The sequence below is a fragment of the Apostichopus japonicus genome, chromosome 16 (genome assembly GCF_037975245.1).
Source record: "Apostichopus japonicus isolate 1M-3 chromosome 16, ASM3797524v1, whole genome shotgun sequence".
In the NCBI taxonomy this organism is placed as follows: Eukaryota; Metazoa; Echinodermata; class Holothuroidea; order Aspidochirotida; family Stichopodidae; genus Apostichopus; species Apostichopus japonicus.
Window position 1 is genome coordinate 29979544 of NC_092576.1, and position 72089 is coordinate 30051632.

A 72089-nucleotide genomic window follows, 5' to 3' on the forward strand; every position below is an offset into this window, starting at 1 on the left:
GGAATGTGGCACTCCACAAACATAAAATAAAACCACTTCATAAAGTCCCAGGAAATGCTACAATCGGTCGAACTAGACTAGCTGGCCAAAGGTGGAGTCTAACTAATCTGACAGCATTGCTCTCAAATGAACAAAACAGCACAGGAACTGTATGTTGCCTACCTATGAGGGTAGAAAATGTGGAAAAGATTTCTCACATACTTTGAATTGGTCCTAAATTTCTGTAATATATTTGAACAGAAAACTACAAATTTGATATGACCTGATATTGTGTCATGGCCACAGCCAAACATAGTGTGATTTGCTTTGTAGGGCTCACTCTTCTTACCATAGTAACATGCATACTTTGAATTTTGTTAATTATTTCAGAAAATTAATACACTGTTAGAATTACCTTTGTAATCAACTAATGACACATTCCTAAAATTTCCACTGCTGCACTGATGGCTTTTCCATACATCCTGCTCAATGAAGGTGCTGTGGAAACAACCATACTGCAATGACACAGACAAGATTACTTAACATTTCATTTCTGAAACTCAATTTTAAAGTTATGCCCGAACTTCACTTGGGTTTGACCATCGAACACATTTTTGTGGAAGTCCCGAGAAACATATGCCGTGCACCAAAATTGCACTATGAAATAACATGTTCCACATTGATTGGTGGGACAGTCATCTCAATATCTTGTACACTAAATATAAATATATGTATCTAGATATGGTCATTGATCAGTGAATTATATGTGCCAGATGTTGCATGCCCGATATACAGAACTCCCTCTGCCCGATGCATTCACAATAGTCTACAAATACATGATGTGGTTTTTACCCAAATTGCTTTAACAATTCTTACCTTCGTGGTCGAAAAATATAGAAAGAAACCACCACATGAAAATAGGAATGTGTTGTGACCACAGCCTAAGTATCTGTAGGTGACATGATTGCTGCATTGGCCAGAGGTACAGGTGACACTCACATTTCCTGAACATTGCAGCTAGTGTGCTTTCCCTGGCCCAGGCACCCTCCGTGGACATCCTCTTAGCCCTGTACCTTCCAGTCTGGCTGTATCTTGGACGAGGCAGGTCGTCTTGGTGGGACGAGGTAGCTGGTTCAGAACTACCATCTTTCAAATTCCCTGTCCCAAAAACTTTATGGAAAGGCCTGCGTCTCCTCCTTCTTTGGATATTTACAATTCGACGCCCAACCAGTTCAACCTTTGTAAAACGTCTCTGTTTTTTTTTCTAGTAAGAAATATGTAAACTGATAAGAAACAAGTAAATTTGAAATGCTATAAAACTTTATAGAATTAACGTAATAAATATATAAGTAAAATTCGTATTATGCACCCTTGATGCTATAGCCTATACAGCAAGAGTCATGAACTGACCAGGCCTTTTTCTTAACCAGAATACAAAAGTCACTGTAGTTTGTGTGATGTACAGTACATGAGAATATACTTCATCATAGTAATATAGCAAGAACTACTAACAATGTAGCAGTGACAAACATCGTTTTTACAATGAAAGAGCTCTGCTGGTTTACACCAAAAAAAAATTAACTGTGCTGTCAATGTCTACAAGGGAAAAGAACCCAAATTAATGTTTATCGAGTGGTTTGTGGTGTAAAAACAAAAGGTGTAAATTGAAAAGAACATGGGTACTTGGTTTATGTGAACAAAATTCCTCCGTCACCAATTTCGAAATGTATATATGGGATCCAGGATGCCTTATACTGTCACTGTCAGCTATAATTGAAAAAGAAAGCAGGGTTGTAACAAACTTTTTTTGTTACAGTATACAGCAGGTCTTCATATCAATTCGCAAGCACATGATCACTTAATTATTTTTAATCTAGCCGACCTATCATGTAACGACGTGGGTGTACCCTTTGGTAAATTTGGCCTGGGGTAGGTCTAGATTGAGTTGGTACGGCTTGCCTAAATTTAACTATGCTTACGCCTGTTAGGCAAAATTGAAAACTATTTATTAACTAGCTTAGAGTAAGGCAATGCTAGAAAAAAATCAAATCTGATCTGTTAACCTTACTAGTTTCGCAAGTTCATCCCGTACATAAATTTTCTGTGATTCGTTCAATCTTTCTTGAAGCATAAATTCGTAGTATTAAACATTACCGGATTGTTACGAATACGACAAAGCAGCCGACGGATTAAACGTACCGCCTGCTTTCCCGCGATTCGATCATATTCTACGTCACACTTTGTACGTCATTCGCTACTGTTCGTACTGTACCTCAAAATATCTGTAACAACTATACATGTCAATGCATGTAATTCCCAAACTCAAATGTAGCCTTATATATGAAATTCTAGTCTCAAAATACAACCGTGGAACTCGTTAATCAGTTCATCGCAGTAACACTAGCATACATCATGAACGAACAATAGCACTGTCTGGCAGAACAACACTGGCCACAAGAGTAAACTTAAATCAAGGATAATTAAAAAAAAAACATTGCATTAACAGGGTAAACCTCATAAAAATAGGTTCAAAACTCACCAGTAAACATCACACTATACTTTGTAGTTTGCTTTCGTGGAGTGCGGACGTATTTTCGGCTGCTCTTCATTTTTCGTTGACCACACACTTGTGTGTTTTTTAACGTTGGCCTTCCAATAGTTTGTAGTTTGTTTAGTGTAGTTTTCGCTTTGTTGCGTGGTTTTTGTTTTTCGTAGGTGCGTGGCTTGCCACACCCCTAGCTGTCATGGCGGCTCGCCGTGACAGCAAAATCGTATTGTTGAGTTTTTCGGGGGAGGCTGAAGTCGTCCCCGGACAAGTTTTGTCACTTTTCGTTCTGCTCTGTTGGTTTAAAGGTCCCTGGAGAGGTTGACGCGCTTCAGCGTAAACCTCTCCGGGGTATAAATTTTTTTGATGTTCGGTTCACCTCGGAGGCTGCCCGCGTCCGAGGTGTCCATGTGTTGGAGGGAGTTGAGGGACTGAAGGTCACACCGTATGACAGTTCGGTGTGGGTGACAGTCCTCCGTCTCCCTCTGGACATGTGTGAACAGGTTGTTGTGCGGACACTGGGGCGTTTTGGCAAAGTGACCGGCTACGAGGAGCCGATATTCCTTAAATGTAATGGTATCAAGACCGGGACTAGACGAGTTAGAATCGAACTCAAGTCCGATATCCCCTCTACCTTGTGGGCTAATGGGCACAGGGCCCACATTGCATACCCGGGCCAGCCTCGCACTTGTTGGAGGTGTGGTCTAGAAGGGCATGAGGCCAGGTTGTGCCCGAACAAGCGGTGTAGCCGCTGTTTACAGGTTGGGCATACCCTTGCCGAGTGTAAAGGGGATATCGTGTGCAACTCGTGTGGGAAAACGGGCCATCTCGCCCGTTTATGCCCAGACCGCTCATACGCCGCGAGAGTGGCTACGGGCGTGGTTGAAGCGGTCCCTGACCCGGCCTCTGACACCGTACCACCTGATGCTCCTGTCATCGCCCCAGTGTCCGACACTAGCGTTCCGGTGGAGGCTTTGTTCCCCCTTCCGTGTCCGACCTCTCCCCTGATCGAACTTGCCGAGACTGCCAGCCTGACCACTGAGGCAGAGCAGGAAAAAACGGCGGAGATGGTACTAGCGGAGTGGCATGCGGCGCAGGATGCCGCTTGTACTGGTTCACCGGTAGCTACGCCCGTTATCGGTGATGCTAGTTGGGCCCCGAGTCAACCGGCCCAAGAGACATTGAGTGGCCCAGATTCTGACTCGCCAATGGAGGACTGCACTACAGCCTTATTAGTTGTGGCTAAGGAGTCCTCCGATTGGTTTGATGAGACGAAACAGGCCACTGATCTCGAGTGGCCCTTCCACCCTACCCGCAGCCGCTATACCGGACACGATGGTCGCTAGTGGACCTCCTGTTCCTGACAGGGAGGTCCACTCGATCAAGGTTGACGAGGAGCTAAGAACTCTGCTCCCTCAAGAAAAGGGGGAACACTGCTTGGGGCCTGAAAAGACCCATATTGGGAAAACTTTGCAGGTAATGCGCATGCCTGTTGTCTACCATCGGGACGGCGTACCCCGGATGAAATTTTGGAGTGGGTTAGTTGTCAGGTGTGGGGGGGGGGGGGGTTGTGTGGTCGTTACATAATATGGGTTAGGGGGTTCTGTTTGTGGTTTGGAGTTTGCTTTTGGGGGCTGGTTTGTAGAGCTTTATTGTTTTGGTTCTGTTGACCTTTGGGTCCGTGTCCTTTTCATGTCACGTTGAACGCTACATTGTATACATTTGTGGGTGAGAGATTTCTGTTTGTGGGTTTTCAGTTGGGTTTATGGTGGTTGTTAAACAGACTGGGATTCTTTTTGGTTTTGTTGACCTTTGGTCCGTGTCCGTTTTCTTTGCACGTAACAAGCGACCAACTGATACACGATGTCTACAACTACTTCAAGATGTCCCCCAACAGGCAAAAAAAGCTATGCTGAGTTCCAGAAATTTGTGGATATTGATGCCCACCGAATTCTTAAGCCATGCCAGACACGTTGGCTGTCTGTAGTCCAGTGTGTTAGTCGGATTTTGGAACAATGGCCGGCCCTCGTTCTGTTCTTTACTGCAGAGGCAGGTGCGAATACGTCCTTGGAGACCTGACAGGTCTGTGTTATGTTCCAATCGAATGGGTTTCACCTACACCGGCTAGGAACAGAAGTTGAGCGAGTTGTAAAGATGTTCTGCCAAAACTTCAGGAAGCCAGTGCAGAATCTTGCCACGGTCAATGTTGATGACGAATCGCAGTGTTTACCACTTGATAAGGTCTACCCGGGGATAATGGCATATGAGTCTTTGGGGAAAATGCTTCCACATGAGAGGGGAAGCTTTTTGCGAAGATGCAGACATTGGTGCAGGGAAGCTGTGCGCCAAATTACACAGAGAATAGACTTATCTGACCCAGTTCTGATCGCTTTTAAAGATGTTGACATCAAATCGGCCGGTGTTCTTGCTCAGAGATTTCCGAGGATTAGTTTGTCTAAAGTGCAGGCAATTGATCGACAATGGCCTTCCCTTCTGATTGAAGACAACGTCAAGAAAGGAGGGTGGGAGAGCAGAGTCTGAGCCGCCTTCCCGAGTATGCAGATGTGGCAATCTTTATGCTGCAAATGACCTTGCCGCAAAGTACTGCAGAGGTAGAGAGGACCTTCTCCAAGCTGAATGCCAACAAAACAAAGCTAAGGAGTTCCCTCGCTGTACGCACCTTGGAAGCCATCATCCAAACGGCAGAAAACTTCCCTACGCATGTTCAGGTCAACTCAAGGCTCACCCACTTGTACACAAATGCAAGGAAAACCTACATGGAAAGATACACCGAAAATGAGCGGAACCGACATGCGGAGACTGAAGAGGGGAGGGGGACTTTGAATGATATGTTTTTTTTTCTTTCTTTTTTTAACATATTTAAAGATCTCTTTAATTCAAAACTACATGATAATACACTTAAAGTTTTTGACAATAACAAAATTGGTCTCTTACTTAATAAAGCAACTGAATTTAATCATCGTGTTGTTACAGATTTTTATATTTTGAACTGAGTCGTCCCAGGCAGCATCACACAGCCCAAGAATGTTATTTATCTCGATTTCAACAAATATTGCTTTATTTCATTTTTCAACCTCTAAATCCCAATATCTCATCGATTTCATGTGCAGATTGTGCGGGTGTTGGGAGACGCGATCAGCGCCGTAGCGACCGGGTGGTGTGTGTGTGGGGGGGGGGGGGGTGACACCCCCAATTCTCCTAATAAGTTGATTAAGTCGGCATTTAAAACCTCAGTCGGCAAATGAAACATAACATTATTCATAAAAGAATCCAGGCTGTTCAATAAAACTTTAAGTCGGCATTTTTTTCAATATCTTTATTGTTTTGATAGTATCATCAAGATAGATTATATTGTAACGCTACCTCGTCCGTGGTGTGAGATCAGGTCTCGACTGGAGTCTGGGATCACTGGAACGGAGTTCTGTTCTGAAAAAAATACTCAGGCACACAAGGTATAAAGCAATCTATTTACAACACGACTTGCTTTCAGTTTCATGCTACAGGCATTAAAGGAACATCAGAATACATTTATTAAGTATATATATATGAGGAAACATCAACGCAACACAATGTAGGACCCTGATGACAACTAGTCAGGTGTAGAGTCCCAGTATATGACCTGCGGAATATTCCTAATTCCGCCAGAAACCAGTATAATAGTATATTCCGCAAAAAAATAGCCGGAACAAGCCTCCTTTCCGTTGTTCAGCGGAATCCACTCAATTCCTCGGGGTGGGCGGAATAACCTTCCTTTCCGTTGACCGGAATTGCCCTCTGTTCCGCTGTTAGGCGGAATACCGTCAATTCCGCGGGTAGGCGGAATAGCCCCTCGTTCCGCTGTTTGGCATAATAACCCTCTGTCCCGCTGTAAGGCGGAATACCGTCAATTCCGCGGGTAGGCGGAATAGCCCTTCGTTCCGCTGTTAGGCGTAATAACCCTCTGTCCCGCTGTAAGGCGGAATACCATCAATTCCGCGGGTAGGCGGAATAGCCCTGTGTTCCGCTGTTAGGCGAATTACCGACAATTCCGCGGGTATGGGGTGGAAAGATGGTCCCTACATCTAGGATATAACAACAGGTAAAATATGTGGTCCCGTAAAAATGACAGAGGCCCTCCCGTTAGGTCCAGAATACCAGCAGAAATATGTAAATGTAATTTCCCCCTTGATACGGAATAATTTAACCCCCAACCAGACAGATGTCGAGTTACACTCTGCCTGATAAATGTCACCGTTAATTTAGGCGTTGAACGTCTGGTCTCTATACGACCGATTTATATATATAGGTTGATTACTGGTACTTACTCTAGGCTCTGTTAGATTCACGGCAAAACTTCTACGGCGACGGTGTGCAACGACTCCAGAATATAAAGTTATTAGGGCTAACTAACAGTTGGTTTACCCAAATCGAACACAGAGAAATTGACTGACTATACAAACGACAAAAGTTCAATCACAACTTGACGATTCTAATTCTAATCTATATATATATATAACGACCCTTTGATAACGATCCTTTCTCTTCGGAGGCAAAAACAGGTGTGTTCTAGCCCTGCGTATCAGTGCAGGCTGGCCGTAACTTTCACACAGCACGTGTCAGGAAGTTAATGAACAAAGTTAAACAATAGTAGCGGAAGCTTCCGGCCCACGAGGCCTTCATGTGCACCCATCGCAGTGACGTTTAACAGCCGTAATCTACGGTAGCTTATTATGCACTACAATATTATTATGATTAAACAAAAATGTCACCTATTTTCGTAACACTATGTTGGAAAAGGATGATGACGTTTTTTCGCGTCGGTCTCAAATCAGTATGAAACCCACTAGGCTTTCATCAACGGAGACTGCCTCTTTCCTCATGTAGTTTCGTTGCGATGTCTCCCCAACTTGGTGGATGAGGGAGAATGCTTTTTTTCTGAGTCAGTTAAAATATTGGTGGCATCACATTCCATTGTAGACATGTTGAACATGGCCAACAGTAGTAAGAACCTGTCTCTCCGAAAGACGTGTCAAAAAATAAGGGGTCGATTGAGATGGATTGGAGCTATCCCAGTATGCACTGAGACATGTTTTTTGGACAAGACCCATATTGACAATCATCCCCCAAGATGCCTTCCTTTTTCTCAAGGTCAGTGCCATTCCATTCAGCATATCTTGACTTTCTCCGCAGAGGCGTATTTCTCATAACTTTTTCCTTGGCATACCTGTTAGTTTTTCTTGCGATCTTTCGCCGTTTATCTGGGGCTGCCTTTTTTGGACGATGGTGTTCTGGGGAGGGGTGTTTCGTTGCCTGCTGGTCGTCCTTTTGTAGATTTTTGAATGTTTCAGTGGGTGGTTGGCCGTTTCTTCTCTGCGTATGTACTGTGGGCGTATGTACTTTTTTGGCTCGCTTGACCTGAGTTTCGTTTGTAAGAATGGAATGGTTCGGTAGGGTCTGTGTACTTTTCACGTAAAGCGCTACATTGTATACATATGTGGGTTAGTGAGAGATTTCTGTTTGTGGGTTTCAGTTGAGGTTTTAGTGGTTTTTATACAGACTGGGATTATTGTTGGTTCTGTTGACCTTTGGTTTGTGTCCGTTTTCTTTGCACGTAAAAAGCAAGAATCACCGAAAGCAGTATCAGCAATGCTGTCTCCAAAGTTATCAGTATCACTTTCGTCGTCCGAATTTATCTTGAAATACACTCCAAAACGTCCGATAATAATTCCGAAACTAGTGAATGTTTTGCTCTTACGACTGCCTATTCACTGTTGGGAGTAGTATCGCGAATTTGACCATGCTCCGTAATGCAATCTGCTTAAGTTAGGACTTGGCATATAATTTGCCGATTTCATATGGATTTATGGTCAGGTTCGGCGTTATAATAGCTTCTTATACCATCTACTATTCGCTGACGCGATATCTAGTGCCTAGTGTCAACCAATCGCAAGCCACATTGCAATATTTCGGGTGTTTACATGAAAGCCACGATCGTGGCTTTCAGCAGGATAACAGTTTAATATTAAAAGGGGAGGCATGTAATGTTTTGATATGGAATCATATTGGGTGATAATTTATATGTGTACACCTTGTATTGACTGGGAACCTTTTTACGTGACCCGCCATGCGGGATTCAAAACGTCACGGCCAAACGCCACTACCGAATCATCCCATTCTCATAAACGAAAGTAAAGTCGAGCGAGTCCAAAAATTAATATGCCCACCGACCTGCAGAGACAAACCCCCAACCACCCATTCAAACATTCCAAAAACCACGAAAGGACGACCAGCACGCAGCGAAACGTAACATCCTCTCCCAAGCACACTACCGTCCAAAAAAGGCAGCCCCAGATAAACGGCGAAAATCGCGTTCAACCTAAGGCGAATGTCACACTTCACCGCCTCCAGGACTGCCTGCCAACTGGCAGATGTTCTCCTAAAAACCACATCACATCTATACCTCTAAAGAAGTGTTTTGCACAATAGAACAAACACAATACGGCGCAACACAAGAAAACTGGAGGATCTACCCAATATACAACAAAACCCTGCCCTATCGACCAGGAACGGTCTCCCGTTAAACGGTCGGTCCCGGTCTGAAACCACTCCCACAAGCTTAAAACAATGGAACAATGCCCAAAAAACATGGGCAGTACTCTCTAAGGTGTCAGTCCATGACCCAATCGTCAATGATACTGTTGTCTTTGGTTCGATTTGACCGATTATAAATTTAAAGCCAGGGTGGTAAGGTTGTCGGTGTGGTGACGCCCATGAGGGACGATGAGGTGACACAAATGACTGAGTGAAACGATTGGTATTGTAGTATGCAGTATATTAATCGCTCGACTCTAGCGAGCTCTAAATGTGAAAGAAGAAAATAAGAACCACTTCTTAAGGAATAATAAGCAGTACAACTTCATCATTAATCAAAGGCAACACTCCTTTAATTTTATAGAATAAAATTGGAAAGCTCCTTTAAGTTGGATAAGTGAGCTTAAAATAACCTGGCCACAGAACAAAGACAATTAATCTTAGACATATCTAAGAGACGTTCTTTGGACAAAAGGATAACTGAAAAATACAGACAATACATGTGCAGTCAACCCTTTGACATGGTATAAAATGGAACACCACTGGGGGTCTCACTTTCATATCACCTTATCTTTGCTTCCAACTGTAATATCAAACATATGGGGATTTTCCCTTCATATAAATGGCAGTTCAATTGGGATACAAGTCGAGATAATCAATCTTAGTAGGAATACAACTGAAATACATATTTACCTCTGAGCTTTTAACGTGCCACGCAAAGGTGAAAATAAACATTTTTCGAAACAATGAGGTGTCGCACACACGAGTAATAATTGCGAGCACTGAATAGTAGGTGAAAAGTTAAACTTTTGTTAGAGACTGTGAGGGGTGTCCAACCCTCAACCAAAGGAGCTGTGGGAAGCCAAAGAGGTAAATAATGCGTATTCCCACATAATAATAAATTTATATAATACATACCATATATTAAAGTGCTGTTATCATGAAATAAAACATGCTCAAGAGCACTGTACAAAAGAACTAAAACCTGGAAAGTAAAACATGATATAAGAACATGAAAATATAAATATACATAAATATGTGCACAGTAAAGTGAATAAAACAATGTATTGTGAATAACATTAATGCCCATACTCAAGCCAAAAAAGACGTTTTCAAATGCTTGTCAAAAAGATATGATATTTCTCAAGTGATGATGAAAAGTATTCCAGACCTGCTGCACTGATTGAGAAGGATAATAACACAATAGCTCTTGCAGGGTCCCTCTCTTGCTGCATCTGTTTCAGTAAAACCCAAGCAGGGTTCGACTCCCGCCAAGGAACGACTGTTAGCAAGCAAATTTTATACTGGTCGAAAAGCAAGCCCTGATTTGAATGGCAAGCTGAATAGTATGCGCAAAGCATGGTACACTAAATGAGTCAAAATTCGACACTGCATTGGCGATGTTTGCTACATTATCATGTACGACTGCGAACACTTCATGGATGTTCCATTCAGCACTGATCCGCCGCAAATCGTTGGCAATATTTTCGGCCGTGTGGCACTCGGAGGGTACCGCTGTCCCTAAGTTCATATTTACTATTGCCTAGTCTTTGTTCTTTCCATGGGCAGTAATCCCCAAGCAGGCATCATGTGGTTGACAATGATAGTAGTGCTAGGTTCTGAATTTCATGTGAGATTTTAATGCGCTGGACATCATATAACGCCGCAATGTGTTTCCGCAAAGTGGCAAAACTTTGCACACGAAAATTTGGCTGTACAAAGTTCCAAAACCTCCGAAATGAACTGGTCCAGAGACAGGGGCCTTATATCCTGATAAATTATTTGTAATAGCTTGTCAAATAGTTTCTGTCTTCGTTCAGCATTACATCGACGATTCTCAGTCTGTTTAAAGTACCCAGCAACATTGGCTTGCCTAAGTCCTGATGGACTGGCTTTGGATTGTGGTACTCCTCCCGGGTGTTTTACGGTTAAATGTTTTCCAAGTGAAGAGGTACTGCTGCCAGAATATGGCAGAACACTTGAAGAAAGCGAACATTTTGCACCTTTTCCACCCCCTTCTTGTTCAATAACTTTAAAAAACTTGCATACAAAACTTTTCTTGTTTGAAGCCATTTGTAATGGGATAAAATTAATGAATACTACTGACCAAATAGCCCAGTTCTCTCACTGGTTGATTTTAATTTCTTAAGCAAATTCTCTCTCATCACTGTTTCATTGGCACCCGTTTTGGCCTAATCTTAAACCGACAACGTTTATTTCTAGCAATAATTATTTAACTTTCTGCATAAAGCTGATAGCAATCTATTAGTCTCTAGAGTTGATACTTTTTTGGGGGAAATAAACATACCAAAGGTATTTACATTCACTGGGACCAACGTCACCATGCCACATCATACACATTCATAAAATATTGTCATCATACAAAACCAGTAAAACTAAAAACGACTGATTATATAAGTTTCGATACCTTCTGTCCCCCTTTGCAACAAATTGGAGGTTATAGACTTTACAGCACGATCATCCACGATGACCTATTTTACTGAACTGATCAAGGGTACTACGTCAATGTAATGCATGACACTGTTCCCATTGTTCAATAAATAAGGCAAATTTATTTCAATTAGCACAACCCCTTTTTGCGAGTTGTACAGTCTGAAACCGTTCATAATCTACAAGCTTTCTCAAGCACGCAACGGTAAATTTATTTCATTCAGGATAGTCCATTTTACTGTAGGTGATGGAAGATTACAGCCGATGGCTGTGGAGCATCAACAAGGGAGCTTAGCTCAGTTTGCACATGCATATGCATTTCGTATTATGCTGTATTGTACACACTATTGAGCAGCTGAATTGAATGTTGCATGTGTTGGGGTGTAATTTATTTCCGTACACTAGGTTCTAGCATGGAGGTAAAAACAGAAGGAGAGAAAGCACTTCCACTGCACCATAAATAAATCAATAAACATGCCTCGTGCCCTTCTCTCCACTTTACCCGAAGCACTGTTGCTATTATATTACAAACCGCCCTTGGCAACTGACCACAACAGGTCTTTGAAGTTCCATCATCGTTTCCGCCTTCTATAGGTGAAAAAGCGACGGCGGTGCAAAGAAGCAAATGAATATGCATGAAGGCAAAGTTCAAAGTGTATGCGCAGTTCACATAGCGTGGGTATACTTCATCGAAACGGATGCGCAGTTCACTATCATCGCAAAATATTTATCCTAAAACAACTCCGAAATCAATTGCTATTTTCGTTTCGATATTATAGGCGTATTGGTATACGACTAAACTTCATGTTTTCTGAAAATATCGACGTAGAATAATCGAAATTCCTCTATAATCGGAACATCTTCTGTTATCAACATCGCTAGGAAGGGCCTATACGATACACCATATCTTAATCATGGCCGGGTATGTACATTTTCGTTATATGCATTTGAACAGCGTTCAATACTCCTTGTTATTGTGGTTTTGGAGTTTCGCGGAACTACTTAGCATTTCCTTTGTCACATGTTTCAATGGAGGATAATTTATTGTTACCTCCAACCTCCATGCTCCAACCAATGTTTGACCTATTTGCGTATTTGAGGAGTTAGTTAATCACCAATTTTTAGTACATTAATGTCACTAAAGGAATGAATATTTCTGGATCTTAAGCCTTAATTAATAAACAAAAAATGATACGATAATGTGAGAAAAATTATTCAGAACTGAAGGCCTATATTTGTAAATGCTAATGATACTAGCAGCAGGGACATTATAAGCCATGTTGGTTAATTCTTCAGGATCAGGTCCATTGGTTTTTTGTGGCCAACATGCCCTTATTATATTGTGGTATTTTGTTTCAGTACCCTTTTCACCAGGCTTATGCTCATTTATGAATGAGGGTAGGGGTTGGTAAGCCCTTGACCTCTTAACATTTTACTGTAGTAGAAACACTGGCTTAGATTTTAAATTAAATTTTGATATGTTTTTCTCTTTCTTTTTTTCCCCAGATCAAAGGTGAATCATTTGGAGGAGTTGAATAAACATTGTCGTCTCTGTGGAGTGAAAATGCTATACTCAGTGACAGAGCACCCAAACATAAGCTGAAGTGCTCAGAATTGGTTTTGAAAGCCACTGGGATTAATGTTCGTCAGGACAATAGTGACATTTTTCTCGACTTTATTTGTCATTGCTGTTTTTTTAAGCTTCACCGATGGAAAAACAACTACAATAAAAGGAAGCCATCACCATTGAATATTAGTTATTATCAGTTTGGAGCTCATTCTGATCCATGTGACATTTGTAAAGAACAGATAAGTCAAAGATCCTTTGTTAACACTGATGAAGTGCATGGCATAATCTTGAACAAATGTAAACAATTTGGATTTGATTCATGGATGTTTGAGAAAAGTTGCATTTTGGTAACTATCAACAAGCCTGGGACTTGTATACTTAAACGTGTTTGTGTCAATGAAGAAGGTGAGTGGCAGCTTGATGTTAGGGGTCACAAAATATATGCTGCATCTCGGTTGAATCCTGATATTCCACAAAAACTTGAAACTTCCAAAAAAAAGATGAGCGTGATGTTGATTTACTTTTGACATTCGTGCAGCAGTTGTCTTTTTGTGAAGGTAATGGAGATATATTTAACAATGATGATTTCAGCAAGCTTCGTGGTGATGACTTTCAAACAGAAAAATTTTTCACTGAAGATGGTAACTCATTCAAAACAATTTACCATAAGAACTGCAATAGAGTTTCCCAATCATCCAATCAAAGGTGTGATATCTGTGCACATTATCGGAGTGATTTATTTGCTGAGCGTAGTAGGTTGAGGAACCCAAGAAGGAACTTAAATCTGGCTTCTCATACTCGAAATGACTTGTTGTCAAGCCCCCTAAAAAAAAAATAAACTTCAACTACTGAAAAAGAAGCAAAAAACTTTGCGAAGTAAAGTCAATGTTCTTGAACAGCGAATTATAGATGTTTTTCGAGTGGAAGGTGTCAGTTTACAGAGTGAGAGAAGTGAGCTTATGAAGCATCTGTTTCTTTCTCAAGAAGATCACATCAAAACACTTATGCAACCAGGAAGTCCGCAGTTTTTGCTATGGGAACAACAAAAAGCAAATCTGATGAAACCTGCAAACCGATGGAGGTGGCGTCCAGAGATTATTAAATGGTGTGTGTCCCTTCATGCGAAATCGCCTTCAGCATACAATTTGATACGGCAAAGTGGCTTTTTATCCCTCCCCAGTCTAGTGACTATAAACAAATATATACACTTCACACAATCTGGGGTTGGTTTAAGCCCAGCAGTTCTGCAGCGAGTTGTGAGCGGAATTTCTGCACCACCAGGTGATAAGAAAGCACCAGTTGCTTACTTTGCAACTAAGGATTTGAGTGGAGACGATTTGTACCCCATCATATGGGAATGTGTGCGCCATTTGGAACTGCTGGACCTACATGTAAGAGCCATTGTAGGTGACGGTGCCTCCCGAAATCGGAAGTTTTTCAAGCTCCATCAAGCATCGTCAAATGATGGACTTACCTATTTTACTAGTAATCCTTTTAGTGATGGAGATAGGATTTCTTTTTTTTTGTGATGTGCCACACCTTCTCAAAACCACTCGCAACAATTGGGATAATTCTGGCAGCAACCAAAAGTGTAGACATTTGAGAGTGAGTCTATATTTAAGTCATTTACATGATTGAAATAAATATTAATAATGGTTTATTTGACCCGACAAAAATGACTTGCAGGAATTCGTTACTTACACACGATACAGTTTTAGACACACTTCTGATACTGTACTTGAAACTGTTGTTTTTAGCTTCCCCACGAACGCCCCCCCCCCCAAAGAAAACATTTCTACTAATTCGACCATGTTGAAGTGTCCAGAAAATAATAACAACTTTACTGTTTGACATATGGGATTTTACATTAATGATAACTTCCGATATGGTAACAAGAAGCTTAATATTAAACAGTAATTAGCATGATAACTGGCTGCCATTTTCACTGTCAGGTTTCATGCTGTAAAAATTAGTACATAATGGGTCATTATCATAAATCTGCAGTGGATCATGGAGGTACAGTATGAGCCGACTGACCTCCAATCTAGGGGTCCTTTTGTTCTCATCTACTTGCATCATGGAAATTGGGGGTATGCACAAATCTAATGGCTTTGATGGAATTTATGTTTTCTCAAATTGGTCAAATATTCAACAGATTTTGAAATTGTCCACAAACGTTGCCTCTGAAACTAGATAATAGTTTTTGAACGTGTTCAATTGTTTGAAAACTTTTGTGTATAATGAACATAAAGTTTACCCTTTAATCTCAATAATTTTTATCTTTTGACAGTTCAGGGGAAAAGATATACAATGGCATCACCTAATTACTTTACAAAACTGGGACCAGCAACTGAATGCACCATAACCTGGGTTGCGGCTTGTGCACAAGCTGACAAATGAGCATATCAATCTCACACCATCTTTGAGAATGCGTGTTTTCGGCTGCTCTCCACCTTTCGTTCACCACACCATTGTGTTTTTACGTTGGCCCTTCATTAGTTTACAGTTTGTTTTAGTGTAGTTTGTGTGTTTTGGGTTTGTTTCGTTTTGGTTTGTGTATAGGTGCGTGGCTTTGCCACACCCCTAGCTGTCATGGCGGCTCGCCGTGACAGCAAAATCGTATTGTTGAGTTTTTCGGGGGAGGCTAAGGTCGTCCCCGTACAATTTTTTTTCAGTTTTGCGTTCTGTTGGTTTAAAGGTCCCTGGAGAGGTTGACGCGCTTCAGCGTAAACCTCTCCGGGGTATGAATTGTTTTGATGTACGGTTTACCTCGGAGGCTGCCCGCGTCCGAGGCGTCCATGTGTTGGAGGGAGTTGAGGGACTGAAGGTCACACCGTATGACAGTTCGGTGTGGGTGACAGTCCTCCGTCTCCCTCTGGACATGTCTGAACAGGTTGTTGTGCGGACACTGGGGCGTTTTGGGAAAGTGACCGGCTACGAGGAGCCGGAATTCCTTGAATGTAAAGGTGTCAAGACCGGGACTAGACGAGTTAGAATCGAACTCAAGTCCGATATCCCCTCTACCTTGTGGGCTAATGGGCACAGGGCCCACATTGCATACCCGGGCCAGCCTCGCACTTGTTGGAGGTGTGGGCTGGAAGGGCATGAGGCCAGGTTGTGCCCGAACAAGCGGTGTAGCCGCTGTTTACAGGTTGGGCATACCCTGGCCGAGTGTAAAGGGGATATCGTTTGCAACTCGTGTGGGAAAACGGGCCATCTCGCCCGTTTATGCCCAGACCGCTCATACGCCGCGAGAGTGGCTACGGGCGTGGTTGAAGCGGTCCCTGTCCCGGCCTCTGACACCGTACCACATGATGCTCCTGTCACCGCCCCAGTGTCCGACACTAGCGCCCCGATGGAGGCTTTGTTCCCCCTTTCGTGTCCGACCTCTCCCCTGATCGAACTTGCCGAGACTGCCAGCCTGCCCACTGAGGCAGAGCATGACAAAACGGCGGAGATGGTACTAGCGGAGTGGCACGCGGCGCAGGATGCCGCTTGTACTGGTTCACCGGTAGCTACGCCCGCTATCGGTGATACTAGTCGGGCCCCGATTCAACCGGCCCAAGAGACATTAAGTGGCCCAGATTCTGACTCGCCAATGGAGGACTGCACTACAGCCTTATTAGTTGTGGCTAAGGAGTCCTCCGATTGGTTTGATGAGACAAAACAGGCCACTGATCTCATTGACTCGAGTGGCCCTTCCACCGCAGCCGCTTCCGCTATACCGGACACGATGGTCGCTAGTGGACCTCCTGTTCCTGACAGGGAGGTCCACTCGATCAAGGTTGACGAGGAGTTAAGAACTCTGCTCCCTCGTAAGAAAAGGGGGAATACTGTTAGGGGCTTGAAAAGACCCGTATTGGGAAAAATTTCGTAGGTAATGCGCAAGCCTGTCGTCTGCTATCGGGACGGCGTACCCCGGATGAATTTTGGAGTTAGTTAGTTGTTATGTGTGGGGGGGGGGGGGGTTTGTGTGGTCCTTACATAATATGGGTTGGGGGTTTTCTGTTTGTGGTTTGGTGTTGGCTTTTTGGGGCTGGTTTGTGGAGCTTTATTGTTTTGGTGGTTAGCCTTTGGGTCCGTGTCCTTTTCACGTCACGTTAAACGCTATATTTTATACATTTGAGGGTTAGTGAGAGATTTCTGTTTGTGGGTTAAACAGACTGGGATTGTTTTTTGTTTTGTTGACCTTTGGTCCGTGTCCGTTTCTCTGCACGTAAAAAAGTACTTGGCAGCACAGGTACAGAACAACATTATGCAAATACTCAAAAGTATTCTTAATTACCACATTATTACTCAGGTCATAGTTGTTAACAAATTATTTCCCTTGGAATTACAGTTAACATTTTTTAAGTTATTCCATTTTAATTTTCCTTGAAGCGTTTGCTTATCAGTCTTATTCAGGCTCAGGAAGTGACTTCCATCTCTGAGAATGTTTCCTCCACTCAGCTCATGAATGACCTTAAAAACAATTGATATGGAGAATTTGATGAGCCTCAAATTTGGACAATGAAATAGTTATTACACCCGAATTTTAATGTATTATGTTTCTATTTGCTGACGTAAATTTTACATTTCGAGCAAAATTTTGTTAGCGACCTCACTGTTATCACTATTATCATTGCAGGTTTTAAGCAGCACGGTTGCTAATGCAATTGAATGCATGGGCAATGATGAGATGTCCTCGACAGTCTTTTTCATCAGAAAGATGAACGAATGGTTGGACTGTATGAATGTTGCTAACACCACTCAGCATATTCGTAGCAGAACCCCAGACTTGCCCCCTACAGAACAGTTGATGATCAAAGATTTCAGGTATATCATCTTAATAGAAATGTTAAATTCGCTACTTATTTTCATCAGTTCCACAGGCATTTTAATCTCTTGTCATTGTGGTATTCTACCAACTATGTGACATTTTTTGAAAGGGCAGACTGCACAGACTGCAGGTATACACATGGAGATGAACGAACATTACTGAAAATTAATTTAAAAAACAATCAGGTTAATGAATCCATATTTACCTCAATGTGCACTTAAATAAAGCACAACAATTGTAGGTTCTGTTACTGATAACCAAATGTATTAGTCGACTGAAAGTAGAGAAATCAGGTGTTTGATTTTCTTGATTGATTTTCTTAAATCATAATAATATATAAGAGCTGTATAAAACACCTGTGCAAGCGCCTTTGATGTCACATGAAATACCTCTTTAGTGTACTAACACACTTTGACATACCTTATAGAGACAGATTTGGGGTACTTACTTGAAGCATTCTTTTTTTCACTTACAGTGGCTCGAGAGCACCTTCCTTGCATTTCTCAGTGAGTGGTATCATGAGTCACAAAATGCAGAAGATATTCCAAAGAAGGAACGATACAGGCTTTTTATAAGCAGGGAAACATATACTGGACATCAAATGGAGTTTTAGATCTTGACTTCTTTACTCTTTAGATGTTTCTATGGAGAAACTAATCTTAAAGTATAAAAAGATCGACATACCTTTAAATACTATGTCCTTTCACGTTCATATCCTGGATTGTTGCTAACGCCGGAATCCTCAGGCTAAGCCAGCTGGTGTTTAAGTTACCAGACTCTGTATAGGGTCGAAAGCTAGATACTATGGGCTAGATACTACAGGCTAGATGCTAATGATGGCGCTATGACGCTAAATAATATACGGCTTCGCGATCCAGTGGCTTCCAGTAAATAAATGGTATATGCTGTATCGCGTGAAGGCTTTCGCGACCGAATAGCTTCTAGGTACTAAAATGATATAGGTATGAACACGTAAACACTCTACGAATCGGTGGCGAATATTTTCGCCAGCCCCTTTTAGAAGTGTTGATGCTCACGCTACATCTATGGCTGTAGATATAAGTAAAAGTAGGTAAGGCGGACCTACGTATAAGTGCTATAGGTAGAATCAAGGGTAGGCTATATATAATTGGTAACGCTAAAATGTTCCTCGAAGTTAAGTCGACTTTAAGGTTGGATAAAGTGTCCTCGGGTAAAATCCACAGATAAAAATAAAAGTTCTGTTAAAAGATCCTTAAATATACTAAAACTCGAGAATCAATCGCTGTAGAAGTCGTTCGCTACAAAATATATACGGTTTGCCAGGTTAATCGCTCGCGTCGCTCGTCGGTTGTGCCCACGCTTCCTAGAAACTTTCTAACCCCTGAAAATCAGGGGCTTCCGGAAACCCGTCACGGAATGTTCAATTCTAAAGGAGGGTGGACGAAACTAAATCACTACAACTCCATCATCATAGCAACTGAGAGGTTCAAGCAGCAAATCTTGCAAATCAGTTTGGCATATCACTCAAGCTGAACATGAGGTGTTATTATTCTCATCACCATGACCGTGTAAGTCAATAGTAAAGTTAGTAAATATCCATCAGAGTAATTAAGCTTATAGAGCCGATACAAATCAACAAGTACCCCTATTACGTATTATCATGTATAATAGTGATACGTTGTTGTTTTATTTACAGTTAAATCCTTTGTGAGCCTGGCCAAGGAACTCCTCCAACTTCCAGATGTTGAATACGTTTTGAGTGAAAATTTTTCCCAGGATCCTTTAGAGGAATACTTTTCCAGGCAGAGAGTGTATGGTGGAAGTAATGATAATCCCACAGTGGAGCAATTTGGCCATAATGCTTTATCGTTAATGGTTGCTGGTAGCAAAGCTATGAATTCAGTTCGAGGTAACTGTCGAAAAAGACCTAGAGACGAAGATTACCTGTAGTCGGGTTCCAAATGACTTTTTGATTTGATTTTAGTGCTGATCTCTGGTCACAGGGTCAAATATAAATATTTTCAGAATTGAATCATACTTCTTGATATTATTATACACATTTATTAGGGGGCGGGGCTTGAGTTGATTTTTTAGCTCATACCAGCATGCTGGTGTGAGCTATTGTTACAGTGCGGCGTCTATCACTCTATCATTCTATCACTCTATCCGTCAACAATTGGTAAAACCGCTCCCACTCGCACAGTGTTTGATGGAATTTCATGAAACTTGGACACAAGGACCATTGGATATAGGGCCATCAGAGATGGTCCGAAATTTGGGGTCAAAGGTAACATGTGGGCCGTAATGGGCCATTTTGTGGAAATACGCAAAATGCTTCTTCTCGTACAGATTCCATGGTACAATGTTGAGGGTTTGTCACGATAGTACTATGGAAGTTTTACCTTCAGGGTGTTCATGAATTTGAGATGAAAGATCAACTAGGGGTCTTTTGTGGCCCGGGCCGCGGCCCTATATTTTCAAATTGCTTCCGTTCGTACAGTGTATGGCCAGTTATAATGAAACTTGGTCACATTGTTCCTCGGGATGAGAGTTACGAGGGGTGTTCGGAAAATTGAGGTCAAATGTCATTTCGGGGGTCATTCTTTGTAATATTTTCAAATATCTCAATCTCCTCAAGATTTTGATGGATCATATTCAAAGTTGAACTGATGATTGTTGGATTGTGTATGAATTAGGTCATGCCTAATAATTTTTGGTCAAAAGTTAATTAATTACAATTAATCCCCATTGTTTAAAAAAATCTGAGCCTTCACCTTTTGCCAAAGCTCCTTTAATTTGTCTTCCAGTCTCTGCAGTGCTTGTTTACATTTGTGGTTAAGCTCTGCAGAGGCTGTTAGTGGAATTAAAGCAGGACTGGGAGTTGTTATTAACTGTCGAACTGTAAGCATGAGAGCCCTATAGCCAATCACCACTTGCCGATTCTTAGAAGTCTTTGAGCCTGAGGTATTGTAGGCAGCCAGCCAAAATTTTGGCAAGGAGTGCTTTTAAAAGGTCTGCTCAGGTAGAGGGGAGAAAGTTTAATAGGGTAGGTCAGTGGTATTGTTTGAGAGAGTGGGTAATATAGGATTTAAAGGGGGGAAATAGGAATTATAGCCAGTGGTGTGGCCAGGATTCTGCTAAAGGAGGGGGGGGGGGTATCCCTCACGGGCCCAAAATTGGTGGAATCTGAAAAATGGACAAAAATTTGCTGGGCCGTAAAGTTTTGTGGGCCCTACATTTTTAAGCTCGAAAAGGTATGAGCTTCTGCACCATTGGTGCTCTAGTTTTGGGAAATGGCTTCGAAACATGGTAAGTTAACATATTTAGTATGTAGGTCCACAGTCAGTGAAAGAACCTTGCTGATCAATTTAATGAAGAATGACGAAAGCTTGGGATTATAATCACAATTGGCAAGGAATCACAATAAGCCCACTGGCTTTCTGGTTTAATATACTGATAAACATGACTCTGTAATTATGTAGAAAATGTACTATATCACACATCCTGTATAAATTAACAAATATTGAAACTTTTGTTTATAAATATTAACTGTACCTTCAACTTTCACTTTGCAACTACTTTATGTTATCAAGACACTGTACATGCAAGCATATGCCTCCTAAGTAGGGGTTGAGGCAGAAATGGGGTCCTTTTTTATGTTTTGTTTGCACTTTTGAGGTATGGGAGGGTAAAATGCAAGCTGTGTCAGCCTATATCTGAGCAGGTAAACAGGACTTCATGATAGTTAGTTTAAATATGATTTATGGTCTACCATCTCACCACAATTTACCTATGTTTAGTAAACAAATGAAGAGTCAAACCAAATTAGTATGTGCCTCTGCTCTTTATTACTCTCTTGTCATTTGCAATATGTGTAATCTTAATAACTTGTGTATATTCCAATTGCAAACTGTCTGAGTGTCTTCTGGGGGTCTGAGAATCAAGTCACTAAACTTATGCTAATAGACTTCAACAGTATGTCACCAACCATACCGCAACGCAGGGTTGTATGAATAAACAAATGGTTGTATCATACGGTCATACCTGTATGGCAACAGAGTCTGCCGTGGTGTTGCCTTCGCATTTACATGATATTTTACATGATATATTTGAAATTTGGCAGACTATAGTTACTTTGTAGAAGAAAACAAACAGGCATCACGTCTATGAAGAAAAAAAGTACCTTTCAAAAATGTCAGTTTATTGTACGCTTCTGATTTTCAATAGGTTCTGCTTTCAAGCCATTTCATTATGAATAAAAAAAATTACAGTATCAAATTACAAATTGTTATTTTTCTCATTGACATAACAAAGTTTTATTTACTGTTTTTATAAAAAATAAATTCCGTTTGTTCTGTTCCCTTGATGGCATAGTGAATCAGAAATGCCAAAAAAAAAAATCTTCATATGATATTATGTATAAAGTGCATAGCAACTTTTACCCTGAAATGTAATATAAAGTAATCCCTAACATATAAATAAAATTGATGGTTAGGCTAGATTTCCATGTTGACTTCATGTGAAGTAAGGTTACCATGTGTTAGTGAATTTTAGGTTATTTTCAATGGTTAAACAAATGATGGTTAGCTGCCTAAACCCATGCTAAGTCTTTGACTCTTTTACTGTTTTGCTTTCGTATTTCCATATAAACCTTAACAAATGCATTTATTGACCCAATACTGTATAAATTGCTTTAGCAAGTGCTCCTTCAACTCTGAATTCAAATTTTCCATAACAAGATTACTCCACTGCTTCTTTTCATTTAACATCATTTTTGACAGCTTGATTTAGACATTTTCATTGCTCAATATAATTAACATTTTCATATTAAGGTTTTTTTTGGAATGGTATTCAAGTGTTTTGAAAAATACAAAAACAACATCATTTACAACAAAAAGACCTCCTCTGTTTTGCTTCTTGATCCAAGGAATGTTGCTCCTTCTCCTGCAACGCACATTCCGTTGATGCAATTGAGAAACTTGCTGGCAATAGTGTTTTTTTATTTCGAATACCTCCTTCTGAGGGCGAAGGGTATATAGCCTGCAACATACCGCAAAACTTGTTCCTCATGTTTATCCAGAACTAAAGATCATCATATGTTACAGTGGATTTAGGCACATCATGTTTATCAAATTCCTCAAACAAAGCTTTTATTACAAATTCAAGCACATGCTGTAACATATGTAGCTGCAGTTTCATGGTATACAAAGAAGAAACATTGATGGATAATAAAAGGTCCTGCCATGCTTTTACAACTTTCTTATCACAACGAAAGTTATGGAACCTGTTCCACATCTTTCCTCGCAAGTCACTTGATGTTGGGCCTTTGCCATTGAAGAATATGACTCCCCATAGATTTCCCACTAGTTCTGTCACATAGTCATTCAACAATGGACCCGGTACTTTCCATCAATTTCTTGGCAAAGCTCTGTAGTTTCTCATTTTTTTTTTTCGTACAATAGATTGGGTCACTGAAAAATATATTTAGACAATGCATGAAGAAAACAACTGCCATTTCTTTTGCTTTTTCAACTGTAAATGTCAATGGATGGTCAGTGACATCTGATGAAGAACCTGGAATGAAAAAAAGAAAGAAAATTACTGTGTGATTATGTGTTAGATTGCCAAATTATCATTCTTTTATTCATTAATTTTTTACTATTTTCGTAAATTATTATTACTAATTTCATCGTTTTAATTATTAAAAATATTATGTGAAGGTTAAGCTATCTAATACGAATCCCATGATACAATTGGTGAAGCAACCATCTCACAAAATACCCCCCAAATATTCTTTACCCTCAATAGAGCTGTGGCATATGATTGTGACCCCATCCCCTTCCACTGACAGTAAATTGCTGAACTTCTGTAAATGCAGGCAGTGAATTTGCTACATGTCAAGTCATCTAGATGTTGACACATGACTGATTGCTGGAACCTACAATTGTTTCTTTTAACAGGCTAAACACACCTCTTTTTCCTTTTGACTGTTTGCCTTCCCTTTAGTTGAAGTCGAGCTTGAAGATGGTGCACTCTCTGGTGGTTCAGGAGTTCCAGAAACTAGTGTTCCCTGACCTTGAAATAGATGAAACAAAGAAATTAATATAAGCAATATTGTTGTAATTTTATTTACTATATGTTAGCCATATGCTGTCAACCTCTCAAACTGAAGTTTTCATTCATTTTGGATTATTCTTGTAACACAATATTTTGGGGAGAAAATCCTGGTTATTAATAAAAAAAAAAATTCAAGGAAGAAATGATGAAACATGCAAAAGATCTGATTTTTTACTAACAAATTAGCATGACTCAAAATAATACACAGGAACTGAAATTACAAATATGAAAAGACTAAAAGTAGAATGCGTGATTGAAACTTTTTAGCTACTAGTTTTCATTGAAAATTAAATGATATCTTGTTAAAATACATAATGGAAATTTGGAAGGTGTGTTAAACTTTTATTTTAAGATGTAAAACAAGAAGAAAAGTAAAATGATTATTGGAGTTAAAGTAGGCCAGAGACCTATCAAACTCGTTCACTAACGTACTCTTTGAAGTTTGATCATAATTTCAAGCATCTCTTTCTTATTCCATGTTCCTGTCATAAGGCTGTGAAATATAAAGTAATGTTGGGGGGAAACTACTCACCAGATTTGTCAAGATTGTAATTGTCGCAAAACCATTTGTCACCAGCTGCAAACTGTTCTTCAAGTCCAACTCCAGTATCAAGACCAACACACCCTGTGTGAAACCACTCAATTTTACAGTTTTCGCCATAACAATATACAAAATCGTCTGTTTTCGTAGCGTCTTTACATATGCACATGTAAAATGAAGATATTTCTTCGTCTTCCTCTTCTTGAAACTCGTGATCTAAAATTGTGTTTGCGTCTTCACTATCCAAATAAATTTCGGCCATGCTGTGCTTGTCACTATAAATCATTAACACTAGGCTGAAGGTTTACATGTATTTTTTAGCACAAAGTCTATAGGCATGTGGATACAATAGCAACAGGTACGGAAATCACTGCTTATTCTCCGTACCAATTTACTGACCAACTATGTCTTTCGTGATGTTAAAAGTTTCCCATATAAAAGAAAATAATCACCGACAATGACTTAATATAAACATACAACACATTTTACACCAATTTCAGTGACATTTTAATTTCTAAACAATCGGCGTAGTATTCTAGTGTAATGCATACAGCTGTGTGCATACATACGTTACTGTACTGGGCATGGGAAGGCACGCTATAATTAGCTGCAGTGAGTCGGTCGTATTACGTAATGTCTTCGTTCCAGCCGTGCTTTTTACGTGCAAAGAAAAAACGGACACGGACCAAAGGTCAACAAAACCAAAAACAATTCCAAAAACAACCACCATCGTTCCAGCGAAACTTCACGCTCGCGTTTATACCCTCGGGTGATTACGGTTGATTAGGTTTGCGGTTACCCGATACTGTCGGGACTGATGATGGTTCAAAGGGCTTTCTCTCCTGTTTTTACCTCCATGGTTCTAGGATTCGGGTAAGAAATTAGGAACCGGGTAGAATCGCGTCTACTAAGTTTAATGATTCCAGTAATAAATAAGGTACTGGGTATTACCACGTCGGGCGGGTACCCGGGTAACCCGTGCAAACTGCAAACACCGTGACGTTTTGCCACCGCATGGCGGGTCGCGAATTTTGTTTTTCCAAATCAAGTTTGCAAGTTTGCGTAAATAGTCGTTCATGATTGGTCGGAAGTTACGTCATCACCATAGAAACCTTCACTTCGAGGTTCTGCATCCATTCGTTGCAACGAATATCTACCCGTTGAAAATTACCCGTAGCGTTTCGTACATATATTTAGATATATTTGGAATTGGTTTAGACATATTAAGCAAACTAGTATTGTATGATCTACTTTCATCGAAGTTTTCTGTGAAGGCATTAATCGATAACATCGCACAGTGAAAGTTTCGTACAGGGTGCATCACACATGCGCTGTAGGCCTATGTGTATTATAACTCTGTACACAGTGAAGTGACGGAAATATAACATACTATACACTGTACTGTTTTGCGTATATTTACTCAAAACTCGCGTCGTGAAGTTGCTTTTAGTGTAGGCCTCCCCATTCCAGGAAAACAATGTAAAATCTCCCGAGCAATTAAGAGTGATAATCAATAAGAAATCAAGTGAAATAAAACTGCATCTCGTTTCCTAAGTTAACCAATGTAGCTAAGGAATGTCCCATGTCAGCTGAAATTGCAAATCTAGACCGTTACTGTGCAAGTAAAACACTCATACTAGGCTTTGGAGACTGCCAATATTTGGTTTGATGTTTTTTGGGTGGTCTTCAGGTAGGACTATATGGGCACTGATTCTCTTGTCTGAGCAGAAAGACAGTTTTCATTAATCTAGGAATGTAACCAAAATCCTTAGGCACTTTGACTTTTTGAGGCGCCCATTGTTTTGATCTTTTACTATATTAATTGGTAAATTGGTTTGCCATGCGATAAATTGGTTTGCCATGAACAGTTGATTCATATGCTCGTTCAATGTGATAGTTGTGATCAATAGCAGCCAGTAGCATTCTAGTCACATATCCATCATAAGAATAAGCACAACGTTTATTGGCATACATTAGCATATGATTGTGAAATGATTCAAGAGAACCAGAATGCTTTAAATTTGTAGAATATGGAAGAGTGTTAAGAAATTGCTTCTTGAGTATGGCACACCTAAGAGCTTCATGTGACGGTGATCCCTACTTCAGATAAGGCTTACTATGGTCGGCACCAGCAGGTGACACCATAAATTGATAACAACCACTGGTGTTCGTCTACAATGTGGTGAAGAAGTGACTTAACTTTGATATCATTACCGCCGCACTCTTTACCGGAGTACCATAAATGATTTCGTATAGCAGGGATCCATAAGTGATCAGTGCTCTTTTTGTCATTCGGTACGTCAGAGAGTTTCTTGACAAGGTTCTTTGCTCTATGCCAAACATCCACTTGATGAGAAATTCCATCATATTTTGGAATACTTTTGAGCAGTGCCTTTATCTGAACATGATAATCTGTCACTACTTCACAGATTCAAATTCTTTCATTATAAAGTCCAATACTCTCTCAAATCCAACTCTTTCCATGTTTGGACTTTTCCCCCTACTTACCTAACATCAACTACCTCTAAATGCAAAATCTTGGAAGAATCTTCATCCATGAAGCTGTAAGTACAGTATTGGGAACAATGCCCAGGGGAGTCTGTTCTAGCATCTCCTGCTACACATAAACCTCTTTCTTTAAGTGTGCAAAATTCTGCCTTTTTACCTTGTGCCAAGAAGAATAATTGTTTCCTGAAATGGTTCCAGCCGACGAATATTGAATGTTACATGTAAAAATACCACCAAATCTGTTTTCCACACACATGGCCATCCTCACACTTGCAAGACAAAAATTGCAGTACCAATAGCACTCCATTGATAACATAAGATTTCATTACAGTTTGTGCGTGTGCAGTACTCCCCGTGAATTAACTTCAGTAGTTGAAACAATTTCTTTAAAGATACTACACATTTCTCTTCCTCAATTATATCAAAATTTTTCCCTGAGGGCCAGTTATCTGTAAGAGACTCTTCACTGTACTGTTCTCAGGAGTCCATCTCAAAGCTGTTGAGTTTTATTGGGGAGCATTTCTGTGGGGGAAAAAATCCCCAAATTTCAGTCAATAGTGTTACGTTATGGTGTGCTCCGGCTCAGTTACTTTGGGCTCCAGACATAGATGTAATTGTAGAATATCAGCTTTATTGCTGGAGTGTATCAGGCTGAACTACACTCTCTGCAGTCTGGAATGTTAGTCTCTTACATATTAAAAATTACAGTATTTAAGTCATTACAACTTCCTGTGAGGGGGGCGATAACCTCTCTATGACATACACTCTTGGTCTTACTTATATTTACTAAGGCACATAGGAGAGTGCTATGACTAACCACATTTGTAATACACATGAGATGCAACAGGTTGTAATCTGTGTTTAAGCATGAGTATTTCATGGAATTAAGACAGGGGGCTTGTACGAATATGTGGATGTAGGGGTGAATAAGTCATGAACAGGAAGTAAGCAGTTACTCTTAAGACAAAGAGGCATGGAAGCAATTGTTTAAGTTATATCATGGGGGTATAACTACATCCCTTTTGGAATTTTGCTGAAGAATTGAACTGAAGTGAAATTGTACAGCAAGAAAAGAAAAGTAAATTGGAATACAACATTAATGAAGACGAGGCGAGAAAAGAAGAAAATATATACATTAAGAGTAAATGTGTACCAGAAATTTAAAATGGTAAACATATGAACGTTAGCCCCAAAAAATCTTTAACCTTGTAATGTAAGGTATCACATGAATTATTCATCCATAAAATTATACTTCGCTCGTATATTTTTACAATAACCGAGAAAGTTGGCGCGCTTTGGATTTCCGTGAAGACTACCATAAAGGCAAGTACAGAATATTTTACATCTGTAAGAACGTTAACTTCACATCCAACCTATATATCTCATGGATAATCCGAAATTAATTTCTTGGAAGATAATATACCATTCTAAAGTGATCAGCTTTGATAACAATTCTTGACTTTTTATATATTGTAGAACAATTCATCAAAAACAAATATGATACAAACATGAAATTCAAATGTTATATCGAAAGATGAATAATCAAAACAACGTTATATATAACTTAATTAAACTTAACTTTACTGTAATTAAGTTTGACATAACATCTCAAAATGATAGGAGCAAGTTCAACATAAGTGAAACAACACAATTTCAACTGAACCTCTTTAAAGTTGAAATCTGTATGAATTCTTCTTTTTCTCTGAATGAGAAAACTGTTGAGTTCAAGTAAAGTATCTATGATGTCATTATTTCCAGAATATCGATCAACATTCCACCAAAATGTGTGTGTTCAGTGATCGCTATCAGAAGTACAAAGAGAAAAAAGGCATTGTAAATGTCCTGCTAAATAACGTGCACGAATTATTTCAAATTCTTGGAAATTGACATTTTTAGAGAACTTATTGTTCCGGTGTATATCTTTTGGATTCAATGGTACAGGACTTGCTATATTTTCCTTAACTTCTCTACATTGAACATAAGGGGTAAGATCGTAATTATTGGTTTCAGTGGGACGTACAAGTCTGGGGGAGGATCACAAGCAGTGTCTGTTTCAGATCGATGGACTAGTCTTGGTTCTGGCTGTGAAATGGAAGGAGTGGGGATGGGGCGGACAATGGGACGTGGGGGGAAGGTCACAGGTGTCGTTGAGGACTGAAAAGGGTCAGAAGACGAGGCTGATGATTGCCTTGCTTGACTTTGTGTGGGGAGATGAGCTGACGATTTTCGTGAACCTCGGGAAGTTGAGTTAACTGGGTCGGTGGTAGCAGATCTAGAGGCAGTATAAGCGGAAGTAGTTGCACGTGTTTTACGGTTATTTTATGGTGCAAATAATTCGGGAACAGTGATACCCATTGATCTGGCTTTAGCTCTGGTCATAATCGGATGAAGATTATCTTCATCACTGTTAAGGATAAGTTCTGATTGTTCATGGGGTAATTCAGATATTGAACTGAATGCTTATGGAACAACCTGATCAATCAGAATCGTCGTTCTGCGGCGCACGGGTGAGAAAATCAGCCAGAGGGATATCAGATCCTTTCTTATATCGAACAATAACAGCATAATCCGATAAACGAAAAAGTAATTTACGTAAACGGGCTGAGGGTGGTGCATGTTTTGATCTCATTAGTTGAACTATTGCTGAATGATCTACAACAGCATCAAACTCACAATGTCCTAATAAGTGTTTGAAGTCTTTTACACGCACCGGGGAGTGCCTTTGAGTAATAACCAATAATGTGTTCATGACCTTCACATGTTTGTGTTAGGTATGAACCTGTAGCAGTCCTTGAGGTGTCACTATACATAGTAAATCTACCTTCCTAGGCATATGTAGAATGAGTGGTCGACTAATTAATTCTCTGATAGCTTCAAAAGCTTTTTCATGCTCTGTAGTCCATTTAAAGTCTTTACGTTTGCGAATACAAGCTGGGCCTGTGTATCCTTGCTAAAAACTATGATGTCATCGTAACGACTAATGCAAAACTGTCAGGCATTGGGTATATCTGCAAGAATTTCATCCATTTTGGCTTGAAAAATTGCAGGCGAAATGTTCAATCCTTGTGGTTCTGGCTGTGAAACAACCCCCTCCCCTCCCCATCGCTGTATCGTTTATACACTGTGTTGTGGGTATTGACTACAGTTGTATGTACTGACTGAACACTGGTGTCTAATTACCGAAGGTAGCAAGCTGTGTGCATATTTTCTGGGATCAATGGTATTGTCTAACAGTTCAATTGAGACTTCGTCAGATAACCAACTAAGACTTTCTTTTTGTGTGAGTCTTGACACCCTTTAATACTTTACTTCATAGCACAAACTTCCCCAAATTGGCAAGTACTGGCACAAGGCATCATCCTTGAGTGCACCTAATCATTGACAGTCACCTATGGTTGTAAACGCAAGTGCTTTAATGGCCAACAATACTGTCCTGTGTGAAGACAAATTTGGATTGACCACTGAAATAGTACTGTGTGTTTAATCATGAATGTGCAAAGGAGCGTTCAGTATGGCTAGCATTACCATCTCCCTAGTTGTTTTTGCCCCAAAACAGGGTACTCTTGGTATTATTTTCTATAGGCAGGGAAGATCGTAATGAATGTTTTGTATAGCTTTGGTATAGCATGGAATATAAAGGAATTTTCAATGGCCAAAGTTGTTATTTCTGACCTAATAATGCACAATGAGAGTATTTAAACAGTATTAATACCCAAACTTCACTACTGAAATGGAATAGATAATAGATGAAACCGTAGGCCTTAGCTTACTTTCAGTGATTTTCTCTCACTTCTTTTCTTGACACTTTAAACGAGAATGAAAATAATTCCTCACTTGACAGTATGGCTGGCACCACACTGTACAGCAGTGTGAACTTACAGATGCTCCTTCCATTTAAATTACACTGATAACTGCATCCAGAAATACTTCCATGGAGTAACTATGTGATAGTCTTTACTATATACTCACCCTTCATCAATACACAATAGTTCTTCATCACCATGGGATATGGCTGCAATATCTTGTTCATCACTGTGAAACGACCTTCAAGAAAGTAATAAAAACAGGCAGTTGCAAGGGCTTCCAAAGTACAAATTTTACTCACAACACTTTCTACTGAACAGAGCAACATGTTTTTTGTTATCTTATCTCTAACTTCACATAACATTGATTGAACATATTTGGAATGGCTGAACTCTTCCCTATTAATCACAGTGGGTACTCTTAAATACCATAGTGATAGGTATTATTGGAAAGGTTTCCTTTCGTATGAAATTTGCCATTGTTGTCATATGCATTCACCCTAAATATGGCTTCATTTGGAAAACACTTTACTCTATCTTGCTATGCAAAATGCTATGGGAATGTGCTTTTCAATGAACACATCTATCATCAAGTCCCTTGGGTGGCAATATAAAGATCTCAAGATATAATTTCATGAAGCCTTTCAAAAGTCTAAAAATCGGTCATTACTATGTGAGAATATAATAAGTAAATAGAAGAGGGGAAAGGAGATAGAAAAGGGCAAAATAAAAGCTAAAAGAGGGAATACTTTCTCTTCCTCAGAGTCGCCATGAATAACACCATCTGATGCTGGCCCCAATATTGTTGATAAAGTTGAAAGGAAGTGTTTTGAAGAAGGTTCGCCTGTTTTATCGATGGGCTTCCAATGGATGGGGTAATACTGCTCCTGCTGTATCAAACCAACAAATGAAATCAAGTTAGGAATGTAATATTTCATACTCAGTACATAGCAGAAGGCTAAGGGGGAAAGGCTTGACACCACTCCAGAAACTGGAATGCAGAAAAAGGATGAAAGTGAAATATAGAAAGAAAAGTGTTCATGCAGATAGATACTAATGCATCACCCCAAAAGTGAGGACATAGTTCCTTCGTAAGTGGTACTCATTTTGCTCATAGAAATGTCACAACTATACCGAAGTCAACACAACCAAACGGTCAAATGGTAGGTGATATCTTGCATATGACATTTGGGATGGATTCCAAGTTTTGTAAAATGATGATGATTGGTGGAAAACCAGCAAGTCTGTAATGCATAAAATTACCCCAACCCTTTACCCAAGACATTTTAGAGTTCTGTTGCTTATGTCCCTATATATCTTCATTTCCCTAAGCATGACACTAATTTGAAGTTATAAACTACACTACAAGTTCATTGGCTGCATTGCAAAACTAACATATTCTTTACTGAATGGAGTCAGAAGGATAATATGAAATTGCAATGAAATCATCTCTTGTTTGGTATGTTTAGCAAATTGTATACATAGCACACACAAAGAAAGAAAAATCATTTTCAGCAGGTGTTGACTAAGCCATTGGTACTGTTTTAGATTGGTTTGTCCGGTATTTGGCTTTGTGGGACAAGTAGATATCTGTGGTGTTTGGTCTGTCAAAGAGAGTATGAAATTATTATTACATTGGTTAAGTTTACACCAGCATCAATGATAGCTCATTGATAAGAATGGTACTACTAATGAACTTATGTGATCTATACATTCACAACAGTTGTCCAATTGAAGTGACCTTTACACCCCCTGATCGGGAACAACCTTTTTTTTTCCATATCATTTTATGTATGTAGCCTACATATAAATCTAGGTTGCAACTATGGCTGACAGTGCATTTTTTTAATTTTACAAAAAGGTACTTTCCATAAGATTTGTAATTGAAAAGAAAAAGTTTCCAGGAACATATTTTGGGATTTAGAATCGCTTATTTTTTTTAGCCTTCGTTGAATTTGCCAGAGTGATTATATGGCAAAACATGTACATTTTTTAGGTAATTCTAAGAAAACCACCATAGAACACGAATCATATTACAACTTACAATATATCACCATCAAAAAGGTACTGCTCGATACTACTGTGCAAGTTCCACACCTCTAGTCTGGGTTAGATGCATCAACAGGTTGATTTGTTGCGTATTATACTTTTGAACAAGAAACCTGTTTTTCTGGCAGCCTGAAATAAATGTGAATGAATACTGAACTAATCTATCAATTTAATCACCTACGCTAGTCTCACTGGATGAGAACAAAACCTGAATTACATACCCATTAGGTGACAGCAAAACAATAATTTTGGATAAGATACAAACAGACTTGTATGTGGTAACTATAATCTAGCATACCCCAATCCGACAAGAGTGTGTGTGAGAGGGGGGTAACCTGAAGTTCGATCTTAACATTTAATTCCTGTTCTTCGTATGTGCGGATACACTGTCCTCAGATACTACTTGCAAGGTTTAAACTGAGAAACTAAGGCCTGGCACCAATTGAGTTCATAATCAATGCTGGCTTTGTCCATAACTTAACAACAACTCCAAAGAGGGCCCTTGCTAGGCCTTCACAGAATAAAACCTACATGAAAAGATTTGCCTTTATTAGAGGCTATATAGCAAAATTCGGCCTGGGCCTGTCCTTGCTTCACCTAGATCGAAAGCAATTTAGTTTTAGTTGTAGGCCTACATCAATGTATTACTTGTTCACCTGTGGATGGAAGACCTAGGTCTATCAAACATTTGTCAAGTTTATGCATGCTGAAAGTTACGCACTTACCAGCAAAAACGACATGCAGTGAGATGACAATGAAGGTGTTTGGCAAAGCCGCAATGTGTTGAGGAAATGTAAAGTCATTGTCACTTATCCCACGACTTTCTTTAAATTCGCCTCGTTTCGTTTCGAAACCTTCTTTTCTGTCGGACCCACTCATCGAAGGCGTCGGAAAGAACCGGTACTAATTTAGAATCCGTACCAATCGACCCTACATCCTGACCACTAACCCTATTCTCTACTTCCTTACCCTACTCCCTAACCCTATTTCCTTACCCTAATTAACCCCTAACCCTATTCCCTTACCCTAATTCATAACCCCTAACCCTACCTTCTAACCCCTAACCTTATTCTGCCGGAAGTAGGCTTTCCCATTCATATGGTACGGATTCTAAAGTTAGGCCGAATGTGGACCTCCGTTCGTTTAAGTTCCGCTTTCTAGGATGTTCCATACTTCGTAAAAAAAATTACTTATTGTCAGTAAACGGTCACTCGGTGCATTGTGTACTGGACTTTCCCTACGTACAACTGTATCAGACTGCACACAGGCAAAGTTGCTGAGGTTCGTCGCGTTGCGGTGATCATTCGTAAAAGCACTGAATGACGTCACCTTGGTGACGTCAGAGAAATGTACTCTACAGAACTCTGACGTCCAGAAGGAATATTCCAAAAACTACTACGTCACGACCAAGCGTCTTTATAAATAAGAAACCCAAAACACAGAAACTACACAAAACAAACTATTGAAAGGCCAACGTAAAAAAACACAAAGTGTGTGTTCAACGAAAAGTGGAGAGCAGCCATAAACACGTCCGCACTCCACGAAACCAAGTCGTAGGTTGGAGATTGCACAATTTTTTTTTTTAGTAGTAGTAGCCTAGTATAGTAGTAACAGAACAGTTACATAACAGTCGTAATGAAGGCCTAGCCTATATTTAGTTGGCGTTACTTCACACAATCATGGACCAACGGCCTAGCGTCATTTATTTCTTCCAATATTATACGCAACGTGAAATTCGTTAGGCTTAATATGTTGTGACCAAATTTTGTGTCCAGTTTAGTCTTTGCTTCTTGAATTGGTTTATAGGGCCCTTGTTGTTTTGGAGAGTGAAAGTGACATTTGCTTCGGCCATCTGGTAGGGCTGTTGCTGGTTTTCAGATGGTTGAATTTAGAAGTTTTTAGCTGGGTAAATATTTTCCTTTCTTTATTTCATTGTCTGTAGACAGCTTCTTGGGATATGGGTTTTCCTGTGAAGTTGCTAGGTTTCGTTTTGGTACAAGTGACTTTGCTCTTTCTTTGCTAGATAGTAACGGCAGTTTATTCCTTTTGTGTATAAAGTAAATGCATGTGTCTTTGTTGTAGTCCAAGTGTAACGTTAGGACTTCTTTAACATAGTTCCTTATTACTTGGTTGCAGTGCAGTTTTATGTTTTTGTTAGATGTGTCAATGGTTTTCATTAGAGATTGACATCTATGTTGCAGTGTTTTTACTCATAATTGTATTTTGTTTTTCCACTTTACGGTTGTGAACCACAGTCAGAGGCTAATGTAGCCTTGTCGTTTCGGTTCTTACGTGGAGGTGTGGAAATTGTTTCGTTGAGATGGTATTTCGCAATCGTTTTCTTGCAGGGGTTTCCGTACATTGATTGGGCTTGTTTAGGGATTCTCGTTTAGCTTCCCGGGGGCAAGCCTTGGTGAATGTGTTTTCAGTACTGTTGTATTCAGTGGAGGAGGAGTGTTGGAGGAGGCTTATCAGGTTTGTAGTTTTGACTTGGCCAGCGTTTATGTCAAAGGTGATATATTTCACAATGCATTTTATTCAGGGGTGTTGTTACATGGTTTGTTATGTCAGGTCTATGCAGTTGCTTGGGAGTTTGGAAGTCATCTAGAATTAAAGGGGTAGTGAATTGAGAGAATCAGTAGCGATTTGTGTTCTAGGTCTTTTGGTTTCATTTTTACTCTCTTTGAATTTTATTTACTTACTATTTTATATATTATTTTTCTTCAGTTAATTGCTTTAAAGTTCATGCGCATTAAAGAACAATAGATCTCCAATAATGCCTCCAGAGTCTTTTCTTGAGCTAAGGACCCAACACAATCATTATATCTATCTGGAGAAATGGTCAGTAACCAGACTGAAGTCAAAAGCAACTTAGGAAATGAGTATGAAATGTGCTGTGTATAGGATTGCAGACAGATACCTGGTTAGTACTGAACCCTTGTCTTGAGTTATGATAAGGGAAACGCAAAGAAAATTGCATTTGCCAAGTAAAATGGAAAGGGAGAGGTTCGTACAGCGACAAGATCATCACTATAAGTGGTAAGTACCTTCATATTCATACACTGTACGCCTGGCTTTTTCTAACGTTAGTGAGAATTTTGCTTCTCAATTTTTTAGCCTAGCCTATAACTTAGTTTAACATGCGTGGTTGCACTTGAAGTCTATACATGAATCTTTCAAGGAGTAAATATGTTATATTGGTATTTTAAGCTTACTCTTATTTTTTCAAAGGCTGATGCAATTCTGATGAGTGAATATGGCTAGTCCTACTGATTTTTTTTCACCAAAGTTGACATGTAGCCTTTGCAAGTTGTTCAATATTAGGCTTGTCATACTCGGGACTTTAAGGATCAGGAGATGCACGTGGACCAGTCAAATGAATGCCAGCAACGCAGATAAATCAATTTTAAATCAGTGTACAATGTACAGTGCCCGTGAACAGGAACACACATTAGCTACATGTACCTCGTCTCCTGCAATAGCTTCATAACGGCTAAGCGCATCGACTAGATTTTCCATTTCAGTATTGGATGTCTAAATTGAATGGGGCAACCCAACGCTGTTGTGTCGCACCTAGGCAAGCTGTCTGTAAGTGTGCAAGGAGACTTTTGTCAGTCAACACCGTGCATTTTGACCCAATCAGATACTCACGAAACTGATCTGCTTTTACAAACTTGAGTCCAAGCACCTCTAATCTTGAGGCTGGGGAAATTGGAATAGTGCTTTTTACGTGACCCGCCCTGCGGCATCCAAAACGTCACGACCAAACGGCACTACTGAACCATCCCCTTCTACAACAAGCCACTAAAACATTAAAAAAAAGGACGACCAGCACGCAGCGAAACGAAACACCCCTCCCCAGTGCACGAGCGTCCGAAAAAGGCAAATTTCCCTCCAAACTCCGGGTAGGCTAGAACTGGTGCATTTGATAGAACTTTTAGTTTTGAGAATGATTCGTCAGCATCTGAGGACCACTCAAAAGTAGGCTATTACAGAATCCTTCAGGCATGCGATTGAATTCGAATAAACCCCATGGAACTCTGAATGGGTGCACGGCTGCTTGGAAATAACCATTTGATACATCAAGAGAAGAAAATAGCTTGGTTCCTCCCAAGGCTGGGAAAGTCTCGTCTATCCTGGGCAAGTGAAATTAATCCTTCACAGTAACAGTGTTTAACTGTCGGTAGTCAATGCATATTCTAAGGGCACCTGACTTCTTTGGGACTGACACAACAGGGCTGGCATAACGGCTACTGGATCGTCTGATGATATCATTAAATCACTCAGCAGTGTCTTTACTTCACCAATCTTCAGAGGGGGTATCCTTCGATATGGAAGTCTGATCGGTGTCTCGCTACTCGTATTTCATGAGGTACCAGGTTACAGAAGCCGAGGTCATATTCCCCCGAGGAAAGGCTTGAGCGTTCTTCAAGAGCATTGCAATTCGACACTCCTTATCATAGCTACTCCGCTCGTTAATTTAGGAATGTCTAACTGTAAACTCCCTACAGCCATGACTAAACCCTCTTTGCTCCTATTAGCATTCCTGAGTCCTGCAAAGACCTTCAACGCATTACAACCTAGCAAGATTAGGTCATCTTTCTTCCTTCCAGAGAGTGGACGCCAACTGCCAACGACTAAAAAAACTACCTCGGCTGATCCATCACATACCATTCGGTCGGAACTTCTGTCTTAGCTTCCCGACTACCATTTTTGGGGCAACCTCTACAGAGGACCAGTAACCTCTTCAAGTGACCCATGAAACGTAGTGGATGGGATCAGCCATGCCTCTCTCTATGTAATACACAGCAGACGTTTCGTCAATGGATTTCTGTTTTGTATCAAGAAAGTTTCAGTTCTGTGATTGTAAATGGGTTGTTCAGAGGTTTTTAACGTAGAGAGGGGTGCGCCAGGGGTGCCCTCTGTCTCCATTACTTTATGTTTTGTTTAGTTTGAAAAGGGACCCAAGACATGTTCCATTCGTTGTGCCAGAGGGTGCCAAATTGCCGGACTCGCATGACTTATCTATCTTTGAGAGAACTAGTTGTATTGGTCCCTTCAGGAAAAATTCACTTGCATCACACTGCGTACTTCTTTCAAAATCGTACAATGCGCACATATGTTTTAGAGTATGGATCATTTCGCTATCACTTACCACCCTGCCGTGAAATAAGCTTCTCGATATATCTAGCAAAGTGTTAAGTCGCGAGTCACTCACGGATAAGGTATTTTCCCGGAAACATCTGTCTATGCTGCCAATACGAATAAACTGCAAAACGGAACTGAACCCGCAGTTATTTTCTATATTTTCAAGCTGAGTGAACATAGGGGCGTTGTCATATACGTTGTGACATTCGCTTCCTTCACCTGTATATTCATTAATATTAATATAAGAAAGAACATTTCGTTCGTCATGAACGTTCTTATGGGGTGACTTTTGATATACTGAACTCTGTGAATGTAATGTTTTTCGCGACCATTTTTCACGTATTAAGTTGTTGTAGCGTTTATCAGCTGACTTATAGAAGTGTTTTACTACCACGAGTCTTTTGTTAATTCCTCGACAAGTTCGTCTATGCGATGAATTTTCGTTTCCCTAACTGTAGTTGCTTGAAAACCCCCATACGTTGCTCTGAATGAGCTATAGACCGTGGAAACAAAATGCTGCTTGGTTGTCCATTAGCAACCTGCCATTTATGGAGAGAACTTTGTAGCATATCTGGTGCAGATGGAAGCAGGATTCTTTGTATCTCTTTTAAGAAAGTTACACAAAAGACGCGACCTTTCTTTATAACTCTAATAAAATGTTCAGTGAAAGGGGAATTCATACGGGAAAGGAATGCATCGTCTGACAAATCAGTGTGTGTTCATCACCTTTTGTGGAAAAAAAGTTATTCTTTGGTGTAATCTCTTTAAGCAAGACGATACAAGGGGTGACGCGCATTGGAACGAAAGAACAACAGAAATATCCTAAACAATACCTTCTCCGTGTCTTATTTTGAGATTCAAACTACTCCATGCACGGTTTAGGAACTGTTTGTAAATTTCGTTGTTGAAAACATGCATGGCAGCCAATAAAAATACCCATGCCCTATCACTGTTGATTTGTACTGGGGTTGATATGCTTCCATGTCCAAATAATAAGTTTTTCTTTAACCAATTCATAACAACATATACACTTTGATCTTCGGATAATAGCATGGACACCAGCAAGGTTGACTTACCCCTTTGTTAAATTTGTAACAGACAACTCGTAATAAAAAATTTGCTATTTACCACGGCCTCTGTCCAACACTCCACCGGTCGCGTCCCAGAATACTACGTCTGTTCTATACATATCGTGCCGTACCCTTAGTCCTCCTTCCGTGAAACGGACTAACAGATATTTGTTGGATGAAGCCGGGAACCCTACCACGATGGTTATATTTAAAACAGTACTTCTGCTGCTTATTTAAAAGACTTTTGATTTCGCCTTCATCACGTTCCATACCTACTCTCACTTGAAATTTTCTGCATGACAGATAGCGTCAGTCGACATTCGTTTCTGTGATTTTTACGTGATCCGCCATGCGGTATACAAAACGTCACGGCCAAACGAAACTACCGAACCATCCCATTCTGACAAACGAAACTCAGGTCAAGCGAGCCAAAAAAAAAAAACATACGCCCGCCGACCTGCAGAGACAAAAAACGCCCAACCCCCCCCAAACATTCAAAGCACAACGAAAGGACGACCCGCACGCAGCGTAACGAAAAACCCCTCCCCAGCACACCACCGTCCAAAAAACATTCGTTTCTGTTATCCGATGCTATTACTTCTGAAGATTTAGAATAGAGATTCCGCAAAAGAACTATCATTGGCTTCACACCCATGGAGAGGGTCTATCTAAGACCCTTATAGGCCGAGCATGGATGTCGTACATGCTGTGCTTCATGTTTTCTTTGAAGTTCACCGTGCATAAATAGTTTCTATCAATGGAAATGCGTACGTTTACGGAACAATCTTCAAATTTGCAATACCCCTTGGCTCGGAATATAGTTTCACTAGTGTTATTGTCTATGTAACACCGGTGGAAAGGATGCTCGGTGGTGACATTCCTGGGGGGTGGGGTGATGGGAGCTCCGGGGTCTCTGCTGATAACGAAAAGAATGACACGTTAGTTTTAGTACTAGTCCATGTATTATACCTGCTAGTACAAGTAACGTAGTGTCTTAGAAAAATGGATTTTCAGGCTAACCCACGCCCTGAAGGGTCTCCCAATCTGAACGGAAGGGTTTGACCAGTTCCGGTATTCAAATTCTAAGGCAGGCTGGCTATAATAATAAGAATGAAGGTTTATAATGCGCTAATTATAAACAACATTGTTGTCAAAAGCGCCATACATATAAATATGAATAAAAAGAAAAGCATATACAATAATGCAACAATGAAATATAATTACAAATCAAATTGAAACATGTCTAGCATAGAGATATATATATTATAAATACAATTGTGGATTAAAATAAGGACCTTGAAATGTATACGCGTTTCAATTGGGAGCCAGTGTAATGCTTTAAGAAGAGGAGTAACATGTGTAAACTAAGTTTGCTTGAAGATAAGTTTGGCAGCCCAGTTTTGACACTTTGAGATTTTTTGAAAATAGAATTACAGAAATGGAGGCGGGATGTAACAAAAGCATGGATTAATTGCTCACTTTCTTTGGAGAGATATGGTCCGACTGATTTCATATTCCTTAAGTGAATGAATACAACAAGATTTAATGACATTAGAAATGTTAATGTGTTGTTTTCAAGAGAGAAGTTTGAATGAAGTGTTACCCCTAAGTTGCGAGCCTGATGACATGGATTTACAATCACTCCGCAGAGATTTCAAGTTATGTTTGGTAAGGGTTTCCGTGTAGATTTTGGGGCCAAAAGAGCATGGCTCTACATCTATAAGATAATGGTATTTAAACATGATAACACTACAAGGGTTTATTTTAGACATACTTCTATGAAATACTTTTGCCATTCCCTTGTAGGAAGACACCTACCACGTATTTTACTTAATACTGTATTATAAGTGTCTGCATTGATTGAAAATGTTCCCTTGTTGGGAAACTGCTTAAAAATGTAGTCATCCTTATTTGCTTGTGATCCAGACAACACACTTAACGTCTCATTTGATACACGGCTGACAACTTCTGTACTTTCATTCTTACATGAATCGGTGTTTGTATCATTACATTCATGGCTTGATTGGGCGGTAGGAGGTTCCGGGTGTTCTATTTCACTCGAGTTCAAGATTTCTTTCAACTTCATGCCATCTTTATCATGGTGTAGCTTAAATACATGCTTTCCGTTGTTACACTTGCCAATACCGCAATAAAATGTTACATTGAAACCAGACTTGACCGTTGAAGGAATACTCATACGTTTGACATGTGCAATACTTTCTTATCATATTAATGTCGACCCAGTTACTTGAAAATCTTACTGGCTTACGTTTACTTTTTATTCCTTGGTTTTGTTCTTGTTGCTACTTTTCCCAATTCTACTAGGAACCGTTTGTTTCCTCTGTTATTAAACCGGACCTTCACTGACCTCTTGCGATTTTTTTGTGGACCAGCCCAGCTTCATAACTACACTCTCCCAGAAAGCTTTTGATGATGATGAGGTAACCGTCACCTTTTTTCTCACTGACGATATTGCGGCAGAGATCTTGGCATAGTCGGTACACGCAGGTCGTCCTCGCATGTGAGCACCGCCCTTTAGCAGAGAGAAATCCCTTGTCAGTGTTCGTTCCAGGAAATGTTCGTGTGACTCTTTCTATAAAAGGGTAAATTGTATTGCAGGTTATATATCATTTCGTTCTTTTTTCTTTCAATATTTCACTTATGGTCATGAATGAATTATGCTTACTATATATATATACAAATTTATATATATATATGCTGTCATGATACTCACGTAAGCACTACGTAGTCAATCAGTCATCCAAACGAAAAGTTGCAATTGCGTGATGCACGCCGAATACCGTTGTACCACATTCGCATGACTACACAGCAGTTTGACTTCAATGAAAATCAGGTAAATACTGCTTTCAGGTCGAGAGTAAACGGTCATTCTCCCTTCCAGGGCCAAGACGTAATAGAAAGAACATTTCAGTGGGATTAGAAAGCAGCTTCTAATTGTAACGCAGCCTTCGTCCTCGGATGTTTTGCTGAAACATGTAGTGAATTCACCTTTGCTTCGAAGAAATTTAAAGGGGGGGGGGCATATATTCCTCTGGGCCGAAAACATGCAGGATTAGGGTATGGGTTGAAGCTGGAACACTTAATACCAGAACCGGTTCTCTGTGTTTGCATCTGTTTATGTACTAGTACGTGGTGACATAGACTTTTGACGGAAGGTGACCGTATTTGAATAATCTGGCTAATTTTGGCCCAATACAGTATACCTTTTAGCAGGAGAATGAGAAATTTACCTTCAAGTGGTGCTCCTTCAGACACTGGTATATTGCATCACAGACTTGTCGAATAAATCCAGAAATGCTATTGTGTGGCACACCAAACGCAAACTGCAGATCTCTAAATGCATCACCTGTGAATGTGAATATATATAATATGCTATGTTATTCATTGAAGTGCCTTGTTATTGGATCATTGCATATAAAATCATCAAATTTTGTACTTCGAAATCTTTGAAAAATTTCTCTTGTGGAGAAAAATTGGCATCAAAACTTTACAGATGCACAACTTGCAAATATATAATAGGAAAGCATTGTAATCCTTCTTTGTTTGTACTAGGCATAATAACCTCTGAAAGAATCAAGTACCATGAAGCAATGATTTAGGAGCTATTCATCACTAAAAATAGCACATTTTTTAGTGAAAAGTAAAAAATTCGAATATTTTCACACTTCTAAGTTGATCTCACTCCACCAGACAATATTTTTGTAGCATAATTTTATTTCCTGTTCTATGGGATAGACTCTACAGGCATCTGTAATAGAAAGGTAGTGGAATGTTTAATTGCTGACAAATTATTTTATGCTGGTCCAATCATACAAAAAATTTCGGCATTTTTGGAGAGGTTGCAGCAAGAGTCATCCGTGATTTTGACAAGAAATGACCCTATTAATAATACGTCAATTGTTTAACAATTCTATCCTGTCATTTCTTTTGTAACGTTATAAACATAGCAAACCGTTTTCTTTTTTTGCAAACCAGCCTGGTCATTTCGCCCAACCAGCCTGGTCATTTCGCCCAACCTTGATTAAATATGATACTTCAAAAGGAAACGTTCGGGAATTGTTAACGTTACAGGATACAAACCGAATATTAAGGAAACTGGAGGATCGATCAGTGTGTTAGGTGTTAAGGAAACTTGAAGTCGTGGTTAAATTGATTAGGCCTACTTATGTGATTACATGTGTGGTTACATTGATAAAGTGGTTACATTGATTAAATATAGTACTTCAATATTACGGACGGGTTTTATATTTATTTTTTTCAATTTAATAAGGAAACGTTCGGGAATTGTCAGTCAGTAGGATGGATCAGTGTTTTAGGGGTTAGGTTTGATAGGTTTTTATGAACACCGATTCCCCTGTGTTTGTATAATAATATAACTTCCATTGTATGAGTAAACGCCTAAAGTAGTGTAATCCTCCCATTATACCCGAAATAACTGCTCGGACTCCGATCGATATCGAGCGGACCTCACTTTTTTATTTACCTATAACGAATTAACCTAACCCAAAATAAATCAAATTGAACTAGTGGAAAAGAAAAAGTAATATTATTCTGACTGAATATTAGTAAAAATATGGTTGGGCGAAATGACCATGATGGTTGGGCGAAATGACCATGCTGGTTGGGCGAAATGACCATGCTGGTTGGGCGAAATGACCAGGCTGGTGACCAGGCGAAGTGACTAGTGACACCATCTCAAGAGTATGTAATCCACTGTTAAGACGATACATTTAATTGCAAACAATTTCCATAGCTTAAAGTAAAACTGCATACCTGTGGCTAGAAATCTTGTCGTTATTGCCAACTTGACGTCTGCTGGGCAGTGCCTCCCGAAGAGCGTATTCTTCTCTTCAATCATTGGTGACACCAGTCGAAGTATGTTAATGAAATGATCATGGTTCATACGCATAAACCTACGATAACTGGGGGCATATTTATCCCTCAATTCCGGTAAAATATTTGAAAATTCGCTAAATTTAGCCCTTTCTTATATCCCCGATCGCTGCCAGCATGATCCTCTTGCTTCTGCCCTTGTCTTTGCGAGCTTTGAAAAGACTAGCGACAACGACTGCGACCGCAAACCTCCGTTTTTCTTCGCCCGAGAAGTGACGTCGACTACTAATTTTAGCTGCCATTTCGAAATTGTTTTCATAATCGATTCTGTAGTTGTCTGGACACTCGCGCGTATGTCACCACAAAGTGTGCCTCTAGTTGCGAGTTGAATCTCGTGTTGAATCGCGCAGATGTGACCCGACCCGACCTTGGACAGGCTGGCTGGCCGTGACGTTTTGTATCCCGCATGGCGGATCACGTAAAAAGCACAAACTGGTCGGTAGGACAGGACTTTGTTTTCTATGGGTTAGATCCTCCAGTTTGTTCTGTTGCTGTGTTGCAGCGTATTATTTTTGTTTGTTCTGTTTAAAAAATATATATATATGGAGGAATAGATGTGGTTTTTAGGGGGAAATTTGCCAGTTGGCAGGCAGTCCTGGAGGCGGTCAAGTCTGACATGCGCTTTCCGGTTGAAGGCGATTTTGCCGTTTATCAGGGGCTGCCTTTTTTGGACGGTGGTGTGCTGGGGAAGGGTGTATATGTACTTTTTTGGCTCGCTTGACCCGAGTTTCGTTTGTAAGAATGGGATGGTTTGGTAGTGCCGTTTGGCCGAAACGTTTTGTATCCCGTATGGCGGGTCACATAAAAAGCACAAACTGACGCACACACGAACACAAGCGATCACACCCGTCTGGCGGGTGTAAAGCACTGTACAGTGATAGTAACGGCTGTATTCAAAAGCTGTAATAGATGGGGAGCGAGACCATCGGGTTTAATAAATCTGGAGGATTCATGGCGCGCGTACCGTGCATGGAAGCTCATGTAATGTGTTCCAGGATATTTCTCTGTGGCAAATATTGTAACGTTAGACATGCTGGCAAAGCACAAGTACAGATATATTGCACTTGCAGCGGGAAATGTCGATGTCTGGATGTGCTTTTTACGTGCAAAGAAACGGACACGGACCAAAGGTCAACAAAACCAAAAACAATCCCAGCAGGCCCGTAGCCAGGGAGTTCAGCCTGGGGGGGCTGGGAGTTGTCCAAGGGGGGCAAACAATCGGTACACTATCTAAGCGGAGCGCCACCATCGGTTGGCGCGGAGCGTACCAGAAAATTTTTGATGCCTACAACACCCCAGATCACTGGAAATAGCACTTCTCGGTAGTGTTGCGCCGATATTACCAATATCGGTTTTGGCCGATATCCGATATTATCATCCCAATATCGGTCCGATACCGATACCGATACCGATATTTTTTAACAGACAAAATAAAGGCAAAATCGTACTTTTAGTCATGCATACATTCACAAATAAATCTTCAAGTAAACAACAAAATATGGTGTTTTGTTTTCCTTTTGTCCTAAGTTGAAAAGAATGACTTTTTTCCTGATTTTGAAAAAGAGAATTATAATTGAAATCCAACCAGAATCTTTTTCACTGCAGCGCTGCACGCGATAATAAAATGGATGCAGTAAATGTGAGCCTTAACATCGTAAAGACTTACAAGTAGCTATAGTGTTAACGTATGCTTGCAAAATTGCATCTTAATTAGGTTACGAACTGTCGATCACAATGTAAAAATGATAATTTATTGAGTTTATACTCAATGTACAACTTATTCACTTGACCGTATAGAGAAGAAAAAAACTGAAAATCAGTAGAGAAATGACCAATTGTGTACGGAAAGTAAGGTGGTACACCTTTCAAATATTACGAAAGATCGAACAAAACACTTTCGAAAAATTCACGCAAAACTGGCATATCGTACTAAATGCAACTAATGTCATGTAAACAAGGCTCTAGTGCATCCATTTATGAATATACCGTAAGACCACATCTGTTTTTAAGCGGGGGAAAAAAGAAAGTATTTTCTAGAATTTCCAAAAATACGGAAAAAATAATATCCTACCATAGTTAATTGTATAGCAAATAGCCTAACCACCTCGGCGGTTACGGATCTCACGTAACTGAAAAGTTCCCTGGCAACTTGCCAAAAAATGTTAACAAACAGGTGTTACACAGGGGATGAGCTTACAGTGTGTTTGGGAAGGTACCTGGGAAAATTCGCAGCACATGAACGGCGGTAGTTGGGTATAGGGTTAAACACCGCAGTTGTAAAAATGTACGCATTGTACACGCTATTCATTGTTAGGCAGTCTAGAGACAGGGCTTTGCTGAACGTTGTTTGTTTCATAATATCGGAAGTTTTGTAAGTTGCACTTTTTAAAGATTGAAAGACAGATTAAATCTCTTTTCATTTTATAACATAATATAGCTACTCTAACTTGTCATTTTAAAATTTTCATCTGTTTCGTGACAATTTAAATAAGAAAATTATTTTGCATACTCAACTGCGATTTTTTTTTTTTATCGCCAGACACGCAAAAAAAAAGCCAATTTTTCGGGGCTTTATCCCCCAGGATCCCCACAAGGGGTTCTACCCCATGACCCCACCAAGGCCCTAAGGCGGGCCCCTGGACACTACGCTTTTATGCTCGCGTGCTCGGCGTGTTCGCTGGGCGAACACCGGCGGGAAATCGGCAGTGTGTTCGCGGAAAATTAAAAGTGCAGTTATGCATCATGTTCAAGGTTTTCACGGAGGCCTTTGAGAAAATGAATGGTTAGTACAGTACAGTGTATACATGCTGCACTAATGCTATGTGTAGGCCAAGGTTCACGAAGGTCATTGGTTATATTCGCGCGCCGTAGACGTCTTTTAGAGGTTACGGAGGGTCAGGTTTCCATGGATATTAATCGAAAATGAATAAGAGTTTAACTGACGCTAAAGAAATGGATCGTCTTGGGCAGATTAACAAATCATTGCAAGTATAAATAAGTAGCTCTGCTGTGAAAAAAAGTTCAATATCGGCTTGCTGTTATCGGCAATTAGGCAAAATTTTACCGATACCGATATGCTGCCGATATTGCAAATATCGGCCGATACCGATATTGAAAACGATTATCGGCGCAACACTACTTCTCGGACTCAATTGTGACATCTGAACATCAAATTTGAAAGGGTTTTCATGTATTGAAATCATGTGTCAAATCAAATCATTTATAATAAAATGATTTTAGCCCAGATGGGTAGGGATTCATGTTGAGAGTAACACCAGTTCTTTGTGTATTTATAGTCAGCAGTCACAAAAAACATAGAAAGACACGAATAGGTATTCTATTAATCCCCTGTGTTTCCTATTTTTGAGAACAATGTCTCGCTGTGCCCAGTGCCCCACAAATTGGGGCACAGTGAGACACATCCAGAAATTTTTGAAATGCTCTAAAATCCCTGTTGCCACATGCATACAAACTTCTAGAATTGAATGTGCGAATGTGCCCTTACATATACCAAACATGAGCTTCTTTTGATAGTTCAATGGCTAAGTTATGGAATTGGCCAAACGGATTTTTCTGTCTCACAGTGACCCACCCACGGTTCTAGGGTGAAATCTACAGCATGAAACAGCTAATTGAAATATCTTTCACACGACTTAGTGCGACCATGCAGGGAGATGCTACTGACAGATTGTTACTGGGCATTGATATCAATAATGGTTGATATTTGTACAAGTCCACATCCACATTGAAATTTATGTTACACTTTAAGTAAACGAATACGATAATCTTGAACCACATGAATTCAGTCCCATACATCAATTTGTGGTGTTATACGTGAAAATGATAACACATGTACTCTGTACTGCTGTCGTGTCCGGACAACTCCCACCCGGACAATTCCCACCCGGACAGTTCCCACCCAACTGAAGCTTTATTTTCGTCAGAATTAGGGTTAGTTTTAGGGGTTATGGTTAGTGTCAATGAGTTAGGTTTAGGGTCAGAGTTAGCGTTAGGGTTAGTGGGTTAGGGTTAGGGTCTAAAGTTAGGGTTCGCTATGGGTGGTAATTGTCCGGGTGGGAATTGTCCGGGTGGGAGTTGACCTAGCACCGTACTGCTGTAGTCATTCAGAACAATTGCAAGTGTCTTTGCTTCTGTGCAAATATGCTCAAAAATTCATCCAGGTTCAAGGCCTCTGTTCTCTTTTTCTCGAATGCAAGCATGACCAAGTTACTTTTCCGGCTTGTGAGCATTGAGCGACGTGTAGGTTTATCAATCCTGCCCTCTGTAGAGAAAGTACTCTCACAGAGAGCACTGCTACTTCCAAACGTTGAGATGTCTGCCAACATGTTGTAGGTATCTGGGAAAGCAGTTCTCTGCTCATACACTTTCTTGAGTACAGCATTAGAGTCGCTCGAGTCTGCAACAGGAAGGCTGCGATCAAGGAATTTCTTGCACACGGAAAGTTCGGCTTCAGATGGTACTGTAACACCGAGCGCTGCCAACGGGGCTAACTTTTCGTGATGAAAGAAATCTTCGGACTTTCGGCTCGCAGCGGAAGTTGCTTGATAGAGCCATGCATTGTCACTGAAGCGCCGTCTGAATTCCGACAGTGTTATGTCAACTGCTTCATACATGGTGGCTTTTAATTTGGACATTTGTTGAGAAGATGCGCTAGCACTCCTGTTACCGATAGCTTCCGTGATTACGTAATCATCCAGACGACCATTGGGTAATCTAGCACGCTTTGGGCGGGATGTCTCGGGTCCAGTAATCTCATCACTTTCCGCCTCCATTAGCTTATGAGCACTTGCCACAAATGTTGTGAAATGCTCATCTGACCGTAGATCGCCCAGCTCTCCAGTCGTAGCACTCACCAGGTTCAATGCCTCGATCAGGTCTGTTTCACGTGCCTGCAGCATTCTGTTGATCGGCGACATTACTTCCAGTAGTTCTTTTAGGAACACCATAAGAAACCGGAACTTGAAATCCGAGATCGTCTGTCGAAGGCCTGTAGCAGTGGCAATGGTCTCCCCATCAAACATTGATGTATTTAGCTTGATGGCAGTAAGTGCTTCCATTATCTTGGTGAAGTTATCAGCGATGGCCTTGGTTGCTTGGAGGTGCCCGGACCAACGTGTCTCGAGAACACGCTTGATGTGTGTGCCACTGTACAAGGCTGCTACTTTCGGCTTTCTGAAGAAATTATACAGCATCTCTACTTGGTCAAAATATATGCCAATGTCTTGTATGAATGACACCAGGCTGATGACTATCAAGTGGATTCTGTGATCGTAGCAGTGCACGTATGGCACTTGTCTGCCAATTTTTTCCTGTATGCGCCTCTGAACCCCACTTTTGTCTCCACTCATAACACTCGCCCCATCGTAGCACTGGGTAATCACATTATCCAATGGGATACCTGCATATTCCAAAGTGCTGCAAATCACTTCCGTCAATGCTTCTGCATCTAGCTCTGTGGTATGGGGCATTCTTACCAAAGATTCCATGCATTTTCCTTCCTTAACAAAGCGTACGCCTACCGAGATGTTTTCAACATTGTTCTTATCACGCGCACCATCCGCTAGAAGTGTATATCGTTTCGTGGATGTGCTATTCACATCTTTAGCAACATCTTTCATGACCATATCTGCTAGTGTGTCTATTATTTCATTTTGGATTTCCGGTGATCGATAGGTTGCATTACTCGGCATGACTTTTGCAATATCAGCAAGTTTCTGGTCCTTTCTTAAGGTAAACTGGAAAAGTTTCTCAAACAAGCCCCTTTCATTATGGGTAGTGATATCATAGTCTCCTCTGAGTGGAAGTTCATTCACAGCAATGAACTGTATGATTTCCGCAATTGACCGGACATAGTACCGACGTTTCTCAAGAACATCTGCGTTCACCAATGTGGAAATAGAGCAGCCTTTCTCAACCCGCAGTTCCTTCTCTCTCCAGGACACCATAGCTGTGATGTGAGGAGCTGATAAGTTGTGCTTTTCCAGCCCCTTCCGTTTGTCACCCAATGCAGTCTTCCATGCTTTGTAACCAATCACACTCCATTCTTTGCTCACTCCTGGGGGCGAGAAGACTCTACAGCAATAACAAAATGCAGCATTTTTCTCTACAGAATACTCCAGCCAATCATATTTGTCGTACCACTCGGGGTGGAATCTACGGTTGTTTGCATCACTTGGAAATGGAACGTTTGTGGGACGCCTGATAGTCTCCATGGTAGAACTGCCTGGTTGATCCTGGGCCTGGACTGCTGCCCTTGGCTCACTTGGTTCGGTTTCCAGTCCGGGTGTGCGTTGTTTTCTTACAAACCACTTGTCCAAGTTGGCGGGCCGACTGTTGGCCATTGTGCAGTATGTTGTCTGTGCAAGGAAATTGAGGGAACATGAATAAAGACCATAGATCTGTGATAATTTAAGCGTTTCGTCCCAAAATTCAAAATGGCCGCCAATTTGACCTCGGATGACCTCAAAATTAGTGCCATCTTTTTCTGCATCTAATGTTACCTCCATATACCAATTTTCATTCAAATCGGACAAAAATTGGCGCAAATTATGCAAATTAGCTGCCCCCAGGGGTGCGACCATGTGCAAATTCGAACTCATCCGAGATTTTACTTAGGCGAACACATCTGCAAAGTTTGAAGTCGATCGGTTAATGTCTCGGAGCGTGAGAGCGCTAAGGCGAAAAGCGTCCGGCGGCGGCGGATCCGGCGGAGACGAAGGCAAAACCATTATATCCCGATGTGGGGATACAAGGGACTGAATGTGCATGTTCCTCTCACAAAGCTACAGTGCACAGTACTATAGTGAAATAATGTCGTGGAACTGGACCCTGCACAAATCCAATACGTAATATGTCATGTGTGGGAAAACCACGACTTCAACTCGTCTGTAAAATTGCCCCCCGTAAGTTAGACGCATGTGGATCGGTGGTTTCACGATCAGAAAGGAACAATTGTTACAATTCTGATAACTATTTTCGGACTGTGTGACACGGCCCTAGTACACAAGAGTACAAAAACTCGCAAAGAATTAACGTAAGGCCCCCATGGGCCCAGGCAGGCTAGCCTAACAGTTAGGCTAGTGAAAAACGATTGACCGACCTGTAAACATAAAAATAGCCGCACTAACAACATGTTTGTACAAGCACAAGAATAGATGTGAAACTTGTTGTCATAATAAACATGATTGTGCCGTGTACTCACATTCTGGTTGGAAGGGGGAGCACCGGAGCAGTCAACAGTGTGGGCCTGAATTTTCTGGTTGGAGTGTGTCGAAAGGGTGCGCAAGATTACGAGTACGAGTAATACCGTACCGTACCAGTACATACAAGGGAACGAGGGTGCATGAAACTAATTGCAGTGCAGCGTCAAAATTATTTCAAGGCAAGGTGACATGGAATAGCCGACTTTGCCGACGTTGGTATGTAACAAGTTAGTTTATATCACATGATATGGGGTATGTATGGAAGCTTATGGCCTGTTACTGGTATTGGATTGTTTTCAGATAAACAGAATATATATGTAATTATGCAAGGCTGGTACATTTCACAAATAGAGTATGACATTTTATTTTTATGGCTTGAAATTGTCTTGGGGGGGCCAAAATATGTCGAGGGGGGGCGGCGCCCCCTTTCGCCCCCCCTTGACTACGGGCCTGAATCCCAGTCTGTTTAACAACCACCAAATACCCAACTGAAAACCCACAAACAGAAATCTCTCACTTACCCACAAATGTATAAAATATAGCGTCTAACGTGACGCGAAAAGGACACGGACCCAAAGGCCAACAGAACCAAAACAATAAAAGCTCCACAAACCAGCCCCAAAAGCCAACACCAAACCACAAACAGAAAACCCCCAACCCACATCATGTAAGGACCACACAAACCCCCCACCCCACACACCTCGATGTCTGGATTATATTTCAAGACCGATTGCTTCTCGGCCTTTTGGCTAAGATGATCTTCGATGAACTTCAAGAGGAACTTCAGTTTTCTGAAAGAGGACATCGTAGTTAGGCTTTATAAGAAGTTGGTAAGGCCTCATCTGGAGTATGCTGTGCAGGCTTGGAACCCTTATTTTGCTAAGGATAAGGAAGTACTTGAAAAGGTCCAGAGGAGGGCTACTAGGATGATTAGTTCCTTAAAGAGGGTTCCTTATAATAGGCGGTTACAACTGTTCAATCTCACCACACTGGAGCTTAGGAGGTTACGTGGGGACTTGATCCAGGTTTTCAAGATTGTGTATGGTTTCGACAATTTATCCTTTACCGACTTTTTCATGCTAACAGTAGTTGTACCAGAGGTCATTGTCTTAAACTCCCAAAGTCGCATAGTAGGATTAATATTCGGCATAAGTTTTTTTTCTAATAGGGTTGTGAATGAGTGGAATGGTTTGCCTGAGAAAGTTGTACTTGCAAGTAGTGTCAATGGGTTTAAGAATGCTTTGGACAAGCACTTTAAGCATTGTAATCGGGTCTGAGTGTTTGTGTCTTCATTTTTTTTCTCTCTCTATAGGGTCCTTGATGGGGACTTGTGTCCCTCCTGATCCTTTTTTCTACTAAACTAAACTAAGATCATGTGTAGTATCTGTTCCCTTTCGAGGGGAATGGTGATGCACACCTGACGATGATCACAGTCCGGCGCAGGATGCCGCTTGTACTGGTTCACCGGTAACTACGCCCGCTATCGGTGATACTAGTCGGGCCCCGAGTCAACCGGCCCAAGAGACATTAAGTGGCCAGATTCTGACTCGCCAATGAAGGACTGCACTACAGCCTTATTAGTTGTGGCCAAGGAGTCCTCCGATTGGTTTGATGAGACGAAACAGGCCACTGATCTCATTGACTCGAGTGGCCCTTCCACCCTACCCGCAGCCGCTTCCGCTACACCGGACATGATGGTCGCTAGTGGACCTCCTGTTCCTGACAGGGAGGTCCACTCGATCAAGGTTCACGAGGAGCTAAGAACTCTGCTCGCTCGTAGGAAAATGGGAACACTGCTAGGGGCCTGAAAAGACCCGTATTGGGAAAACTTCGCAGGTAATGCGCAAGCCTGTCGTCTACTATCGGGACGGCGTACCCCGGATTGTGTGGTCGTTACATAATATGGGTTGGGGGGGGGGGGACTCGTTTGTGGTTTGGAGTTGCTTTTTGGGGCTGGTTTGTAGGGCTTTATTGTTTTGGTTCTGTTAGCCTTTGGGTCCGTGTCCTTTTCACGTCACGTTAAACGCTACATTTTATACATTTGTGGGTTAGTGAGAGATTTCTGTTTGTGGGTTTTCAGTTGGGTTTTTGGTGGTTGTTAGAATACTGGGATTGTTTTTGGTTTTGTTGACCTTTGGTCCGTGTCCGTTTCTTTGAACGTAAAAAGCAACCTCAGCACTATCAATTTCCTCCCTTAACCAAGATTCGGTGATACCAAACACAGGGTGCAGATCCTCAAGAAGCACAGTAAATTCAGCAAAATTTTCACCTTATTCCGGAAACAATGTACCTTAGCATGCCTCCTAAAGTTACATCTATGACTCTCACTTTCCTTGCTTTCAAAACGCCTATAATCGCCTCCACTAAGAACATAATCCTTATCCAAATTTATTCCTGCCCCCATCGCCCCCAATTTAGTTTAAACAAAGCTGTTCAACAGAGTAATTCACCTCCCTACCAAACAACGAGGCCCCAGTATTAGCTAGGTGCAACCCATCCCTGGCGAACAAATCCCTTCTACCCTGGAAAGATGACCACATGTCAACAAATGTGAAGCCGACTACGCAATAAACCATTCAAAGTTACAATCTTATCTGATGTGATCTTCTTGTCGAATTTAGTTGTCGAATCATGTTGTCGAATTTTGGAAATAAACTACATATGACAGCTTTAGCCCGAGTTGATGCTAGTCGACACTTCAATTCGTGATACCTAGAGTGAATAATGTTTTGTGGTGCCTACCTTGACCACAACCACCTCATCTGACAGGATTTTGTTAACCCTTTTACTGACATCCTGGATTTTAGCACCTGGCAAACATACCCTAACCCTTTTTGCTTTATCCGCCCTGCAGAACTCTCGGTCTACATACCGTACTAGTGAATCCCCACACAATACCATTCTTCCTTTCGACCTCTCCCGTCCACACTGACCGCTGTTTAGAACCACACTTCCTTCGTCTATCACATCATAAGTTTCACGCACCTCGTCCACTACTAGCTACTCACTATTTACCTCATGGGAGACTTCTTTCCCATCACCGACATCACGCAACTCCTCCACAGGTAACACGTCGAATCCATTACAAGTTGTAACATCCTCGCAAAAATCCCTTTCAACCATTGAACTCATGCGTGAAAGTCTTGCTTAAAATCAACAACATTAAAATATCTCAAATATCTCAGTATCTTTGGAATAATGGCACCAGGGGTCTAGAGTACAGCAGTCGGAAGGTGTTGTATTTAGGGGATAAATACTTGGGGAACCGGTCTTAAATTTTATTTCTGATCGATGAAGACGTCATCGAGAAGGCTGAGCGGACCGAGGCGACCTTATGCCTCCCTTGATCTTTTTCCTGAATGACGTAATAGTGACCTCTTGTAAAACAGCATTTTCTTCCGACGAACATTACGAATGAAGCAGTGTCGTTTGGTCTTAAATTTTTGTACTTTAATCAATTCAAACACTAAAAATGGAGGGAAAAGTGAATTAAATAAGAACAGATGAAGAAATTTGTAAAGATAACATTTAAAACAATTTTTTTTTACCTACCAGGTCAAATTGCGCAATAAACAGATGCTAAGTTTACACGTGTTTTGGAAAGTCCGTAAACGCTACAACAGTTAGGCTAGCAACAGGGCATCCCTGGTCGGTAGATGAACCCTTCAAATAAACGTTTACTGGGCCCCATTGTTCCATTGTTCGACAGGTGTGTACTTGTAGTAACCGCAGTGTTATTGCGAGTCTCAAAGATCGCTAGGCCTAGTCTCTGGTCAGTCATGTCGTTACTGTTAGTACTAGTAGTAGTGCTAACGTTATTGTTAGGCTTAGCGACAATGTTTCTTCTGTTAGTGTCAACATTAGACGCTTAGCGCTTCGGTTCTTCGTTGAAGCACCTCGATAACATTGCTGAAATTGACCTTTTTTGTGCTGTTGAGGAGTCTGTGCAGTAACAGCGGAAACTTGTTTCGCAGCGGTGGCCACTCAAAGTTGATATGGTTCTTGAATGAAACCCTCTGTTGCTAAGCTCAGTTATCACAGTAGCACGTATGCAGTGGTTGGTGTATACTTTGCTGAAGTCTGCTGCTTTTGAAATGTCTTTCATCATGTTCCCAAGCGTATTTTTTCCTACTGGAACATTATTGTACCAACATTGTTGTCCTTTGCTTTTTGTAAAAGACGACTTTGGTCGCTAAAACAACACTTAGAATTGAACTTTCTCAAATAAAGCTTCAACATTTTTACGCGGCAATTATCCATCCCCTGTTGCATACATTCTCTTCTCTGTTTCGTTGTCCTTCCTTTAAGTCCCTAGGGTGGTTTTTTGTGGCTTCATTAAAAGCTAGGGTATAAAGTTTTGCATTCGTAACCAGTCTCGAATCGTATTCGAGACTGGTCCCTTTTAAATTTTTAATTTAGTTTTTCTTGCTTCAGAAGGCTTAAAGAATTAGAGTAAGACTATCCTCATCTAGTGACTGTAGCTCAACATTTAAGCTACAAATTAATCCCTAAATCATTCCTGTTACTCGAAGTATTTAGCTGGATGATTTAAGAAATACGCACAGTGTGTATTGAGACTGTGTGTGAAATCATGTACAGTACTACTGCTGTATTGAGATAGAGCGTACCCAAGCAAGTCTCACAGACGCACACACACCAAGTTGTACGCATAGGTTCCTTTCAGTTCACTTCAGTTCTCGTGGAGTGCGGACGTGTTTCCGGCTGCTCTCCACCTTTCGTTGACCACACATTTATTGTGTTTTTACGTTGGCCCTTCATTAGTTTACAGTTTGTTTTAGTGTAGTTTGTGTGTTTGGGTTTGTTTCGTTTTGGTTTGTGTATAGGTGCGTGGCTTTGCCACACCCCTAGCTGTCATGGCGGTTCGCCGTGACAGCAAAATCGTATTGTTGAGTTTTTCGGGGGAGGCTAAGGTCGTCCCCGTACAAGTTTTTTCAGTTTTGCGTTCTGTTGGTTTAAAGGTCCCTGGAGAGGTTGACGGCTTCAGCGTAAACCTCTCCGGGGTATGAATTGTTTTGATGTACGGTTTACCTCGGAGGCTGCCCGCGTCCGAGGCGTCCATGTGTTGGAGGGAGTTGAGGGACTGAAGGTCACACCGTATGACAGTTCGGTGTGGGTGACAGTCCTCCATCTCCCTCTGGACATGTCTGAACAGGTTGTTGTGCGGACACTGGGGCGTTTTGGGAAAGTGACCGGCTACGAGGAGCCGGAATTCCTTGAATGTAAAGGTGTCAAGACCGGGACTAGACGAGTTAGAATCGAACTCAAGTCCGATATCCCCTCTACCTTGTGGGCTAATGGGCACAGGGCCCACATTGCATACCCGGGCCAGCCTCGCACTTGTTGGAGGTGTGGGCTGGAAGGGCATGAGGCTAGGTTGTGCCCGAACAAGCGGTGTAGCCGCTGTTTACAGGTTGGGCATACCCTGGCCGAGTGTAAAGGGGATATCGTTTGCAACTCGTGGGGAAAAACGGGCCATCTCGCCCGTTTATGCCCAGACCGCTCATACGCCGCGAGAGTGGCTACGGGCGTGGTTGCAGCGGTCCCTGTCCCGGCCTCTGACACCGTACCACATGATGATCCTGTCATCGCCCCAGTGTCCGACACTAGCGCCCCGATGGAGGCTTTGTTCCCCCTTTCGTGTCCGACCTCTCCCCTGATCGAACTTGCCGAGACTGCCAGCCTGCCCACTGAGGCAGAGCAGGACAAAACGGCGGAGATGGTACTAGCGGAGTGGCACGCGGCGCAGGATGCAGCTTGTACTGGTTCACCGGTAGCTGCGCCCGCTATCGGTGATATTAGTCGGGCCCCGAGTCAACCGGCCCAAGAGACATTAAGTGGCCCAGATTCTGACTCGCCAATGGAGGACTGCACTACAGCCTTATTAGTTGTGGCTAAGGAGTCCTCCGATTGGTTTGATGAGACAAAACAGGCCACTGATCTCATTGACTCGAGTGGCCCTTCCACCCTACCCGCAGCCGCTTCCGCTATACCGGACACGATGGTCGCTAGTGGACCTCCTGTTCCTGACAGGAAGGTCCACTCGATCAAGGTTGACGAGGAGTTAAGAACTCTGCTCCCTCGTAAGAAAAGGGGGAATACTGTTAGGGGCTTGAAAAGACCCGTATTGGGAAAATTTCGCAGGTAATGCGCAAGCCTGTCGTCTGCTATCGGGACGGCGTACCCCGGATGAATTTTGGAGTTAGTTGTGTGGGGTGGGGGGTTTGTGTGGTCCTTACATAATATGTGTTGGGGGTTTTCTGTTTGTGGTTTGGTGTTGGCTTTTTGGGGCTGGTTTGTGGAGCTTTATTGTTTTGGTTCTGTTGCCCTTCTGGTCCGTGTCCTTTTCGCGTCACGTTGAACGCTATATTTTATACATTTGTGGGTTAGTGAGAGATTTCTGTTTGTGGGTTTTCAGTTGGGTTTTTGGTGGTTGTTAAACAGACTGGGATTGTTTTTGGTTTTGTTGACCTTTGGTCCGTGTCCGTTTCTTTGCACGTAAAAAGCACACACTACTGCTGTAATAAATTGCAAGTAGGCTACATATACTGTAGAGTATTCTTTTGCAATTTGGAACATTTCATTGCCCATAAAGATATTTGCATATACTCATGGCAACGTTCAACATGTCTTCATTTCTTTTAATTATGACTTCATGATTGCCACGGCAACAAACCAGTGTTTGTCTAACATTTCGATCCTGAAGCAATTCTCTCTATACACTCGACCAGTCTTGAATCGCATTTGAGACTGGTCCAGTATACACAAAGTTGGTTTAGGCATGTATGAATTAACAAGTGACCTTGACGAAGTCTAAATTGAAATGGAATATGAGACAATTTTTTGTTATGCACCTTCAATTTATTCATGCAATGAATACAGTATGGACAAATTACGACCTTTTAGGCAAATATAATTAATTTAAAGTTACTAAATAACTAAATTAGTTTATGTAAAGTCCAAAGAAAAATATTATTAAATACGTACCAAAGCTATAAAGGTCTACATATATATGTAAGCGAGACAAGCAATTCATTGGCCTTTGAAAATTACCACATTCTTCAGTTCATGGCGCACTTCCTTTCCTTCAATATTTTTTGTGCGTGATTTGCCCAAGTAGATTGCCCTAGTTCTTAGGTAAGTGCCAGCTACTGTTTTTGTGAGCTGATGAAAATGATTGACCTGACCAAAACCAGAGTCACATTGATGATCATGCAGCTAGGGGAAAAGTTGCAAATGTTGTTCGTAAATATTATGTTGCACTTGGGAGAGCATTACACACTTACAATACATAAGATGGATTTATAAGACCACCATCATTTTTAGTTGTGATCATCAAATATTCTGAAGATGGCTTTTCGTAACTGTGTTCTGTAGGGGTTGTAACCAGTGCATTCTGGCAAAGCTTACACGTTAATATGGTTGGAAATTTCACGAATTGCAAAACCAGCTGCATAGGCTACTACATTACACGCATACTCAGATAGCTGTTCCAAGTTTTTCAAGGAACTTCATATGAAGGAAGATACATGAATGGTTTGCTTATTGGCATATGATGACCCTCTAATTGTCATCCTGGGTTGTGGCATTTCCAGTTGCATGTGATTTTATGTGTGTTACTAATATCTGTCTGTATGCTCTTCTGAATTGTTCAACGGATGGATTGTTCTTGTTTCCATCGTGACTGCGAATTGCAGAGAAGAAAGGTTCCAAGTAATCTTAGCTTAATTTATATGTTAAGAATATCTCATGAAAGGATTGGGACAATTAATGTAGGTGTCAAAAATTCCTTCCACACTGTCCATGTGCATAAGCATTCCTAAAAATCCTGTTATTCCTTTTGTCCTCTAAAATATTGTCGAGTCTGTTGGAACATGGAGCTATAAACGAGAAGGAGAAAAAGCTGCTCTAGAACGCTCGTAAAATTTAATTATCCCGCCGCGAATCCTTTACCCAATCTCTGTAGGTTTTATGGTCCCCCCCCCCCCCCCCCCGCTGTGAGCAGCTTCTTTGATCTTGCCTTATCATTTCCGCGATGTGTGGCAAATTTGATATAAACGACTTGTTCAGCAAGAATATCGTCTATATTTTCTTCCTAAAAAACCCATTTTCATTGCTTTTTTCCTGTAAAAGTTAGAGCAATATTAGTCCTTTCCTGACGTGTGAAATTCATCAAAATGTTTGCAGAATATTTTGCCTTTTGACATTTTTCCTGATCGCTCCTGACACCATCTTTCGATGTAATTAACGAAGACGGTCCTATTCTTCAGCGTGGGATAGTTCACAACACTGTCCAGATTTGAACAATTTTACAAAATAACGCTAAAGTTGATAGGTTCAATCGCTGGTTGCAAAGTTTTATTGGCAACGAAAGTCCATTCACGGGTATGTTGCCATGGATATTTCATACACTTTGAAATGAAATGCAATTATTTAGTTGTCTTTCTGAGGAAAATTAATTAAACTTCAGTTAAAAAAGCCTTTTGTGGTGGGCCCTAACGTTAGACATAGAGCCTAGGCCCCTGCCATACAATTGTAATGGGCCTGCAGCATGGCCATCGTTAAGTGCTGAAAATTTATCTGATATATTTGCTAATGATATTTAGAATGAATGTTGTTGTTGTTGTTGAAATTTTTTATTTGCTTTTGTATGAGGGTTGCTCTGGGGGTTCTCTGTCCATGAAAATTTTTCAATTTTTAGGCCTAGGCCTTAGACCTTATTGTTTTACTCTGGTTGTCCCAACCTACGAAAATTGCACCTCTTTTTTTGGTTGCCAACCCATGAAATGGCTGGCGATTAAATTGTTTGAACACAAAAAGTTATTCACCAATGCTGAAAAGATATGTTTTAGGCCTAGGCCTATACTGTAGTTGTTTATTTCTACGGCAATAGTTTAAAACTTCAATCGCCATATGTGACATTAAGTATTAATTCGCTGGTGACCAAAATCAATCAGTTTTATATTTTACATTGCCAACCACGGAGACCGCAGTTGTCCAGGGTCGCCCAAACTGCATAGTTTGTTTCTCGCAGGGAAGATCTTCTGTTACATTTTAATACACGCACATTTAAATTGGAGTAATATTGGCACTAGGCCTCTACTTTTGGCAATTGAGGGTCTTTAGTAGTCCACTCAATTGTTAAAAGCTTTTTGTGGAATCTTCAAGGTACAGAAGAAACATTTTTTGTGTCGGCCTACTGTATATTTCCATGTTAGCTCCATGATTACATGTAGGGATTTATAATTAAAGACAAAAAGTCACCTTTAATCAATATTTTGTCCTATATTTCTTTTCAGATATGGCGAGCATTCACAAGCAAGCTTTCAAAAAATTGTGCAGATTATGTGGTAGTGCCAAGGCAATTCCTGGGGACAGGCCACCAAAAAGCAAATTGGATTTTCATATATGGACCTTAAAAGCGCTCAGTATTGACTTTAAAGATCACATTGAAGAGTACATCCTGAGTTTATTTGTAGCTGTTGCATCATGAAAGTGCCAAGATGGAAGAAAAAGGACAACAAAAAACAGAAATGTGCATTAAATATTTCTGTTACCACTTATGAACCCCACAGCAAATTGTGTTCTCTATGTCCACCAGATGATTGTAGTACTGCCGCGAAAGAAACTGAACTTCAGAATTTGATTTTGGAGAATTGCAAGGATTATAGACTTGTGTCTTGGATGAATGGAGATTCTTATTTTCTCGCTCAAATAAACACTAATGGCACTGCCATTATGAAACGAATTGGTGTTGGAAGAGACGGCAGGTGGACATTTCATGTAAAGGAGAAGGTAATAGTGAGGCAAGATATTCTTGATTTAGGTTTCATGATTCCTGACCTATTATCAACTGAGGAAGATGTCCATAGTTTGTTGAAATGTACCAAGGATATCGATATATGTTTTGGAAATAGTGACATCTTCGGTTCCACAGAATATTCTGAAGATGACACCAACAGTACACCTCTGGCAACACATGTTTTGGTTGTTATGGTGCGGACATTTTTTTCAAATACCAAAGCCCCAGTTGCATACTTTGCTACAGGGGATCTGAAAGGTAATGATTTATATCCAATTGTGTGGGACTGCATAAGGCACTTGGAGTTCTTTGGTATTCATGTTCGGGCAATTGTAGCGGACGGTGCATGACAGAAATTCTTGAAGCTTCATGAAAAGCACACAACGGATGCCTTGACTTATTTCACCAAAAATTCTTACAGCAGTGGGGAACGGATATATTTCTTCTGTGATGTGCCCCATCTCTTGAAATCAACTAGGAGTAATTGGGAGAACTCCGGCTATAATTCACGATCAAGAAATCTTAGGGTATGTACTAATGGAGCTTATAAACGAGAGTTCCGTGATCTACTGATTATTTTGAGTTATTTTTTATTTCTTTCATATTTTTCTGTTCTAAAAACTGATTCTTCAAGACATTCAATGTTAATTGCAATATATTCATTATTGTTTATTTACTGTTGATGTGATGTGCAAATTTGCTGACAATGCGGGAATATCCAAATTTCTTGTGTTTCTTTCCATTGCTTCATAAGCTTGCACTGTTTTTTGGTGTCATTACTCAAACCGGTTTCACGAAACCAACGTTTCAGTTGGATTCATAATTGACTAAATACTGAAAAACCGCAAGTACCAAAAATAATCAAATGTTCACTATGTTAGCCTATGTTGCACTTTATGAATGATTTATATATTGCTTTTTCCTTCTTTACATTTTGCAGTTCAAGGGAAAAGAAATCCGTTGGACACATTTGCTGATATCACCTTTAGTATTTAATTTTTTTTTTTAATTCAACATCAGCAGTATTTAATGTTTTTTCTTATATAGCTCTATGTTAATCTAGTACAGTCTGCTGTTATTGACAATAAATGATATTTGATTTATTGACTCTGATCAAATAATACAGGGGGATAAAACTGCTGCAAATCTACAGTTTAAAAACTGCGACATGACCAAAATGATATGTAAGTTTATTCAACACAAATGTATACTACTTTTACTGTTCAATAAAGATTTGTTAAGATGTTTAGGGCAGGGTTTTAATTTTGACCAGGACTACACAATTTTGTGCCTGCATTTGACACTTTCTTGAGTAACCAGCAATGATGGGAAGTCTTTCACCAATCTAGGGAAAGTACAGCTTAAATAAAGTTTGGTTATGTCCTTTTCTTGCTTCTTGCAGGTTCTCAGTAAAACTGTGGCTAATGCACTTGAGTCCATGGGGAAACCTGAACTTTCATCAACCATACTGTTCATACGTACAATCAATGACTGGTTTGACTGCCTCAACGTTGCCAACACCAAACAACATTTTCCAGGAAGGAATGCTAATCTTGAACCATACAAATCGGTCGATGATGAGAGGTTCAAGGTATGTTTGGAATTGTCTTCATCAGTAATTTGGAGTAAAAAGTAACAAGTGTTGCTAATTTACCTGTCATATAGCAGTGAGTGCAATACAGACATTGCATGTTGGATAATAAAAGTGCAGATCTACCTACCCACTGGGCTAATATTGCACAACCTAATTTTCTATTTGCTCGAGAAGTATGGGCTGACTTGCTTAAAGCTTATCTAATCTTCAAATGGAAGGATTTGGGTGGAGTGCTCATAGTGACAATGGAAGTTATCTTCATTTTGATTTTTCTTCTTTTTTTACTAGTGGTTGGAGAATGATTTTTTAGGATTTCTGGATGAATGGTACGCTGAATAACAGAGTGCAGATGTGCCGAAGAAACTTACTCTGGAATGCATATAACAGGTAACATATTGTATTGTCGCTATGGGAAGTAATATTACCATAGCAAAATTATCTGGCAAAAAAGTCATTTTGAAAATGAGCATAATAACTAGAGGTATATTTGTATGTTTGCAACTAGGTGGCATTGTTTGTCTAGGGTTGCTTCAGATGATGCCTGTGCCTCTCTAGGTGGATCATCATCTGTAAGGTCATCTGGGGTGTCATGATTTGGTGGGCTGTCTTGATTAGGTGGAGTTGTCACTGCCTCAGAGCATGATTTGGGCATAGATACCTGGTTCAGTCTCAGAGGTGAAGGATTGGCCAAACGCCTCTTGTGGCAGTGCAGCCTTGCTTATTGGATATATCCCAGTCGCTTTGAAGCCTTGCACCGCATTCTCCCTGCATGCCTTCCTCGCCCATACGCAGGACAGCAAATCACAGAAGTCGTACCGTGTAATGATGCGTCCTGGATTCATGTGCATAAATCTTACACTCTTCATCATAAGCCATCTTCATCGGCACAAACAGCACGGTCCAAGAGTTGCAGCCAGTTGGTGGTATGGGGTGGCAGACACTGCAACTGAATTCGCTCTGCTTTGGCCAGGAAATTTCACTCTTAATTTGAAGTCGTAAATCCAAATATATTTACCGAAATGAGGCTGTGCTGAGGGAGACTTTCAGCTTGTTGATGGGCAGCTAAGCGACTTCTCCTTTTAAACTCTTTCCAATTGCAGCAACGATACCCTTCGCAACGCCAATTGCTCTAGAAATCCTTTCGTCTCCTTTCATGGAATTTCAAGTTGCAAGTTGTAGGTTATGTCCCGGCATGCCTTCACGATATTTGCGCCATTGATCCGTGGTAATGGCCACTAGATTAGATTTAGACCGGTCCCGACAGGCTACAGTATTTTTGCAGGCTCTCTGCAATATTCTGTCCGGTGTGACTTTCCGGGAGGTAGAGCGTTTGCAGGCAGTAACTCTCCATTTCCCAGTTACTGTTGATAAAAATGTACAGTCGCCCCAATGAATGGTTTGCTCGACCACATATCGGCTTTCAGCGAAAAGTACGTACTTTCCGAGAGAGAATCTTTCACTTTTGTCTTTACTCCATTATACAGTGTTGGAAGTGCAGTCTTGGAGAAATACTTCCTGTGTGGGAAATCGTATCGATTGTTAAATGCTTTGAGCATTGATCTGTCCTTCCTATTCGACAAATGAATCGGTATGACATCTTTGGCAATTGCAAATGTAACCGATTTGGTCAACTGAATCCATTTCGTACCGCTACGATCGTACGGCTGAAAGTCCGTTAACCTTCTTTGCTTGGAGACTATTTATGGGCCTGCCCCCTCCGAAGAACCGGCCTTGGTAGCTTTCGCTTGCATCCCTTTAGCCAAATCATATTCCTGTGGATGCGACATCATCATGTGACAGAAAAGGTTGGACGTATTTCCACCCTTGGCCTTGAGTTGCTACCGACGGCATGATACGAAGCGGCACACGGCGACGTCCACATCCACTGCCTCACCATCTGGACCGTTATCGAAACCGAAGTATCTGAAGACTGCGGATTTTGTGCTACTGGTTTGGGTGAGAGTTCCTCGTTGTTGTACATCGTTGGTTGAGGATTCCCATGAGCCATTTTACAAACATATATATTCTTTTATTTATGAAATATCAAAACTACTTTATTAGCTTGAAGTATATATGTTTGGATGGAGAACGTCATAAAGGACTTAGGCGATCTAAATATTCAAGTGAAGTGTTTGAATTTGACACGAACGACAAGTGTGCTTCTTAGATGACAATTCTAAGAAATGTTTAAAGAACCGGATGTCTACATGCCCAAGACAAAGAGACAACACATCCATAATTTCCAGCCACACATGCAACCCTTTTACTCCTTTATTATTCTTCGGCTCAAACCTGATGCAGGATCTTGTGAATAATGGACTGTGATTGGTCTAATGTTACTTGTTGCATGTTCGCTCTTGAGATGTTCTGGGCCATCTACGTGCGCGGCTGTACATGTCGCATGGTATTGTGGATTGCGCAAGTTTTATTGATCATTTATAACACGAACCGAACTCACTGTGTTTGAAAAGAGGTTCTCCATATCCTCTACTGTGCAATGGAAGTAATATAATTAAAACAACACAAAGATGACAAACAGGTTGGATAACAATCACCTAACTGATGTTTGTATATAAGGGCTACATAGCCTAATTTTAGGTCTAGCTATCCACACTCAAGCACTGGTATATTTCTCTTGTTCCAATTTACTTTCATATTGCAAAAAGGACAGTAAATAGTCCACACCAAATTATGGATGCAAGCTTCTACTAAGTCAAGTCATGAGTAATTTATCATTGAATACTCTCTGTCAATCATGCAAATATTTTCTATAAAAAAATCACCACAGCGAATCCAGATTACCGGCATAAGACGTTTCTTTTTGCGCGAGTCTCCACACCCTTTAAATTTGCCTTAAAAGTCGTGGATTTTCAAAATTTATAACAAAAATCGAGTCTCTAATTTCTATCTAAATATGCAAAAGAGGGCAGGGTGTTTAAAAAGCACATAATTTGTATGGAAAAGGCATGGTAAGCCATGGAGGGTAGAAAGGATAATAATAATAATAACCCTTCCTGAGGGTGTCTCTTATCTTATTCAGCAGTCAGTGAAATTTCACTCGTTGCATCTATCAATTCATCAAGATGTATCATCATCATCCTGTGTGTTTTCAATAGGGATTTCAGTCTCCTAAAAAACTGGAATAATTTTCATGAGAGACAGTGGATACTGTAACAGGCACTTCAAACATCTTTCACCATGGCTAAGAGAGGCAGCTTGTAGGATTGAAGTTAAATGATGTACCTTTACATTATAAGTATTAAATATTTGTAACATTTCTGACTTAAGCATATTCATTTCATCAGTACTATGTTCAATCCTGAGGAAGGCATTCACCATGAGGCGATTGGCATAATGAGAGATGGTATCAACACATGGATGGTCATCTGGAAACAAGCATTCCCAAAGTGATGACTTGACATCGAAAGCCTGCTTAGTTGTGATGTTATTTGGCAGGCTGCAAGAAGATAGTTGAGGACACCTTCACCTCAATGCATAACCTTTTTGCAATTTTTTGTCCATCTGATATCGGTTCAAAAACAGATTACAACAACATTTATATATTTATGTTACTTTGGTAACTAGACATGGGGCAACCTGTGATTCTCAGAGAAATACCTGGCCCTTCAATTACTGAAAGATACAAAAAATTGGGCAAAATTACACATCTTAATACATGACAATGCCCATATTGCTTCATTAGGTTAACTAGAAATGTTTCAACTGAAGAACAGACAGAGAATGTTCCATGATTAAGCTAAATGTATATGCTAACAAAGTGCATTACTTAAAATTGAATCTTGTGATGTACATGGCAGTTGGTCATCATATAATTGGAAATGTAAGCAGTATGTTCCTGCTTTCCTTTATCAACAGCGTTTTTGTGTAATTACCAACAGAACTTACAAAACCAGCCTTTTAAGCAGGACAAAATAGTTTATGAAAGTGACAAATTATTTCGCAAGCCAATACCAGCGTATTTACTTTTCATCAAAGGAGGAACCATCCACTGCCATAATATGAATATGGTTCAACTCTAAGAGACGTTTTCTGTCTTCTTGTCTTCTGTAGAGTTACAAATGAAGCATGATCTCTCTCCCCCAACGAGCTCCTGTTTCCATCTGGGTTAGTTGTTCATTGAAGCTTATTGAAATGGGGGAAAATAACACATTTCCTGAAGAAATGATATGCTCCAAGCTAAATCTCATATTTTGTATCTAATTTTGCATATATTTCTTCTTCTTTTTTGGGTATGCCAAGGTATGTTAGAATGGAAGCTGGTTAGCCATTTACTTAATAAAATAGTTAATGAATCAACTCCACGGAAAACGAAAATTACATCGCAAGCTTTCTGAAAAGAAGCTGCATGTCATGGACTTTTGTTCCATCTGAATTTGCGCGCTCATAACTGACAATGAAAATGCGATTGAAATAGTCTTAGAAAGCTTCCAATGATGAAAGTCTGCACAGAATCATGACATTCTCATTTAGGCAATCATTGAATGTGTATTGCATTTACACTGAAGCAATTTGTGTTTGCATTTGAAACCATATGACCTGTTCCCACAAGAATAGAACAAAAATACACTATGATCAACTGGTTGAACATAACTCATCTGCTTATAGTAGCATTGTCTAACAATTTCAATTAAGAATGAGGTAGGATACTATCAACTTAGAAAGACACCTGTGTTGAATAAAAACAGTAGCTGCAATGCAAGATGACAATGGTATATATCCTGCTTAATATACTCAAGCTGGCTTTATCAATAAGAATGTGCATGACAACTATGTAAATGTTACCAAAACTTATGGAGAAATGAAATTGGAAATGGAAAGTTTACTGGGCGGTATTTTAAAGAAAAACTGTTCAAAATGTATGTGGGATATAGTGGCTACATTTCTATTATTTTTTTGTGGAGGGAAATACAATATATGCACAACACAATATTTTTACACCAAAGATATGCCAGGTTTCCATGTAAATACTACTTACTGCTGTAATGTATCCAATATCACAACAACGTTGCTGGTAATGGTGTCCGAAAAACAATCAGATGATACAAATCATTTTCCACTCTTTAACACACAAGTTATTGTATGTCAAGACAAATCACAAACATAGAATCCTCCTAGTCACTATGTACATATGCACTTGATCCGCTCAATTTGACAAAATTTTGATTGTTCAATTTCTCAAAATGTATGGAAAGAAAAATTTAAGCAACAAGTTTAAATATTTCAGATTTGTAATTTATGTCGTGTAGTGCACGAGAGTATCGGACTTCCCCCTACAAAAGTCAGCATCTTTTTTAACTGATTATTGCAGCCAATAAAATCACAAGAAGAAATTGCAATACATTTCAAGATCACTTACTAGCTGGACATCAACAATTTTGTTTGTTTTCAGCTCCATCACAGTGTAGCTGCCAAATTTGGCTGTATTACCAGCGCTATCAGTCCTTTCATCACCTCAAAGGGGCTTTGCTGCAGCTTTCAAGTTGGCAACAGTGACTTTCTGGCACTTCTTCCACACTTGTACAATTACAGGCTGAAGGAAGAACTGTTGGTGGCGAAAAAATGTTCTTTCAGAGATGCTCTGAACACTGATATGCTGCATGACCCTCAGGAACCTTTGCATTGGAGACAGACTGCAAAGAGGGCAAGTAAGCAGGACCTGAATACCAAAAAATTTTGCTGCGTCAAAATCGTACTTTCTTCGGCACCACTAGAAAAAGTTAATTAAAGTCAGGAAAAAAAAGTAGCAGGCAATAAAAAGAAATTGCTGCCAAATATGTAGCAAAACTGTCATTCTTTTTGCAGCTTCTTAGCTAATGATTACTTGAAAATTTCTTCCATGGCCAGATTGGCATAATTTATAAGGCTTTATATTATTGGTTTACTTTACTTTGAAAGTAAAGTATCATTTAAAACCAAGTTGCATATAAGGCTTGCTGGAACATCATGTTTCCTTTGAAACAACTTTTTCACCACTTTTTCTCATTTTTTCCTCTTTCCACATACACACATGACTCCACCTGACAACTAAACATATCTTTTAACAACAAAGTATGTGCTGTTTCCCCCAAAACAATCTTTGTGGTAAGCATTCATACAGAAATTTACAAAGATTTATAAACTGAATGACCGAATATTGATATTTACCTTGTTGACGCACCCTCACTAGAATGACGAGAGTCATCAGATGGATGGTACTCCTCAATTTCACTGTTCTCCCCAATATTCTCCCCAATGAGGATGAGGATGTATGTGCCTCTTTATACATAGCACACTGTACCTTCGCATCCACCATCTCCTTAAAAGTTTAAGTAACTGAGTTGATTGTTTGCGTTTCTATGAAGAAAGGAAAAACCCTCTTTATTGAGTTATACAGTACCAGCAATAAACTGACCAAAAAGGTTGAATTGCAGTAACAATTCGTGCTGTGACCATTAAGCATATATATTCAGAATGTTATAAGCGTTTACATGCATGGCATGGTGCATAACATGAATAAAACATGAACAAGACAATATTTTGGGCTTGACGTTGCCTATCGCTCGCCCTAAACAGGACGCCAGTCCATCACAGGTCAACTCCCAGACATTGCTGGTCGTCATTTACAGCTGAGTGGAGTAGAGCAATCGGAGGTTTTATATCTTGCTGAAGTATTTTAAATGTTAAATAATAATAATATGCTATGATCAAGGATTCGAGAGCTTTTTTAAAAAAAAAAAAACATCCAAGTAGGGTTCAACGGTTAACCGACTGAACGGCCGGCTAAACTTTCGCCGTACATCGTAAAGTGTAACCGTTTTTCGTAATGCCAATTACCCAGTCTCTGCGGCGCATCTTTAGATCAAATTGTTTCCGAAATACACCTAAATATCCCAGAATGTGAGTAATAATGTTGTATGAAGTTGCAAATGAAAATCTACCAAGAGAATTATAATTGGTAAGCGTATGTAATACAGCACATTTTACTAGGGCAGCACGGCACAGAAGAATATGAAATGTACCTTTTCAAACTCAAAGGCTGTCTCATCTAGTGCTTGACTGCTTTTCCCAGTGGATTTCACAGAAGATTCAGCCCGACGCTGCATTGCCGCTATGTCATACTCTGCTTCAATCTCTTCTTCCTGAAATAAGAACATAGCTCAGAAACTGTATCATACAAAGGAGATAGAAAAAGTTAATAGTGAAGGCTCAGAAAAACTGTTATATTTTTCTGAGCCTTCACTATTACTATTTATGTCTGATTGAATCCGAAACTGTAAATTGTATACGATAGCTTAGGCAGGCCAGAAAATAGAATAGACATACCCTTTCCTCGCTCTGATGCTAACCCTTGTTTCTTCTTCGGGGGTGCTGCAGAAGGCATAACAGTGACGTATTTCGACTCCATTGCAGTAGGGCAAGATATCGTTACATTATGTCTACGCTCCGAACTAATATCAACACTTCTTGTGGCTGTCGAAGTTGAGGATAGGCCTTCATGTTCCATACCGGTTTTTTTCCCTTTTTATTGTTGGGTATTTACCCGGAAGACTGCTGCGGAATCCCTTGCCTGAGATGCCCTAAAGCCAAACTGCTGTCGAAGGTTTGTAGCGATTGAGAAGCAATCCTCGTCGAAGTGATCGCTGCATATCGCTGAGTAGGCCTTTTAAAATTCGATCGGGTATTGTATTTTGTCGGTGCTAATTCCTTTTCCAGAAACATTATTACACCCGTCTACAACACATCGGCGCGGCATTTTGGTAAAATGGATGAAGTAGCGTTCCTTGATTCACACTCGAAATTTAGGATTGATTTAGAGCAGGTTGTACACAAACAGAATGAATGAGCTTTGTGCGTAGCGTGGGTCATGTGACAATATCGCCTCATGTTGCGTCACTTGGTCAGGTGAACTTTACGCAGCTATTTTTCGGAGAGGGGACTTAAGTTGTGTTACGTGACCGTTCTCAGACTTAATGTGGAGAACAGATGACGTGACAAAAAGGAGAACACGATGATGAAAGTCAGTTTGAAGCATTTAATAAGCTATTTACATGGCAGAACAAAGTATAAATATGAACATAATACATAACTATAGATTCTTAATTCAATTAACGTCTTTTTGGACTTGGAGAACCGGGGGGAGAGTTTCTGCTTATTTCTTGAGTTACCTTATAGTGCTAGGCGGATAGTGTCCAGGTTTGCTTTAGCAGTAGTTCGGCTGGATGTAGATAAAGTTCAGATAGAGCGACGCGAATCCATTAGCGTGAGTAGGTCGGAGTTCCGACAAAAGTATAGAGTTAAATATATACTGTGTTTAAAATGGGCACAGTAATCAAGCCAAGGAACCATCAGAGGTGTGGCGACAACCTCTGAACGGAACGAACGGAGAAAACGGAGAGGGCGCTCAATCGGGCGTGTGCGGCTTTTATACCCGGAGTGTAAAGGAATGTTCCAGTAAGTTATGAATATTCATGAAATCCGCAGAAACACTTTGTTGGCGAGTTCCAGTTACGTAGAGCGCGTGACCACATCTGGGATCGTAACAATCGGAAGACTCGGAGACTTGAATGGTAACTTATATTACGAAATAGGGTAGATGAATAAGTGGGTTACATAACAGTAGGGATTTTTAAACGTGAATTATGCACTTATATGAATATTTTTGGCTAACAAACTTAGCATTTCGTCGAGTATACCAAAGAGGGTGATTAGTAAAATCATGTCTTGTCCACTTTAAGTACTTAAAACTGAATTATATTGTCGAAAACCTAAACCCTCACTTGTCGCGTCCTTTTTTGGTGTTAAGTCGTAAGCGGCTACAATGTCACCCCTACCGCAACTCGGGTAGAAATAGTCCCGCACTACGTGGAGAAGAGAAATAACCTCCGTACCCTAACCCTTAAATTCATTCCCTAACCCCTGTCGAGGAGGACGTTGACATTCTAGAAAAAGTTGAAGGGGGGGGGGGGCTTTGCCGTAACTTCAGAAGGGAAGGGGATAAGCAGAGGGGTCCTGCATATTAGGGATAACCATACCAACACTTTCAAAACATAGGAGCTAGGCCCCTTCAAAGAAGATCAATCATGTTATTTATTGCATTGTCAGTGAATAGAGGGGACGTGGTCCTTACGGTACAGGAAACAATTCGTCTGGACATGTGGTAAAAACCCGACCTTTAGGAGACATGAGCGAAATCATAACGTATTTTTTTTAGTCTACTCGTAGCTATGACTGTTATCTCCCACTTAAAAAAAATAAGCCCTGTCACATACCCTGAGTGGAAGGGAAGGGGTACCCAAAAGAGGAATACCCAAAAGACAAAAACACCTACACCTATTTTGGGCGCACATAAGCCTTTTCCGACCACA

At 40.5% G+C, this 72089-nt stretch overlaps 1 protein-coding gene, 1 long non-coding RNA gene and 2 pseudogenes across 4 annotated transcripts; 2 read left to right on the forward strand and 2 right to left on the reverse strand.

Moving 5' to 3' along the window:
* Positions 1-10106: 10106 nt before the first annotated feature.
* LOC139981925 (uncharacterized) lies at positions 10107-14803 on the forward strand (annotated as a pseudogene).
* Positions 14804-15146: 343 nt separating this feature from the next.
* On the forward strand, positions 15147-20892 carry LOC139983747 (uncharacterized; annotated as a pseudogene).
* A 1820-nt stretch (positions 20893-22712) lies between these two features.
* LOC139981926 (uncharacterized) lies at positions 22713-36839 on the reverse strand. Of its 3 annotated transcripts, none has more exons than XR_011797927.1 (3): positions 31656-36839; positions 31073-31147; positions 22713-24012 (listed from the first exon to the last, which is right to left on the reverse strand). XR_011797927.1 is itself a non-coding variant. In XM_071994353.1 (3 exons), the coding sequence occupies exons 1-3, from the start codon at positions 24879-24881 to the stop codon at positions 23479-23481; spliced, it is 432 nt and encodes a 143-aa protein (XP_071850454.1). In that variant the 5' UTR covers positions 24882-26784; the 3' UTR covers positions 22713-23478. The 3 variants fall into 3 exon arrangements, 1 of the variants encoding a protein (XP_071850454.1); XM_071994353.1 differs by lacking the exons at positions 31073-31147; positions 31656-36839 and adding an exon at positions 24587-26784 and having other exon boundaries at positions 22713-23511; positions 23909-24012; XR_011797926.1 differs by having other exon boundaries at positions 31073-36839.
* On the reverse strand, positions 36840-45404 carry LOC139981932 (uncharacterized). Its single transcript, XR_011797934.1, has 3 exons — positions 43968-45404; positions 42425-42540; positions 36840-41766 (listed from the first exon to the last, which is right to left on the reverse strand). It is a non-coding gene; the product is annotated as an uncharacterized lncRNA (long non-coding RNA).
* Between the last annotated feature and the right edge of the window lie 26685 nt (positions 45405-72089).

Coding starts and splice junctions, on each gene's coding strand:
- LOC139981926 (XM_071994353.1), bottom strand. CDS start 24,881: ATGATTTATAGTGACAAGCACAGCATGGCCGAAATTTATTTGGATAGT. Junction 24,013..24,586: donor TTACAATCTTGACAAATCTG/GTGAGTAGTTTC, acceptor ATCTATTTCAAG/GTCAGGGAACACTAGTTTCT. Junction 23,512..23,908: donor ACAGTCAAAAGGAAAAAGAG/GTGTGTTTAGCC, acceptor TTTTCATTCCAG/GTTCTTCATCAGATGTCACT.